Here is a 72,089-nt window from a genome sequence, read left to right on the forward strand (position 1 = left end):
AAAGTCCGGACATCCCATAAACCATTGGTGGAATTGATTACAAACAAGTAGGCCTGCAAGGTGATGCATTGCATTGCTAAGTGGCCTTTCACATTATAAAAATGTGTCTTCAAAGTAGATACTAGTGGTGTGCATTATTTAGGCCATCTCATTGACTGCATAGGCACTAGACTTAAAAAAAAGCTTAAAGAGAGCGATAAGGAAGGCCACTAGTCCAGTCAACAAGGAACTACTCCATTTCTACTTAGGAGTATCAGAGTATTATGCTACATTTTTAGTATATTTTGCAGAAAAAAAAGCTAGATGCAAGAGTTACTTAAAAATGACTCTAGTTTAAAATAAAAATGTCTTTATTGCATTTATTTTCTTTAAAATCTGCATCAACATGTGATTACACACAATAATTACATGTAGTAACCCAGCAACAGTCTGTACATTAAGGCACCTAAGATCAGGAAAAGAACTGGAAATTCCCTCATTGCATAGATCCCCTTTCTGATCAACTCCAGCCACTCATCACCTGTTAGTATTATGAACATTAAGTATGTTTTTCACTATCAGCACACTCCAAAGAGGCAGCCGTGGGGCTTAAGACACATGTTGTTGTTGGGGCTGAATGTTGTTTTCCAGCAGGATTTAGCAACCAGTGTCAACCTACTCAGCCCTCCTAGAGGGCTGCGTCTATCCATCAACCAATCCAATATCTTGGCCCCTCGGAATTCACCCTGGACAGCCACATTTTCAGCCCTTATATAATTTGCTAGCCACTGCATTGGCCATTGTAATTAGGAAACAGTGTATTATAGTTTGAAGTCCAGTACCCACAGTCCTCCTGCCAACAGGGGCCATTGGAGGGTGGTGATCGATATCCTCTGTTGACCTCTACCCTATACCAGGTCCGACATCAGACCCTTCAGTTCCTTACAAAAAGTTTGTTTGGGTATTACTGATTGGGCTGTAAACAAGTAAAAAAAAGAGTGAGAGAGGAAGGCACAGCAAAAGGCCAGTGAATTGTGCACAGCGGACAATATTTTAGTGAAGTTACCATTAAGGAGATACATTTTCGAATGCAATTATTTATCCCCAGGTAGCGAAACGTTTCTACACACCAATGCAATCTCTCAGTCTGCAACTCTGCACATTCAGCTCGTTCTACTTGCAACCACAAGAATAAACAAGATTTTTTCTAGTTGATCCTGAGGCCAGTCATTACTCCAAAGTGTTCCAGTAGCTCGAAGAGAGCCGGCAACACTCTTTGCTGGTCCTGTATGTTAGACCTAGCAACCGTGATGTGGTTTCCTATGACTTTTTCCGCATTCATACCTCCTGTTTTTGCTGGCTTTAGGACTCTGGGCACTTTACCACTGCTAACCAGTGCTAAAGTGCATGTGCTATCTGATTTAAACATGGTAACATAGGCTTATCCACAATGGCCATATTTAATTTACTTATAAGTCTCTCATAAAGTGCACTTCATGTGTCCAGGGCCTGTAAATTAAATATTTATAGTGGGCCTGCAGCACGGATTGTGCCATCCACTTAAGTAGCACTTTAAACATGTCAGGCCTGCCGTTGGGCTAAACCTTCTTTTTAAATACATATAAGTCACCCCTAACATAGGCCCTAGTCAGCCCAAGGGTAGCATGCAGTGGGACATGTACGTTGGAGTTTTACAAGTTCTAGTACTGAGAAAATCTTGAATTTGTTTGGAAGGCCTATCTCGCCCATAGTTTCATATTTGGATTACCTTATCACACCTTGTAGGTGTCATTTCCAATTGGGAAGAGGTTGGACCCCGAATTCGGTATCTCTGTAATCACAATTGAAAATACCAACTTATGGTAAAGTCAGATTTTAAATTATAATTCTGAAAAAGCCACTTTTAGAAAGTTGGCGTGTTCTTACTTTAACAAATTAGTGCCTTCTCACGTCTGCGGTGGGTGACAGCTGGCCTTTATGCATTCCCTCTAGACAGCCACACACAAAGGAAGTTTAAGTGTGACTGATGGGTCATCTGCATCCTGATGGGCCATCCACATCCTGCTGGACCTTCTTGGGCGGGATGGGAGGGAGGAGCTGACGCACCTGAATAGGCTGTGTCCTGTCCCACACAAAGAACTGCATACCACCCTGTAGTGAGTCTGGAGCCAGGGCAGGAAGGACAGAGACTCTGTGCAATTCAAATGCCTCTCTTTGAAGTCTCCCCACTCCAAAGGCACAAGTGGGTGTAAGTACCTCTTACCCCTGACACAACCAACTCAGTATACTTCTGGACCTCTAGATACTCTGCCAAGAAGAAGGACTGCTGTGCTGCTGAAAGGACTGCTACTCTGCTGGACTGTTACTCTACTAGACACCTGCTCTGCTGTGCTTTGCTACCTAATGCCTGCTGCCCTCATTGCCTGTGTGTAAGAAGAACTGGCCCTGCATCTCTCCAACCCAGAACCAGAGTGACTCCAAGGTCTTGCTGGCTTGCCTTCTGATTGAAGTCTCATGGACATACAAAAGATTTCCAACTCACCTTCTACTGCACCTGGACTCTGCCACCAGAGAGTCCTGCCATGCAAAGTGGTGCCAATCCAAACCTGGACCCTTGAAAGTGGGTATAAAGTGCTGCTCCAGTAAAAAACCACGCATCAATGTCATTGCATGGTTCGTAACCGGCATATTTCCTTCAAGGCTGCAGTGAGCTCAAATGATGACACATAGCTGCTGCAGCGTGTATAATGGGCAGAGCATCTCCATTGACAACCACACATTGATGCTCCTGCTGCAAGGATTAAGTGAATCGCATCGCAGACGGTGCCGAACATCACCTCCATTAATGACGCATCTTTTACTTTTTGCGGCCTGGAGCCCAAGGATTGACGCCAATACGTTGCCTCATTGGCTCTTCACATCCCATCCTCAACATCAAAGCAACTGCAAAGCAAGGTACTGTGTCATTGAGCCAAAGCTGGCCTTGTATCTGATCTGCGCTCCATCACGGTTGACCTGAACTTTTGGATTTGACCTGGCATAGCAAGACCAGATAGCCCCAGTTGGCACTTTATGCTTTTAAGCAGTACATAAAAATTCATACCGCCAGTCATACTTATTGGATGTTTGTCATTTTGTACATCATTTGTTCAATAAATTAAACTCTATTCTTTTAACTAGGTGTGGTATCATTCTGTGTAGTGTTTTCATTGTTTTACTGTTTTAAGTATTGCACAAATACTTTACACATTGCCTCTTAAGTTAATACTGACTACGCTGTGCCAAAATACTATAGGGTGAGCACAGGTTAATTTTGGATGTGTATCTGGCTTACCCTGAATATGATTATGGTTCCTGGTTCGACAGGTTGCTTACCTCTGCCAACCAGAAACCCAATTTATACCTCTGCCAACCAGAAGTCCAATTTCTAACACCTTATATATATTTAACTTACTGGTGGTCGCCAGTATGTCGTTAAAATTAGGACCTAGTTATCAAAGTAAAAGCATTTATTTTGTGCTAATCACTTCAGCTAATCTGTTGAAAGTTTTGGGTTGACCCATCAAGTGAAGGCCAAGAAAAAAAAGGGGGTGTCCCAAAGCATGTTTCTTCATGTTAATTTCCATAGGAACTTTAGACACGGCTGCAGCCCCAACTGCAGAATGGAATTACACCAAATGTGGCAGAAATTAGATGTTGGTCAGGGAAGTGCCTTATTGTGATTTGATTCAAATCCATTCAGTAGTTGTAGAGTTATTAAATAAAATGTTCAATTGTATATGGACAGTATGTGCTGAAAACTTAAAAAATAAATGCTTTTATTGGTCCTTTCCAAGAGGCCTAAGTGGTCATGGTATTCCTACTATGCCCCCTTTTATTTTTTTTAAATGTTTTTTCTGGCACTCGGCTCAAGCTGAGTCCCAAGATGGCTGCCAAGACTTCCTGTTTTGAAGAGTTGGAAAGCCAATCAAATGTCAACACGACATCGGGAAGGGTTGCGGGTCCTCCTCGTCCCTATATATTTTATAATATGTTATATCTATTTATAAAGCGCACTATCACTCCACAGATATCCTGGTGCTGTATTACCTAAATACCACTGTTGACACATATTCCTAGACAGATGTCAATTGCTGGATGTCATCAGGCGATCTGAATTACTCCTTTGGAAAGAGCCATGTTTTAAGCCTCTTTCTGAACTGTAATAGATCTGTCTGTCTTAGAGTTGAAGGGAGAGTATTCCAGAGGTGTGCTGCTTCAGTGCTAAAAGCTCTTTCTCCAAATCTTGTTGTTCTAAACCTGGTTTGAATTTGTTTTGCAGCGCGATAGGCCTGAGACCATGTAGTGCCTTAAACATAAAATTTAGACTGCACCCTCTCTGTCATCGGGCGCAATGGTGCTCCCTTAAAGCCATGGATGCTGGTGATCTGCTGATTTCTTTAGGGCTAGTTTTGCAGCCATTGCCTGTACTCTCTGGAGTCTCTTAATCAGAAGGTTTGGGGCACCTAAGGCAGAGCATTAAAGTAATCTAATCGGCTCAGGATGATACTTCTTAATACAAATGCTCTGGCTGAGACAGGTAGCATTGGGAGTATTTTTCATAGAGCTCTGATGAGGGAAAAGCAAGTCCCATCCGTTTTATTTACCTGGGTTTCTAGACTAAATTTGTTGTCGAAAACGACACCCTGTTTTCCAATTCACAATATTTTGCTTTCAGTCTATTTTCTTGAATTCCAGGTAACTCCAATAGTTGCAGGTCATGTGCATATGGGAGGTATCTGCCCAATGTAGTTGTCTACATCTTCCAAATATGAAGAACCAATTAAAGTACACCCAACTGTCTGGAGAGTTCACTGTTAGCACTGTATAACTATCTTGCCAATTCTCTCTTCAGTAGCATTTCTTGCAATCGTTATCTATCAATGGCCCTTTAAGTGTAATAACATTCTGGTGCAAATTGATCCTGGGCCAGCTGGTATTAGGATTCCAAGTCTGTTACCCTCGAGACCCCCACTTGTATTGGCACTGCAGTATGTTCTTCTCTACACTACACCTCCTCCTTCCCCACTGCATGGTTGTCAACAGTGACTTCAGTGACTTCAATGCCTTAGTGTGCAACATGGAATTGGGTATATATTACACTGGATAATCTATAGGCATGTGGGAAACACTGGCATCTTATCCAACCTCTATGTTGGACTCCTGTCCTACCTGCCACAGACAGGGGAGGTGCAGTCGAAAAAACTATGTTCTTTTGTAAGTGTAACAGCAACTTGTCAGAATTATATTCTAACCATCTCTGTTTGGTATGTGTGACCATTTTTCCCAGATATAGATTAGTGTCTATTTCCCACTGTCTCTGCGGGTAAGCCCTCAGTGTTTTAAAAGTGAACAGCACAGATTTTTGTTTATGAATACAGAACCCTGCTTGGACATCTGCCGCGACCTCTGATCTACAACTTGTGACCCCAGGCAAAATCCATGTGACCCCTATATACAGTACAATTACCAAAACATACTGGGCCGGAACAAGCACGGGTTTAAGGGTGGAACCAAGGATTCTGCCTCTAGTGCGCAGGCTGCTTCTGGGCTATCTACAGAGCGTGAACAAAATCTGAGTCCTCCCCCTTTCTGCACAAGTAATGCAGAAGACGGCAATGAGAGACTGAATCTGTGCTGCTCCAAACATCAATTATCTCCCCAAGTCCTCGTAAGAACAGCACTATCCAGCCAAAATAAAGGTCAAGTTGTTTCTTTTTCCTTGGAGGACTTTAGCTGCTGGGCCTGCCAGTCCTGGAATAGGAGCAGGGCACTGAATGGCATGAAAAGGAGCACAGAAGAATAACAGAGGTGCAGAAAGCAGTTTATTGCAAAGTTGTAAATTGTAAATTGATACTTGTATAGCGCACTACTCACCCGCAAGGGTCTCAAGACGCTTGTACGAATACCGCTGTGGAACCCTTCCTGGCTTTCCCTGTGAGGCGTCCACTCCTGGGCACCCCCAGGGTGGAGGCCAGGCATCCTTAGCTGTGGGGGCCATTGTGGAGATTAAGCAAGCTGTTGCCCAAAGTTGCAGAGTGGGACTCTATGATTAGAATAGGCACCGAGGCGAGAATTATCAGGTCTGTGGAATTTTGAGCCCAGGACCCGCCGAGGTGGGGAATTGAACCCTGGTCCCGGGCTAGACCTCTGCATTAGGGTCTGCCGCTCTAACCATTGAGCCACACTTCTCCACCATTGAGCCACACTTCTCCACCAAGTTAAACAGTCAGTGTGTATTTAAACTAATTAGGGTGCTTGTATATATGACCTAGTGGTGGTTTGTATGCAGGCTGTAAGGACCATGCAGATCAGGGATTTTATGAGCAACGCCAAAGGTTCAAGGTGTGGCAATGTGTATATTTATAAGTGTTTCTCATTCAGACTGGGATATATATACCCATGGATACTCAGTCTGCATGACAAACTCTTCTTCTATGTAAGAAGTGTTCTGACCTAGAATAGTAATGTTGTTGGGGAAACTTTGAAGGTCAGTTATGTGTAGCAGTACGTGGTGGTGGTTGGAAGCATTTGTTTATTGCTCTTATAACACTTTGGATTTTACACTGGCGACAATTGGATCTCCCACTCACGCTTGCTAAGAGACACTTCAACACTATGGGCACTTGCGAGTAACCCTTGCCTGCGCTATTTTTGTTCCTAGTTTTCTGCTAACCATTACCATCTGGACACTACGCTGATGGACGATACGCTGACAGTCTCAATCAAGCCGGTTTACTCGTCTGTGTAAATCTTTGCTAGTATGGTATTTTTTCTATTTGCTATTGCAGCATCATAGCCCAGTAGTGCAGTGACAGAATGGCAGCTGTGCCTAACTTTCCTTGCAGGGTATCTTTACGTTTGACCTCACTATAACTTGGGAGCTTGTTTTTTTCAAATCACTTAGCTTGAGACCTACGTACATGTTCGGATTGTTGACAGCACGGCACCTGGTGTTCTTCTCTTCTGCTTAGCTTCTTTTCTCGTGCAGCTGTGCCATTGTTTCTGGCAAATTCTACTCTGGCACACACCCATTTGTTTTATCTTGGATCACAAATTTGCTTCCAGCTCTCAGCATCCGGCAGCTGCCTCATTGGCTCAGTTGGCAGCATTCTTCATTCAGCCACTTACGTCTCTGCTATCGGCGTTCTCTGTCCTGCTGCTGCATCTAGTGTGGGACGCTTCCAGTGTAATAAAAGACAAAGAGTGTCAGAGGGTCTGGGATGACAAGAACAAGAACGCAAGATGTGCGTCTACAGAGGACTTCCAATACCGTTCTAAATATGAAATTATAAAGACAAGGGTCACCCTTATATTAAACCCAACAAGTGATCATATGAGGATGCCCATCAGTCACCACACGGAACCGCCCTTCATCATTTGGGTTCCTTCTAAGACCACTGATGGTGTTATCTATTGTATTTCTCATGGAGGGCTAAGATTGTAAAGACCCTCTCATGGTCAGATAGATTAACGTGGTCTTGCTTCTCAACTAAGAGCATGTTAAGGAAGGGGACTGATGTCGTAGTGCAAAAAATGGTGAAAAAAACAAGAGAAAATGTGTGTGAAGTAAAATTGGATGAGGGGGTGCTGAACGTGACTTTATTCTGTTGCTACCCACTCTACCAATATTAAAAAGTAGACAAGGACAACCCAATTAATCTTGGATCATCTAGATGTATTCTAGGGTCAACATGTTTCTGCAATTATTGACATGAGTTGCCATTGCTTTCATCAGGACCGCTGTAAACTGTTTGCTACTACGAACTGGTGCTCTTAAAGAAGAAAAGTGCTCAAAATTATAAATAAATTTCCAACCCGATACTTGGATCACCTGTATCCACTAGATGTCTGTATCGGTAGTTTCACCTTTCCAAGTTGGAAATTGCCCACTTGGAAGATGTATGGACCTCACCCCACCTGGCCACGGCTCAGGGTAAAGGGGAAGCACCGCTCTCTCCGTCGGTACTTCGTATCGGCGTCTGAGCCGAACGGGGAGGGTCACCTCCCCGATCGGCTCTGAAGCCGATACGAAGTCCCCTTCCTTAACATCCTCTTAGTTAAGAAGCAAGACCATGTTAATCTATCTGACCATGAGAGGGTCTTTACAATCTTAGCCCTCCATGAGAAATACAATAGATAACACCATCAGTGGTCTTAGAAGGAACCCAAATGATGAAGGGCAGTTCCGTGTGGTGACTGATGGGCATCCTCATATGATCACTTGTTGGGTTTAATATAAGGGTGACCCTTGTCTTTATAATTTCATATTTAGCATGGTATTGGAAGTCCTCTGTAGACGCACATCTAGCGATCTTGTTCTTGTCATCCCAGACCCTCTGACACTTTTTGTCTTATAGTACTGTTGAGGCCGTATCAGAGTGTGGTCTTTAAATCCCCTTTGACCCTCCATAAATGTATGTTGTTGACGCTTCCAGTGCATTCTTACGCTTCATCACTGGAAACTCATATCTACGAGCAATGCATTTCATCTTGCGCTTCCCTGCAAAACAGGAATCCTGGTTCTACGCTTAATGTTCCAATTGTTTCTTTTTGCCTGGAGAACTATGTCTTTTCAGTATGCACCATCCAGTAGCTGCAGTCTACCCTCTGACATTTACTTTGCTGCATGGAAAGGAAATTAGGACTTCTTCACCAGACACTGAAAACGGATTTCCACACATTGTACAAGGGAAACTGAAGAGGATTTATGCCTATTAGCATTACAGGATGCATTTATTTATTACCGTATTTATAGTATAACTAGTACTTTTATCCTAACATTTTTTTTAGATTAATTTTGAGTGCAATGCCAAGCATTGTTTTACCTTATGTTTTTCATTCAGTTTATAGTGTATGCTTTTGCTCCTTTCTTTTATCTGCCCTCTTATTTCTATCTTCATTATTTCTTTTTTTATACAATTGTATTTCTTTTATTTGTCATCTCTATTTTTTCTTTTTCTTTTGCTTATCTTCTCTGTACTTCACATTACAGCATGTTACTCCTCCTCCCTTCTTTCTATCCACACCTGGAGAACCACCGTTAAAGTAGTAAAAATGAAAACGTTTTTACAAATTATTTAAAAGTATGTGTTCCAACTTTTTCCACAGAAATGAAAAAATTCATGTTGATACATTGTTTAGGGGCAGAAGGCCAAGATGCGCTTTCGAACTTACCTGACATAAGTGAGGAGGGGGGTGGTGATGCGTTAAACAAGCTTGACACTGCTCTTAACAAATTGGATGAACACTATTTGCCAAGGTTTCTATAATATTACAAAGATGTTATTTTCAGAAAAGGAAACACAATGATGGTGAATCAGTTGAAGATTATGTAGCAGGCTTAGGAAGTTGGCTGCTCAGTGCAACTTTGGAGAATACACTGAGAAAGGAATTCACAGACAATTTATGTTAGAATGCTGGGATGACAAAGTAATGGAAGAATTTGGGGTAAAAAATTATTCAAATTTAACTGAAGTACTAGTTATAGCCAAGCAAACACAAGGAGATGATTGACAGAGCACTGACACTTTTTCAGACATTTACCCCTCAGTCACGGATCTGGGTTGAATCCATCATCGTTCTTTAGCTCACTTCACCACCTCATCATCTCCTTGTATTTGCTAGTTATAGCTAAGCAAGTGGGGGGGGGCGGGGGTGACGTGTCTTGCGTCCAAGGAAAATGGCGGCATTCCACTGACTTTCCCTTGGACAGCGCAGAGACAAGCAGAATTAATGGCTCATCCGATGCTTACAAGCCGCTAAAAATGGGTTCCCAAGCTCAATAAGGAAAGGAGACAATGAGGCAGTGAGTGTATTGCAGTGCAGTACCCTGTAAGCTTCACAGTTTATTTTCACGGCTGAGAACTGCTGCATCGGCATGACACCCGCCATTTTGAACACCTACATGATGAAGGGAAAGGCAGCAGCTTGCCGATATTCTCCTCAGCAATTTCAAAATATGTAATGCTGTCCCAGTCACTTTAAATGAAGTCTATCCTGTGACATGTTCCTCCCTAATACCTGTGAGGTATGAAACATTAATTTTCAGTGCATCTTTCTTAACACTGCATCTACTGAGGTAACATTTGCTAGTCATATAAACGTCTCACACAAATATTGCCTGAAATACCTACTTTTTTATGGAAGAATTGCACAACTATATTACACCGTGTTTTTCCTGATCTGCTTGTCTCCCAACAGTACTTCAGAGGAACTCAGTAGTAATTTTCAGTGCATTTGTCCATATGTTGCACTCTCTGAGGGGTTTCACTGACTTTCCTTATGTTACTTAAATATATGTAGTGTTACTTAAAAAAAATCTACTACATTCAATTTATACAAAGAGATATCTACGCTAAAAGTATTCCACCCTTCTCTTGACTGCCTCCTCATATGGGCAGGCTGAAAAAAACAAAACTCTGCTGATGCCTCCTACTCACAAGCTTATAAACGGTTCAAATGTTCTCATGCACTTTGCCTCAATAGTAGACTCTATGAACTCACCACCTAAAGGCGCCTCTTCAATCAATATAAATGCACCTTCTGCGGTTAGCAAAGCACCAACTAAACTTTTTAAAATGGACCCTCCTTCCCCACAAAAAGATTATGACCATCTCTATGGACCTTGTTTCAGAAGAGATTAGCTCTCTACGTCCATTTGTAGAAGAGACAAACTCTAAATTACAAATTCTTACGGATAGATGGACAAGGATAGAAGAAAGAATCACCACAGTCTAACATAACATTGAATCTCTAGGGTCACCCAGTCTTAAGATAGAAGCTCTTCAGTCCCAGGTTACGTCTCTTCAGAAGCAGGTCGAAAAACTCAAAAACAGGAACAGACAGAATAATCTTTGAATATATGGTTTATCAGAAGGCTCAGAAGTTTCTGACCCTATCACCTTCTTCAAATCATTTCTCCCAACAGTGTTAAATTTACCTGAAGGCACTCTTCTTAATATCGAGCAAGCCCACAGATTGGGTCCTCCACATACAACATCATCTAACATGAGAAAACCGAGAGGGGTCATACTGTATTTTTTAGAATAAACTAATCTTCTTAAGGTCTTATCTGCAGTCAGTCAATATAATGAGTTTCATGGTCAGGTAATCATATATTCTCTCACAAGACTATACAAAGAATACCGCTGATACACAGAGAATTTCTAACTATGAGACCAAATCTTTGTTCTATTGGTACACGCTTTGGCGTCTTCCATCCCTGTTTATTAGAAGTGACCTACAACAACAAGACAACTACTTATGAAGATCCGGCTAGGCTGCAAAGCTTCCTCAATTCTTGTAGAACAGAAACTATGGTTACATCTATAGCACATACTAAGTAGTTTGTTCAGTCCCACTCTATGTCTTTTAGTCATATTTGATGTTTCAGATGGCTTCTTATATAAGAACATAGAAAGTGCTTTTGTTTAACAAGAGTTGTTAGGTGATATTAATCTCTTTTTTCTTCCCACTGGTTTAATCTCCTTGTTGTACGACCTACCCTTTTGCATGTAATTTGTGCTGCGGTCCCTCCCGCCTTCCCTCATGGAGTCTGGACGTGTCAACGTTCCATGTGGCCTCATCCCCACCCATCCCTTATGTGTTTTAGAATTTATGTAGGTATGATCTTCTTTTTTTCTAGTAATTCTAACATTAATCTTCCATCTTTCCACATCTACCTTATTTACTTTCTGTTTTCCACTACCATCTCTTTATTTTTTATTCTCTCTTCTCTCCCTTTCTTAGCCCATTGGTTCTCAGTGTCATTATATTAGTACTTTTATTATGGTCTATTTTTGATACCATATACATTAGTGCTAGTTTATTTAATTGTTTACTTTGTAGAAGCCTCTTATGTCTTTAAAAATTGTTAAAAGGATTGTCAGAGGCATAAATTCCCCCTTCAAAAGACAACGAGTATTATCATATTTATCTAAATTACATGTGAATATAGCATTATTGCAAGAGTCACACCTTACAGAGTCTGAATCACTGACACTTAAAAGGAACTGGGTAGGTGGTGTTTTCTACTCACCTGGTGATGGTAAAAGAAATGTTGTTATAACTTTATGTCACAAGGCACTGAATTCAAAGCTTATTTCTCAAGAATCAGACAAAGAGAGCAGATGGTTGCTTACCAAGTTAATGATCGGGAGGACTTCAGTCTCTTTTTATTATATATATGCCCCTACTAATGGCGATGCTCCTTTTTGGTCCCATATTTCTTGAGTACTTGCAAAGTACGCAGCAGAGAATTTTATATTTGCAAGTGACTGCAATCAGGTGGTTGATCCCTCTCTTGACCAAAAATACAATTTTTATTCACCCCAAATAAAGCACATAAAGCTTTTCTACAAACCATAAAACAATGGACCTACCAGATGCATGGAGACTCTGCAATCCCTCTTCACAAGAAGACACCTATTTCTCCGCACCCCACCAGACCCAGCACGGAATTGCCCATATTTTCATTTCACATAATGTTTCTCAATATTTATGTTCAGCTGATCTAGGCCCCATACTCATATCTGATCATGCTCCTGTTTGGGTTCAGCTAGATATTTTACCTCAACCTGCGCTTCCCAAAAGATGGCGTTTTAATAATTCCCTACTTTTAGACACCAATTTCAACTCTTCTTTTGTCTCCTTTTTTCATGAGTATTTTCAAATTAATCAAACCGTCAATATTCCCTTCCATACAATCTGGGATGGTTTTAAAACTGCTGCATGTGATATCATCAGATATGTGTCCAGCAATCGAAGAAAATCCTGAATAGTTAATGCTGAACTTCTAACTAAGATAAAGTTACTGGAGCACTCTTTTTACACCTCTAAGTTGAAGGAATCTTTATCAGAACGTATAAATGCTAAGATTAAATTTAACAAGGATTCTACTGAAAGCGCTTCCCTATATTTACTGAAAACTAGTGCAACATTTTATGGGGACCAAAGCAAATCAGGTAAATTGTTAGCTAATTACCTAAAGATTAGGTCAAAAAAATTCCAAAATAAATCAATTATTGATGCAATTCAAACACCAAAACACAGAGACTCCAAAATTTTATAACAGTTCGTAAAATTCTAAAAATCATTATATACATCAGAGAACATGCCTTCAGACTCAGATATATTCCATTATCTTTCTACTGTCTAAAAGCATGCAGATCCCCCAACAAACTTAGACCTTTTGGAATCCAATATAACAAAGACGGAAATGCTCAACCCATTGAATGTTCTCCGAAAAGATAAAGCCCCAGGCCCAGATGATTGTACAGTTGAATTTTACTCGCATTTCGCCCAAATACTTCTTCCACACTTCCACACTCTTATTTCATTCTTTATCAAATCACACAATTCTTCGGGCACCTTTTTAGAGGCACTTATTTGTCTCACCCCAAAAGAGGGCAAAGATTTGCGCTCCTGCAAAAATTATACACCCATTTCCCTAGTCAATGTGGACTACAACATTTTCTCTAAAGGATCCCTCATTTGGAGTACTATCTCCTCTTTCCTCTATTCTTTCAAAAAAATCAGCGCTCCACCCTGAGTGTTGGTTTGCACCAGGGTGTCTGTAGTGACCCCATAATGAAGCATGCCACTACATAATGGGTGAGGGAATTCTTCAATAAACCCGTTGGCTTGTTCCGAAGATTCTGGTTTGTATTAACATTTCACCCTCATCTGGTTTTCTGCTCCCCTATGATGTACACCAATTCAATTATAATACATCTTTTTGTGTGGATACTATTCGTTCTTTAGTAGTATACAGCATTTTCTTTTGTTCCTTCTCTATTTGTGAGATTTATAGTCTGAGTCAGGAGAGCTGGGGAAGGCTCTTGCTCCTGTCTTTTATTTTGTGTGGACATACAATTAGATAGTGTCTGGCTATAAACTAAACAATGAGAAATGGGAAATACTGCCCTCAACCAAATACACTTTTATGGAGGAATTCTCAATCTTCAATTTTACATGGAGCCCGCAACACATCAAATACCTTGGCTTATGGTTCACCCCATCTATTAAGACATCAACAGCCTGATTCATGTACATGCCGTTTTGCGTGGCCCTAATAGCGAATCATAGCGACTCGCTATTGAGGACACGCAAAACGGCATTCATGTAGGAATTGCTAATAAAATAGCGATTCCTACATGTTCTTTATTTGCGAGTAGCAAATTGCTACTCGCAAAAACTCCCCATTCATTCCTATGGGCCAAGAGGCCCATAGGAATGAATGGGGAGTATCCCTTATTTGCGAGTAGCAATTTGCTACTCGCAAATAAGATAGCGATTTTAAGGGTGCCAGGGGTGTCCAAAGGACGCCCTGTAGCACCCCTAAAATGCACATTTGAACAGGTGTTGCGCACACACATGTCCAAAGGACATCTGTGTGTGCAACATGCAACTTAGAAAAATGCTTTTAAAAGCATTTTTCTGAGTTTTTGCTATTTACCGACAGGTCTGACCTCTCGGTAAATAGCGGCCCCAAAAGTTCTAGCCGCCAGATTCATCATTCTCCCGTTTTGCGAGGCCCTAATAGCGATTCATAGCGAATCGCTATTAAGGACTCGCAAAACGGGATTCATGTAGGAATCGCAATATTTTTTGCGATTCCTACACATTCTTTATTTGCGATTAGCAAATTGCTAATCGCAAATAAGGAAAAACTCCCCATGCATTCCTATGGGCCAAAAGGCCCATAGGAATGAATGGTGAGTATTCCTTATTTGCGATTAGCAATTTGCTAATCGCAAATAAGATAGCGATTTGAAGGGTGCCAGGGGTGTCCAAAGGACACCCTGTAGCACCCCTCAAATGATCTGTGACACAGGTGTTGCACACACACATGTCCAAAGGACATGTGTGTGTGTAACATGCAACTAAAAAAAATGCATTTAAATGCATTTTTCTGAGTTTTCGCAATTTACCGCGAGGTCTGACCTCGCGGTAAATTGCGCCTAGAAATTGCGAATTCGCAAATTTAAATAGGATGTTGAATTGCATTTAAGGAATCTCAAATAGAGATTCCTTAAATGTCATTCCTCGCAAAATTGCGAGATCGCAATTAGCGATTTTTACATTTGGGATGCTGAATCCCAAATGAAAAAATCGCTCTCGCAAAGGGCCGGATTCTCAGAATCCGGCCCTTTGCGAGCCGATTTAGCCTTCATGAATAAGGCTGAAAATCACAATTTCTTGATGTGTCTTGAATAGCATTTGAGGAATCTCTATTAGAGATTCCTTAAATGCCATTCCTCGCAAATATGCGAATTCTTAAATAGCGATTTTTGCATTTGGGATTGTGAATACCAAATGCAAAAATCGCACTCGCAAAGGGCCAGATTCTCAGAATCTGGCCCTTTTGCGAGCGCTATTGGCTACATGAATCAGGCTGCAATTCCCATAAATTTTGATAAATGCCTACATAAATTAACTACACTCACTACAAAATGGCACCCTCTCTAGCTGACTTCAATCGGTCGCCTAGATACAATTAAAATTATGTTAACCCCTATCATGCTTTACATCATATTCAATATTCCAATATCCATACTAGCTAAGTCTTCTCATAATTTGAATTCCATTCTCTTATCTTTTTTATGGAACAATAAAAATTCTAGAATGTCGCTGCAAAAAATTGTCATGCCCAAAATCGGAAGGAGGAGTAAACTTCCCTGACTTTCCTAAATATCATAAAGCATTACTATTAAGACAGCTATCCAAGTGGGTATCTGATTCATCATTAGACTCACCGCTATCGGTTGATCTTGAGAAATCATTTATGTCACCCTTTTCATTTCACAAATACGTATCCTTCACTCGTGAACTGCAAAAGATTTCCACACTGGTCATTAAACACTCCTGTAAGGTATTAAGCACTGTCCTTCATTCTGCCCGAGTGATCTTGATACCTTTCTCGCCTCCACCATTTGGCACAACAAATATATACTCATTAAAAATAAACCCATTTACTGGAAAACATGGAGAAAAAAGGGACTACTCTGTGTATATACAAATTATTTGAACAAGACACACTTCTTACATTCACAAGGATGCACTCTCATTTTCAACTACCTCTTTCCTTTCAACACAAATTTTCAGTTTTGCGAACTGCAATACTCGAAGCACACACTTACTTTTAACCTCTAATCCCTTCATCCTTCCTGACCGGTTCTACGTGGTATAGCCTTCTCTGCATAAACCCCAAAGCCTCTAGTATGTATTCTCACCTGACACAATGCTCCATTGACAGAGATAAAACAAATATAGAACTTTCTTGGGAAACTGATTTTGACACAGACTGGTCCATCTCCATGTGGAATAAGTTATGGGCAAAAATCAGGAAATCATCTGGAGCAGCAAACACAAACTCTTTTCTTCATTTATAACAGACTCCTCTTAACATCCATGACCTTATAAAAAATGCATGCTGAAATTCCTGACACTTGTTGGTTGTGCTCCCTTGAGCATGCTATTTTAAATGTAAAACATTTACTATTTATATCTCTATACGTACTCAAACTTTGGAAACAAATCTGGACTCAGATGTATTTATTTATTTATTTATAAAGTTTTATATAGCGCGAACTTGATCCCGAAGGATATCAGAGCACTTTTAGCACTATCTTTAATACCACAGTCGCCTTTTCGCTCAACAACATTTTCTGGGGAGCCTATCTGTCGATTGGAATATGGGGCAATCACAAATAAAAATCATAGACTTGTTGCTAGCAGTTGCTTTTCAACAAATAACAAAGAATTGGAAGGATACATCTAAACTATCATATTTCACTTGGTGGTCTGCTATCTGTCATAACTACAGATTGAATACAACCTTTAAATATTCTATATCTCTTGTTAAGACACATTTACAACAATCCTCTCCTGTCACACAGTTTTTAGACAATAGCGCAAAAAAATATTTCGCTCCCATGCCCTTAGTACAAGAAATTGATCAGCTTCCCTGACTTGCCTTATATTGAGAATGCAATATTTAGTATGTTATTACTGTATTACTCATACAACTGAATATTTCTAGTATATTAAGTCTTTCTTACTATTTCTTCTTATTTAAGGCTTCTAAGAACAAGCTCTTTGTATTTCTTAAAGTATTTTGTTTCTCTTTCCCAGACTTAATATGTAATATTAGTGCTACATCCTATGTAATAGCTGATGTTTATTTGTACAAAGAGTTGATGTTTACTTAATTTCTTTCAAAAAACTTACTTTGGAAACTTAAAAATAGCTAAGCAAGTGGAACATTCCATGCAGTGTATACAAAAGTTGCACAAATCCAAGCCTGATGCCAACGAAGATGTAAAATGTGATACTAATACCATACATATGATTGCCTCACATAAGAAAAAAACAAAGGGTTTTGCTAAACAGAAAGGAAATTGTTGTGTGACAATCCCAATCATTTGGAAAATTATGAGAATTGACCTGCTGTGCGTGTGAAATGTAGAGTGTGTGGTAGAAGGGGACATTTTTGAAACGTATTGCAAGTTGTTTCTCAGCAAGAAGGTGAATGAAAATGGTGCAGATGAGGAAAAATTGTATTGTAAGCGGATGATAATGATGTTTGTTGTTTTGCAAGTTCCACTTGTACTATACACACAGATGGTGTCAAATTGAATGGAAGATATGTGGTCATGATGATGGACTCAGGGGCCAAGTTGAAATTGATTTCTGATGAAGAATATGAGTCTACGCTCAATCCGCCTGATGTCACGCCATATCATTATGGGGATAAACCTAAAGAATTGATGGGTTACTTTGAGGTAGAGTTTTAATTTCAAGGGAATCATGCTTTGGGGAGAGGGCATGTTCTTGTCAAGGGGGATTCTATTTTGGGCTGGTGGCACCAGAAGCTTTTGGGATTTTCTCTAGATCCTAGCTTATCTCCTCAAGTGCAGCTCAAGAGAGAGGATATGTTGACTAAGCAGTTCCAGTGGGAATTTTCTCATGTGTTCTCAAATATGGTTGGATGTGTAAAAGGTTACATACATCATATTAGGATTAAGGAGGATGCCACACCAGTTGCATGTAAAGTCAGGAATATCCCTTGAGTTTGCATAGGGTGTGGAAGCTGAATTAAGCAGACTCCAGAAGGAAGGTGTTATTGAAGTGGTAGAACCCTCTCAATGGGTTGCGCTGGTAGTGGTTGTGTCCCAATCTTCAGGTGAGAATTGTTTCTGTGTTGACCTTCGTCATCTTGATGGGGAGGTTATTGTAGACAAGTTTCCTCTACCAAATATAATGGAGAAGATGACACTGATGGGCAACACTAAGGTTTTTACCACACGACTTAATGTATGCCTATCACCAGGTAAAATTGAGTGAGGATTCGAAAGATTTAACTGCTTTTATCACACCCTTTGGGGTATTTCGTTTCCTCAGAATGCCATTTGGACTTTGTTCTGTGGTTTTTGTTTGTCAGAGACGTATGACATGTTTGATGAAGGGAATTGCTGGAGGGAAATTCTTTGAAGATGGTGCGGTAATTTTTCGCGATTATTTACGTGAACATGTGATTAGGAAGAAGTGTTGGGTATATTTCAACACAAAGATATCACACAAAAAATTGGTAAGTGCAAGTTTGGTCAGTCACAAATCACATACTTGATATATGCTATTTCTGGTGATGGAATGGAAATAGAATTTATATAGCGCAAAACTGCCACCCTACGGGTATCCTGGCACTTGGATCAGAGAATGGACATCGAAAAGCAGAATCAGTTGTCAGTAAAAGGAACTAAAGAACATTCCTTGGGAGAAGCCAAGTTTTCAGACTCTTCCTGAAGCTGGTCAGCCAACTGGCCTGTCTGAGATTCAGGGGCAGCTAATTCGAAATGCGTGAGGCAGTCTCTCCGAAAGCTCTACCCCCCTTCCGAGATCTCTTGAATCTGGTGGTTGTAATCAGATTAGTATATGAAGAGCGGAGCTGCCTCCCTGGATTATACCAAGTGAACATCTCTTGCAAGGGGACAGGACCCTGGCCATGTACTGCCTTAAATACAATGCAGAGAGATTTAAAACAAATTCTTTCCCCAATGGGCAGCCAATGAAGGTCTCTTAGGGCCAGTGTCATAGAAGACCTACGTTGTCTGTTTAGTACCAACTTTGCTGCCATCGCCTGGACTCTCTGCAACCCCTGCACAATATATTGCGGTGCCCCCAAATACTGGGAGTTGAAGTACTCTAACCTACTCAGGATTACACTTCTCACTACAAGAGATCGAATGTCTTCAGGGAGTAGGGGAAGAATCGTCCGTAGTATTCGTAACAGAGAAAGGCAGACACTGGCAGTTTTGTTAGCTTGTATGTCCATTTGAAGATTTTCATCTACCATAACTTCCAGGTTGCGCTCCACATTGGCCGGGACCATAGATTCATCCTCAGGAGTGAGCTTGAACTCTGTCGGCAGATGTCGAGACAGACCTAAGGGATAGTTCACCTCTGCCATATCGCGGCTGCCACCAACCTCGAAGAAGGAGGAGGTTCAAACATGCCTGAGAATGGCAGAATTGTATGCATGCTTTGTTCCCAACTTTGCCAGCCGTACCGTGGTAATCAGGGGTCTCCTCAGGAAAGGAGTTCAGTTTGTTTGGACTGAAGAGTGTGACAAAGAGTTTGTCGATCTTAAGGCTGTGTTGGCTTCTGCCCAGTGTTTAAAGAGTGATTGTGAAATGGTTTGCAGCTGTTTTAAAACATGGAGGTGAAGAGGTCACCATATTCTTTCCATCTAGATCCTTTAGAGAAGCTGAGGTGAGATACTGTACAATAGAGATAAAATCTCCGTCTGTGTACTGGGTGGTAACTGGTAACAAACTTCAAGCAGTTTCTTTTGGGTGTTAATTTTCAAGTGCAAACAGTTCACAAGCCATTTCAGGAGGTGTTTAGAAAAAAGGTTTGGACTGCATTTCATCCAGTATCTGTAAGTGGCTGGTGGCACTTCAGGATTTCTAATTTGGTGTTACATATTTGCCAGGCATCAACCAAAAAGTGGCTGATTGTTTGTCAAGGTTGGCTGAGGTCTCCAGAATTGGTGGCTAAGATGATGAAAATTTGTGGAAGCATAATGAAGTGAAATATAAATGTGCAGTGTGACATTGAGATGTGTAACAGAGGAGTAGTGGGAGCAAGAAATGGAGAGATATGAGGTTGTGAAGAATTTGCATCAGTTTGTGCCGTCTGAAAATCAGACTTGGAAGAAAAATGGCAGACTTGTCGGGTTTGTGAAGATGTTTTATGAATTGTTGGTAAGGGATTTCTTGGGAAGGGAATAAAGTGGTTCCTCCTAAATGATATAGAGACTTTTTGATACAGCTTCCTCACCAGGGGCATTAGGGGATCAGTAAGACAAACTCTTCTTCCATTGAATAAGGGTTCTGATTCGGAATGGTACTGTTGTCGAGGAAACTGTGATGGTCAGTTATGTGTAGCAGTTGATGGTGGTGGCTGGAGTTTCCTTCATGGACTAAACAAGAAGTTTTCAGCACTCTCTTGGCTGGAGCATTTGTTTCCTGCTGTTCTAATACCTAGAATTATACACAAGGGTTGCAGGAATGATTTAGGAAGCTTTCATTTACCAAGCCTTTATTAAATTGCATGGCGGAGTTGTGGAATTATTTTTATTACACACTAGAGGTGGGTGTACCAACAAAATAAAAGAGAGAGCTGAGCCAAGGTTCTCAGAGCTTGTGCATAAGTTGAGCCATGGAATTATACCATGTAAATCCTTGCAACAGACATGTAAAAATGATAAGGACTTGTAAATATGCACATCTTTAATGTGCAGAAGTGTTTTTGCTTACTAGGTCAGATTATATCATTTAAATTAGAGGCATTTATTTTCGCAATACCTTTTAAACATCAACATGCATACATTTATGCTTCTCTCCCGCCTAATAGCATTAGTGAAATAAAAAGCAAGTTGGTTGTCATACACACTCTATATGTGGCCTGGGTTTTCTTTATTCATTGAGCAACAATTTGATGTATTAAAATCAAGCAGCAGAAATGCTTCTGTATAGTGTACATCCTGATCTCACAAACTTGAAGGTGCTCTCAAGTGAAATAATGGAGAAAGAAATAAAATAGTTGCCAAAGATCACACACTGCGGTCAAGAAAGGATGTCAGGATTGAGCCTACGATTTTTAGTTTCACATTGTGCAATTCTTCCACTAGATGGGTGGCAGGAAAAAGCTGCATGAAATCTCCGCTCACTTTGGACTTGAGAGTTCTTGAGGACCTAAATCTAAGCCAAAAACAAGGTTTATGAATTAAGCCTACAGTGGCTCGCCACCTCTGGAATGCACTGCACTGACGTTGTGTTTTAAATACCGACTAAAGATGAGGTTCAAATGGGTGAATGTGTTGGGCACATGGAGACTTGAGACAGTTATATAAATATGGTTCAGAAAGAATGTACAGAAGGCACCTGGGGCAGTATTACACAAAGTGTCCTTGGGGTTGCAAAAGACATTTGCACCAGCTTTGCACGCCCCAGCGGAGCTTTGGTATTCCAGAAGGGACCACAGATGCTTCTGCAGCCCCTTCTACAATACTGAAAGCCCTGGTGCACATACAGTGCCAGTGCTTTCTCAAGACAGCATTCCCTCATTTGTATTTGGGTGAGGACCTATGCAAATGAGGGAATCCCTTTCCCTTTGTGCCTGCACTGTATTATAGACAATGGTGCAGAGGCAAAGAATCTGTCAGGGGGCACACAGGCAGTGCACCACCAAAAATGTGGCGCACTGTCAGTGTGCCCCCTGATAGCATCCCTCTGGAGGGACACTCACTGCACCCGCCTGCTAGAGGATCTCAAACCCCCTTTAAAAGGGCAGGCGGATTGCTGCCTGCATAATTAAACACAGAGTTGCTGCTTCAAAGTCGCGCCTTCTTTCACCTGAATGCGCTGCCGCACGAGCAGCGCAAGTTCGCGGCTGCCCTGAGGCAGGTCATTCTGTGCAATAGGGAATACTTTCCCTATTTGAGCCCGGTAGACCAGTTTTATGGTGTACCAGGCACAAACAGGAAAGTGCGCCTTATATATAAAAGGGTCCCAGGTACCTTTCATATAAGAACCAGGCACTTTGACACTCTGCATGCCAGTGCATGTGAATGATTGCAGTACCCAAAGTCAGACACATTTGCAAAGTTTTGCTTTGACCTTGTTTCTTTGTGCAGCCATTTCGCTGTAATAGATTGATGCACACCTCTGTTTCACTCAACCCATTTCAGAACTCTACCATGACATATTAGATTTGTGATAACATATCTTTTCTTTGAAATACAACGATGAAGGAATCTGTCCATGCTAATGAAATTAACAGGCATGGATACCTTTTATAGCTAGACTGCTTGCAATGCAGAACAAATACTACTAGTTCTCAAGATCCAGCATAGCTGCAAATGTTTGAGTTACTAATTCACGCAGTCAGCTACTTATTTAAAGAAATTGCTGCACAGCATTGACCCAGCAATAACATCTTACTGAATTATAGCTCTTCATTTAAAGTTGCATCAAGGCACTGGACTCTTGTCATGGGAGGGTAAACGTGTTCTCTTGCTCTCTTTCTTATTGACAAATGGCATTGATTATTTAAGATTATGATGGCCTTGTTTACATTTTGCTCACTAGTCTCATGTAATGAGCTGCCAAAGATGGTATGCACTGCACATCTCATTGAAGCCTCACTGATAAATATTTGATGTCATCACACCATGTAGCCAGTGCGAACAAAAACAAGAGCTGTTGTTTTCTGCAACACTATGCTTGAGGGTGCTGTCACGACTTGGCAACATATGTAATAGAAGCTTTAGTAAGATTTGGCAAATTGTTTATGTGTTTGGGGTTTTTAATTAATCACTACCAAATTAAGATGTGTATTTTTAATTTTTCAACCATCTCAGTGATATCACTTGTTTTGATTTCAGCGTAGTAAAATGTCACATAATGTTGCCTCCAATTACATGAGCTGTGATGTCACTTCATTTGATGTTATTTAGGGGTCAGAGGGCATTTGAGGTTACTTCCGCCACCCCTGGCAGTTTGGTTAATTGACCACCCTGGAGCCCTGATTGATTACCAAATTAGGTTTTTTCAGTCATGAGTATTGTCAAGGATGTTGCTGTGTTCGACAAATATACCAGTATGTCATCTGCGTATAATGGCTCTACATATTTATGGGGGCCTGTTCTTATTGCCCAGTTACTCAGTAGCAGGGGGCTCCATGGCTAATGCAAATAGTAAAGACGACAGGGGCATCCCTATCTAATGCCACGCTCTGATTTCCATTCTGCAGATATTATATCACCAATTCTGACTATAGCCAAGGGTTTTGTGTACAATAGTGATGCCGTCTTGAGATACACTGGACCAAAACTCATTGCTTGTAGAAGAGGAAAGGACTATCCCCATTCTACAGTCTAAAGGCATTCTCTGTGCCCAGTACAAGAATTGGCTTGGTAGTTTGGTTTGCCCTGTTCCCATCATGCACTGGGACAGGAACAGACTAATTTGCATATAGTCAGGTTCTGAGCTGGGATGGTGCAGTGAGCTAAAAAATGGTGATGGATCAAGCCCTGATCTCTTGACTGGGTAGGAGTATTCTGCATCATTCAGAAACTCTGTCAATCACCTTTTCCGAAATTGATTCTCTGTGCCAATGACACTAGAGGGAGCTTCTGCCTGCTGAATTCCACCTCTCCTATTAAGTTGACCAGTCTAATATTCACTGCAGGTCTTTTGCTTGTTATGAAGTTATTCTGATCTGTATGCACTAAACCTGAAATCACTTTGGACACCCTCATAGCTAGAGGTTTGCCTAGTATTTTATTACCAGTAGGGATAGAGGTCTGCATGATCGACTATCTGAAGGATTTTTGTCAGGTTCCAGAAGCAAAATGATAGTTGCTTTCTGTGGTGATTTCTGTAACTCTCCACATCCCCGTGCTTCCTGTTAAACCACTAATATTCTCTCTGTCACTATCCCTGCATAAGCATGACACCACCCTGCTGAAAGACCATCTGATACTGGCTCCTTATGTGTGTTCAGCTCCTTTATAGCTGCTTTTATTTCTTCTATAGTGAGGCTGCCTCTAAGGATTCTCTCTGTTCTAGCATTAGTTTCTTAAGTGCTCGCTACAACAGTATGGGGTATATGTATGCCCACACACTATTCTCATGGCTTGTGTAAAGGGTTTTTGTAATATTATAATTTTTTTATGCATTCACTATGAAACCTGCTTAATTTCTAATTGTCATGATACTGATTGGGGCCGTTTTTTTTGTTTAGGCAATTGCCTGTTCTGTCTCCTTCTCTGTGTAAACCTTGTCTATATTAAGTGCCAAATAACATCTCTTTATCTGTTAGCCTCCTTATGATATCTGTTTCTAGTAGTTATATTTTGTGCAGCACAAAGTCATCGCTGGTCTGCTCTGTTTGCCAATATGGTGGAGGGAATATTGATTTGATGGTTAATGTGAGTGTACTGGACAACCACAAATGTTGCAAATGGTGACACTCCACACAGGTTGAGGAGTGACAGGGAACATCGTGTACAAAGTTGGATGATTGATGGGAGTACCAAACAGAAGGAAAAGTGTGATTGAGGCATAGCTCATATTGAAAGTATCATGTTCTCTATTGTGTTGTGTTTTGTGTATTTCTATAGTGCACAACTCAGCCGGAAGGATATCCTGCCACAGCACCACGTGCTGTATGGGTTTAACCAGGGTCCTACCCAGGTGAAGAATCAATGGATTCAGTTTCTTGTCGAATGCAGAAACTGAGAAGGGGGATCTGATGTGCAGGGACAGGTGCTTTAGTAGCAATTTAGGACAAAGCACGGCTGCCGGATGTGGTTCTGCATATGTGTGGATGGGTGTGAGCAGGAGGCCGAATGAGTGGCTGTGCCTGGTGGATTTGCAGAAGTGTATGCATTTATTGACATGGGGCCAATGTAGTGCAAGGCTTTGCATGTCTGTGTGAGGAGTCAAAGTGGTCAACTGTGCCAGAGTGAGACTGATATACATGGTGAGGAATGTATGAATGAATGATAACGCTTATTGAGCACACATCTACAACTACAACTGAGGGAAACAGATGGATAGAGTGTGGCTCAATGGTTAGAGCGGCAGACCCTGATGCAGAGGTCTGGCTGGGAACCAGGGTTCAATTCCCGACGTGGCATGGTCTTGGGCTCATTTGTCTGCGGACTCGATAATTCTCGCCTCAGCACCTACTCTAATCATGGGGTCCCACGCTGCAACTCTGGGCAATAGCTTGCTTAATCTCCACCACAGCCCCTACAGGGATACCTTGCTTCACCTTGGGTGTGCCCAGGAGGGGCATCTCACAGGGAGAGCCAGGAAGGGTTTTACAGCGTTATACAGCGCCGGGACGCCCCGGTGATGGGCAGCTGTGTGCTTTACAAGTATCCTATATTTACATAGCTGCAGCGACTATGCTAAGTCAAGAAAACAGGTTTTAATCTCTTGTTGTACACTGCCCATTTTTTTAGTGTTTCACAGAGTAAGTGGGTACTGATTCCAAGCTTGGGCAACCAAGAAGGGAGAGCTGCCTTTTATGTGTCAGATGTCTAAGAACAACTGCCAACAGTACATCAGCAGAACAAAGTGCTCTAAGGGGGCGATAATGGATGACTCTATTGGACAAAGATTAGAGGCAACATTTGTAGCAGGCCCTTGTATGCGATCACCAAGAATTTAAAGATGTATTTGTTTCCAGAATCTTAACAAATGCAAGTCCAAAAGATGATGAGAGAAAGGAGCTTGGTGTGGAATCTGTAATAAAAGGTATTCTACCACATTTTAGATCACATGCTCCAAGTCCCGCAATGCAGTACGACTTGTAGACACACCCACAGGCAACTGCTTAATAAAGAGATGTGGCAACAACAATCAGGTGATCTCTCAATGCCCTTTTTAATAGCCCAGGAAGAAGAGGTGCTAAAGCCTCGAAACGCGTCGGCTTGTTCCATCTTAACAAGGGAGATGTCTGTGCTAGTTTCATGAGGATTCAGCCCATTAGGGAGGGGTGTGGCATAGTGACCTTACCGAAGGGTCAAGGAGTTTTGTTCAAACACATTATCGAGGGCTGTCCAGTCCTGGTAAGGAGCACCACTCTCAGCAGAGCCGCGTATATGGGAGAGCTGAGAACTGAAACCGTTTCAAGTTTGCCAGCGCTGCACCCCACAATAATTGGAACGAACACAGACAAGTCCCCACCTACTCAAGGTGTAAATAACAATGCATAATGTAGAATGGACATTGAACTTACTGAAAGTTTTATGCAAATTCACCTGATGAGACTCCAAGTCCCACAATGCAGTACGACTTGTAGACACCCACACGCAACTGCTTAATAAAGAGATGTGGCAACAACAATCAGGTGATCTCTCAATGCCATTTTTTAATAGCCCAGGAAGAAGAGGCGCTACAGCCTCGAAACGCATCGGCTTGTTCCATCTTAACAAGGGAATTGTCTGTGCTAGTTCGACGAGGATTCAGCCCGGATGGGAGGGGTGTGGCAGAGTGACCTTACCGAACCGTCAAGGCGTTTTGTTCAAACATATATATGTCCATCAAACGCTAAAGAAGTATGGGAGGAGAGCATGGCAAATACCACTGAGAGATCTAATAACATTAAAGCAGTGTTTTAGCATGATATAATGACAGCTTGATGGCTTCGGCCATCTCCAAAAGTGTGGATTTGAAGTACCGGGATAACCCACTTATTGGGTCTCGGCGGCTGGGGAACCGCCTAAATCTTCCATACCTTCCATACTTAGTAAAAGGAGACACAGGAGCCTTCGTCTGCATGAGGAACCCATTTTCATTTCAATAGCCCGTGCTATGGAACAGAGTCCCAAGCTAGTCAGAGACAAAACCCAGGAGGCTGCTACTTCACTCTGTAGCTTACAAGCCTTTTATACATTTTTCATCCTAGTCTTTTGGCTGTCAGACCATTGTTTAATTTGGGCAGTGTTTACAGTTGATAATCAGATCCAGACGATGTTTGTAGTTAGTGACCTGGTCAAGGCTTGGTACGCAGATCATTGTTCACTCGGCTTTGATCAAGGCTTAGTCTTTTCAGGTCATTGTTCAATTGCCTTGATCAAAGCCTGGTCTTTCAAGTCATTGTTTAATCTCCCTGATGAAGGTCCAGCAGTCAGACCATTGTCCAGAAACCCAGATCACGGTTTCAAGGATGTTTACCAGGATGGGAGTAGGAGATGGAGAATGAATCATTTACTCAGGGTGAGTGTCTCATGGCTTTCTGGTGAACTGCAGAGAACAAGGGGTTGGGCGTGTGACAGTTCCTGGGCAGAAATACAGGCTGTAAGATGGTTCTTGTCGTGTCAGTTAGAATTTTCTTCAGGCATCAGCAAAAACGACCAGGTGGTTCGTGTGGAAGTGTTAGACAAGAGATGGCAATGAAAAAGCAATGGAGTCCCGGTACAAATTATGCTGATCAGAAGAACACTTTTCCTCAGATTCCATGCTGTGACATTGCCTGAAACCTCACTCAAAAGGATGTAATAACCCAAACTGATCCAGATACTGTAAAGTTTGGGCATTGACCTATTTCTCTAATAATTTTGAGCCAGCCAGCAGGAGAGAGATCTGTTGGAAATGATCTGCTATAGGCTTTTTTAGTAAGGGATTTACTTTTGCCTGGTTCCAAAATGCTAGAACCTGTGCCATGCATCAAAAGTTGTTAAAGGGTTGGTTGAGAACTGGATTAACAACATTAATAGCTGTTGGCAGGATTGCAGGATTACAGGTGGACATGTGTCAGCAGTGGAACCTGATGTACAGCTCAATATATTATTTTTATACTCCTCTAGGGAAATAGCTTCAAAATGTAAAAACGCACATGCCCCACCTGCGACTGAGTTGACCATCACAATGTCTGGTAAGGAATGTGTAGGTACATTCTGGTACATTAATCAGATGTTTTTCTATTTGCTTCTCAAAAGAATCACACAGCATGTTGCACAATTATGGTGAGGCCAAGATGGGATGCTCAGAAGCCTTCAACTATAGAAAGGTATTTTCAATTTAAAATATTTCTCAAGGCTTTATTAGAGGCAGCAGAGCTTTTATCCTCAAAATAGAAGGCTTGTTCTCATTTGATAGCTGCATGATATTTCTTTAGAGGTTCATTATAAATGGCCCTATCTGCTGGCAGATAGTACCACCTTCAAACGTTTTTCCGAGTGTCTTATAGTTGCTATACCCAACGGAGAGCAGAGGAGAAAAATAGGGAGCCGAAGGTCTGCTTTTGTGATTGTTCCATGTATTTAGGGCAGCCAGTTTGACTACAGCTCACGGGAGCCAGTGGTTTCCAACCTCTACATGCTTTAATATTTTCCCACTTAGATTGGCAGAGAGTTGGCAAGGAAATAGGCAAGCTCAGGAGGTATAATTCGACTCCAACCAAATTTCAGTTATTCCTCCTGGGAATGTTCACATGTAGCCAGGTAAACAGGATGAGAAGGTGATCGAACCATGTTACTGTCACGGGGTCATATACTGAAAGAGAAGCGTTAGAAATATCAGGTCATTAGAATGTCACGCCACATGTGTAGGTACCAAAATCTCCTGAGTAAATTCAGTGAATCCATTTTCTCTGATAGCCATTGCATCATTATGATTATCTATGTGCAAGTTGAAATACCCTACCACTGTAAAGTTGGGATATTGCAAGGTTACCTGTGTTAGAGAATCATCTAGTGAGTTTATAAACTCATAAACTCACCCACATACCCGATGGGGAGATAGAATAATAGACCAAATATCCTGCCAAGGACATCTGCACTGAAGCTGCAAAGCAAATCCCAAGGACTACAGTGTATATCAAGTCAGTTGACATGAAGGTGATACATGCAGAGTTCTCTTTAAAGGCAATACCAATCCCTCCACCTCTTTTCCTATCACTGTCCAAATGAGCCCAAAGTCTAACTCTCAGACACAGCTAACACGATTTTGGGACCTGATGACTGGCTCATTCAGGTCTGTCATAAATAGAATATCCAGCTGATGCTCAGTAAGGAGGTTATTAATATGTAAAGCATGCTTGTGCATGGATAGATCATTAATTAACGCAGCCCTAATACTTTCGGAAAAAGTGGACCAATGAGCCTCATTGCCGGTAGTCTCTGGCCTGCCCAAAGATGGGAGTTCAATGCTAACCATGACTAGCAGGATAGGTACCCCCTGCAGTTCTATAACATGAAAAAGGGGACCCCTTGCAGTTCTGCATCAAGAACCCCTCGTTCTTTGTCTATCAAGTTAATATGTTGAACAGCAGTATCTCTGACTAAAAGCTGTGTTGGAATGTCAAGTTTGGCTGAAGCTGGCTGTGGAATGGTCATTGACGGGTGCAAAAGCGCTTCCCTCTGGCTCATCCTCAGTGTAACAGAGGAACATCCAATGCACAACAGATGCTCATCCGTGACATAGCCCTCATTGTAAGGGGAGCTATCATTATGCTCCTAGATCAACTACAGCACAGCCCAACTCAAAAAGCAACCACCAGTCTGCCCTAAGGATACAAATTGGCCGCCCTAATAAGCGTTCTCGCCACAAATTGAGAACCACACCAGAGAGCGGCTAATGTAAAGTAATGTCCCCTGAACCCAGACTTAAACTGCACAACAACCAACTTTGCAAATGAATAGCAATAAAATCCATTAAAAAAATTAAGTAGGGTCAGCATCCAATAAAATGAATTTCAAGTAAGTGGGAAAGTCAGAACAAAATACAAATAATAATCCAAAAAGAGACACAAAACACTAAAACTGCATTCCACTAAATAAAAGCAGACTTTGTTACCATTTTCCTTGTCACGTCTGCCCCATTCCCTCCTTATAAGGGGAATCATCATTAGCCTCCTAGGTCGACTAGAGTGCAGCCAAACTGAAAATAGTGCCTCAAGTTGGCCCTAAGCATTCAAAATGGCCCCCCTAATCAGTGTTCTCTCTGCAAACGGAAGGGGTTTCATGTTTTTCAAAACCCTTGAAAGTAGTGAAAATGATAAGATATGTTATAGAGCTTTCAGGTGGCAAGGTATCGAATGTGAAAAAGGTTGTGTATATTCCAGAGTTTGTGGTCAGGGCACCTCATGGGAAGGAATCTAGGTAATGTGAGATATGGGCAAAAAATATGTGAGAGAGTGGAAGGTCCTGGAAAAGAGATCAAGAAATCGATTAGGTGGTTATAAGATTAACGTGTTGTGACTAGGTTTGGGTGATAAATACCGCTCCATCGACGGAGTTGGCAGAGTTTTGGCCCCTCTACATTATGCTTCTAATGCTTGTAATGCACATGGTGGTTGCCAGAATTTTTTCTTGCATGTAGCTTGTTGATTTATTATCCCAGAATTTATTCTTGCTTGTTAGTGAGGGTGAGCGAAACCTGGCATCCCCTAGCATGATTTTCAGGCACATGGAGGGTACCTGGCAAGATTTTCTTATCACAGGCAGTCGTGGGCGGTTGACCGCTTATTGTTAAATAACCTGACTCTCGAGTAGGATACTTACTCGAGCAGTTGCAAAAAAGCAACACCCTCTAGTGCTCTGTGTGGTGCCGTTAATGCTGATATTGCAGTGCGGGACAAACAGCCAGTGCTAAAAATCAGCGCGAGCAGCTCAACGTGCCAATTTCTACCCATTCACGGAACTCCGCAGAATCTTGTGCAGTTTTCATGTGACTTCGTGGAATTCCACAGAGTGAAACTGTGAGTTCCACCCAACCCTTGTGACATAAAGAATTTATATTTGCCCCATGATGCGCTGCATTTGTGTGTGCTCATTTACTTGTTTGTTTGCTGATATTATTGTTAAGGAATGGGATTGTGTAGTATTGTGCCACCGGCCAGGCAGGTCTTTGGTTTACTCCTTTGTTCACTACTGTATGGAGCCCTGGGGCTAGGAGCAGTTAGTTACAGGCCAGTCCTCTTAGCTTATGGATGTTTTTTCATTCCTCCAATAAATTCTCAGGGCAACATACTCATCAGTTGTGGCATATTGTCTTCATTACACTTGAAATTGATTTGATTCATCATTTTGGTTTTAATGATCTGGTTCATAGAACACTGTTTGTTTTCTCATGTTATGATGATCATTACAATGGATTTAAGAGTCTAAGAAATAGGTATATTGTGAAGGCTTCACTATATGAAGTGCAGTAGTGGGTGGGTAGTTGGTGGAAAGAAAACAATAGCTTGATTGAAAAGGAGGTGAGAACTAATGTTTACTATTTTTATGCAGTTCATTTTATCTACCACATTTAGCTAGACTTTCAGTTTCAGTTTACTTAAACAAGTAGGCATTAATTATTGTATGCCAGGGTTAACATGTACACTAAGCATGACAGTATGTTCTGTTGCTTTAAACTTGGTTATAGCTTACATGGTAACTTCTCATGCTTTGAAATAGCTTCAATGTGCTAGTCAGTTGGCATATGTAAAGAATAGAATAGGTTGTTGTGTGCATGAAGTTCAAATTGACCGTTTACAAATTGTTTATATTGGATTCAAATGTGGGGTATTGGTTTTTGACAACAAAACTCTATTAGAGAAATCAAGGAAATTTGAATTGTTTAATTACAGTCGCACCTCACTTAAAATACAAAATGCACTGCCAGCATCTCTTCAACCTTGCAAGTGCTCGCCTTGCATCTATTTAATCGCACACTGCACTGACCACAGGGACAACTACAAACCAGACCAAGAACATATCCACTCATGAAGTAGAATCAATCATCCATACATAGATGGTAGGAATCAGCTCATGCCTAGCTATATCTCACCCATCTTCACTCCACATCAAGCTTAACCGTAGCTTTGTGATTGCAGTAACAAGATAAGAGAATCCATGCAGTCATCAAACCTGACGCCAAACACTTCCCACATTAGCTACATTACAGTTCTAGCCAAGCATAACCTTGGTATACATTTGCCTATACAAAACTATATCCTCCTTTTCTGCACTCAACAACATGCACATATTTGGCAGGATAAGGGAAGCAAGCCCCTGGTCACACATGAAACAATACTTGCAATGTAGACCATTCTATGAAACCACACAACTCAACCAAGTATAACGTACAGAGTACAATGCTGTCCATCCTGTAAAAGGGTTTTCAGGACTACACAATAGTTTGACACATTATACAAATGTACTACAATACAATGGATCACTGAAATATTATCGACGGACACATTATCGACTTACCAAAATATCGTTGACAAATTATCGACGACAAAAATATCGACTTACTATACCTATTACACAAACTACAAAAATATCGAGTAAAAAATATCGAGTACTAACTATATCGAATACATAAATATCGCTTAAAAAAATATCGACTACAATTATATCGTTGGACATGAAATTAGCCCTAACACTACAAAAATATCGACTACAAAAATATAGACTACCACAATATCGTTAAAAAAAAAATATCGAGTTCATGTTTGCACACTTTTCTTTCTAAAATACCATCTTTATCATCAATAAAAGTCATTTCTCACTAAAAAAAACGTTTCACATATAATACCTGTTTCTTACATAAAATTACTATTAAACCACATTTACTATACATTCTATTACATGCATTTTATCATTTTCTATTATTCTTTGCATTTAACTAACATTTTCATTACTTATTTTGACATATAAATATATTTCATTTAAACACGAACCTGCTTTAATGCGGGAACAACCACATACCACCATTCTCACATCAACAAACACTCCAATTAACTTAAAAAAATTCAAACTAGCCTATACTATGCTTCCTTACATCCTACAACCAATCAAATCAAAGCACACATAACACATATACTATAAAAGTGCTACATGCATTCTACCATTTGTTGCTGCTACCTCTCTGGAAAGTAGATGCCAACACTTTGAAGATTTTGTTGCAGAATAAACATCTTTAAAGATCCAGCTTACTAGCTAATTAATCAAGTAAGTAACACAGCATTTTTGTAGAAAACTAAATTAGAAGTGCACTATTTTCCTTACATCTCTTAAGTCTTACACTTATTTTATTTTCATGTCTTCCTACTTTTCTGATAGAAACTACTCCAACACAATTCCTATTACATGGTCATATTTCTCATGTGCAAAATCAGATAGTAAGTATATTATAATTCTCTGTTACACAGCAACTGCTTTTTTTAAACACTAATTTACAAAAGTATTTATTTTTCATTAACATTATATTTACAGATATACAGAAATTGTGCTATTTCTACAGCAAAAACGATAAAACTACCCTAATTACACATGTAAGTATAGATGTGTTTGTTATAAAACGGCAAATTTCATTAATGCACATTTTTAAACAACATATCTTGCTTTTTACATCTTCCCTATAGATCATTTGAAAGATCCAAGATCAACTATAGCAAAACACAAGAATACCCTTCAGAAAAATGTAAGTATAATTGTTATTTGCTAAAATGTGGGCACAAAAAACGCTAACTATATTCTTAACACCATGTTATTTATTTTGAATTGCCTCTACAGATATTCAGAAAACATCATACATCTATTCTACATATCATATGAAAACATCCTACACAAAATATACCAATATAGAAGAATAGCCTTGTAAAAAATGTAAGTATATTTATCATTTCTCTAAAACTGCCGAAAATAACACAGTCTATGTTCTTAACAACATCTTATCTATTTTATATTTCCTCTACAGATATTCTGAATACATCATACAGCTATTCTACCTACAACAAATAAAACGACATATGTAGAAGTTAGTATACGTTTAAATCTGTTACATTTCCAAACGGTTCAGTATTAAAATTATAATATTTTGCTTTTATTTCTTCTATCTACTCTACAGATCATACCTGTACTAAATTGATGAACTCCACCAATTACTACTATTCTACTATTTAAACAAGTAAGTATATGTAATGCTTACATCAAATGCACTAGTAGACAAAAATGACAACTGCTTTTGAGTAGGAAATACGTTTGTTATATATAAACATTAACGTTGTTTTTCTATATTTTCATACCAACAGCAAATAAAGACATACATACAAGACCATCATTCAAAAGACATTTCTGCTTCTGTGACTACTACTTTGATTAACTGTAAGTATAAATGCATCACTAATGATGTTAGCACCACATAAGTAAAAAAATGTGTACTGATTTTGTTTCTTTCTACTCTTTCCGAGAACAAGTAAATCAAAATGACTGAAGGTGCAGAATTTGTCATGTCTCAGAAAAATAAATTGCTATTATGCTACATGGGTTATGTGTATAATCAGGAGAGACAAAGTGGTAGAAAGGTTTTTTGGAAGTGTACAAAATACTACTCCAACAAATGTTATGGGAGGGCCACTACCGAGGAAACTAATGTGCTATTTACTAGAGAACATAATCATCCCCAAAATGTCACCGAAATTGAAATTAGAGATGCCTTAGAAAGTATTAAAAGTGCTAGCACACAAAGTGACAAACCCACCACCCAAATACTTAAAGAAGAACTGGTAAAAATCCCTGCCCATGCTTCAGGGCAACTACCCTCTATTGACTCCCTGAAACGCACTATTGCACGCACCAAACGACTCACTAGCACAACCCAACCCAACCCAACTTGTTTTGAAGAAATTATTATTTCACCCGAAATGGCCATCACACACAATAAAGATAAATTTATTCTTTTTGATAATGAAAGCAGTACAAACAGAATAATTATGTTTGCTACTGCAAGTAATTTACGAAAAATCCAACAGTGTCCCCAATGGATGATGGATGGAACATTTAAACCCTGCCCAAAACCTTTTTACCAACTGTATTCCATCCACGGTTTATACCATCATTCTAACATACCTTTCATTTACTGTTTGCTACCCAACAAACAGCAAACAACCTACACCGAAATTTTAAATGTTCTCAAAACGGAAATCAATAATTATTTTCCCGAAAAAATAATTATTGATTTCGAATTAGCTATGATAAATAGCATTTTGAGAACATTTCCACACACAGCAATCCAGGGTTGCTATTATCATTTTAATCAGAGTATATGGAGGCATCTCCAAAAATCTACTTTAAGTGTACTATACTCTACAGATAGCACTTTTGCCTATCAAGTTAAAAAGTTAATAGCCCTGGCCTACGTCCCTGTTACAGATGTTGCTGAACATTACAATTTATTAATTGACAGCGCATATTATAAGAGGAATGAGGATAAGCTAACACCATTGCTAGACTATTTTGAAGACACTTGGGTGGGAAGGTTGCACAGATCAGGACATCGACGCCAGCCCAAATTCCAAATCCCTTGGTGGAATGTCTATCTCAGTACTTTAAACCAAGAGGCGAAAACCAACAATAGTGTTGAAGGGTGGCATAATGCTTTCCAAGCAACTACAAACAGAGGCAAACCCACTTTCCACAACCTTCTTGAAGCTTTGAAAAAAGAACAAAGCTATCAGGAACTAAGAATGGAACAATCAGTGTCACAAATAGGGCCCAAACTCACTAAACAAACCCAACAAATGTTCCGACTACTTCAAAGTCAAGTCACATTATACCCTACAACTAGAGGTTTAGAATACCTGGCAATAATAGCAAAAAGTCTTCTATAAAAATGTCAAGTAAATATACGAATGTCTTCTTACAATACTAATAAAATTCACATGTCATAAACATATATAATGAATTATAAATAAAACATATTTGTTTGACAAACTTTTAAAAGTTATGTAAAAAAATTTGTAACAAATATGCAATGTTTATAATTTTTTATATCATACACATAACATTAGAAATCGACATTTCCCACCCAATCAAAATTGTAAAATAAATACTTACAATTTTTGGACTTGAGAGACGCAATCAAGGAAAAATCAATCCATATAATCCAATCCAATATCTTACTATTCCAATATGGGATAACCCTCAAAAACCCGAAAATAAATTGTAAAACGTAAAAAAACGCTCCAGGAAATTCCGAAAACAGTAGTGTGTACACGTTAGGATTTAAAGTTATATACACACTATTTAAAAAAAACGGTCACACATATCAATGTATCAATCCGATTCGAAACCCTCCAAAAAACCCGAAAAAGGTTTAAAAAGTTAAAAAACCGGTCCTGGCAAACCCGAAAAATAGGAGATAAAAGTCAAAATATAAGCATAATAACTTAAACATTTGTTTCTCCGTTAAAAAACACGCTTCCTTCCATGTAGTTTTCATGCGAGGAACCGAAACCTGTAAAATAACATACATAACGAAAGCCACCCACAAATACCCCCTTCACATTTGTAAATATACTAACAATTAACATTAACCATGTAAGAAGACATTTCCGAACACTTAAAATTAGACGTGAAGGAAAAAAAGCACGACACATCTATAACGGAGACTTTTCACCCAAACGCTACTTAAACTAATAATACATACACCAAAAAACACTACAGAGTTTGATTACACCCTCAAACATGACCACTTACTTATAATTTATAGTTAAAAATAACCTTACCTCTCTCCACGCGAAGCAACTCCCAACCGCGAGCTTCTCCAGTCCTGAATGGAGCGCAATAACCTTACGCGGTAAAAAAGTAGTCCCCTTAACCCATTTGTGTAAAGGGATAATAGAATAAACAATGTGAAATATAAAATATATAATACATACACATGTATAATGTAACAAATTAATGCACTATACTCATGACAATTTTCCTTTATTTAAAAAAAATAATATATTTAATATAAATTAATATATAATATGTATTATATATTAATAATATTAAATAATTATGTAAAACTTTGAATAAAAGATGTAAATATTTAGTTATTCTGTATATTTATATGAATAATTTTGTGTATAATTTTAATAAAACATTATAAATGTTTATGGGAATAATTAATAATGATAAATAATATAACTTATTTATTGTTATTAATATAACAAGTAGAACCATTTAGTATATAAAGAATTGCCTGAAAAAATTCTCTATTTTATCTGTGAATGTATATATTTTTGTTAATAATAAATGAATGTTTATGTTTATTAATTAATAATAATAATAATTAATAAAATAATTATTATTTTTATTAATTAGTAAAAAAAGATTATATAATTTTTTCTAATTATAACAAAATTATATAATTGCTTTACTACAATTTAATAAATACCAGATATTATAATTAAACATATTGTTTCCCTATACAATTATAAACTTTACAACCAAAGCGATTTATATGTTTTATGTAAAAACAACATTGTGTGAATTATACACCAAGAAAATTTATTTTTGTATTTCAATTTATCCTAAGAAATGTAATAATAGTCATGTTACTTGTTAAAAAGAAAAATGTATTATATATTTTATTATATTAATATTTAATATTAACATTATTAAATATTAATGTAAGAAATATATAACAAATCATTGTTTAATGTATTTCTATATAAATACTTTAAATTGTAAATGACTGATGGGAATATGTAAAATTTTCTGAAAGAATCTAGTAATCCAAATAATTTTTTACATTGACCACATGTATATAAATGTAAAGATTGTATTGTGTGAATAATAAAAGTTAAAAAAAATGTGATGTTATATTTGTGTTTGATTTTATTGTAGTACACAATAAAAAAATTAAAAATTGTTTAATAAACTAATTTGAAAACATCTATGTTGCATTCTTTTTTATTATTAAAATACAGTAATGAACAAATGTATACAAATGTGCTGCACACTGACCAATTTTATATGTATTATTACTACTCCAGTCAATCTAAAATGATAGAAGCTGCAGGACAGTAGCAAAAATTATTTTACTATTCCTACTACACTCAAGGTAATACCATAAAATGTGGTAGAGACTAACCAATGTATTTTTATTAATCCAACTCCAGTGTTGATAATATTACTGATGATGCTGGACACCAACCAATTAATAATTAGAATTCCAACTCCACTATAGCTACTGTCTGGAAACATGCTAATACATAAATTGTTTTTATCTAAATAAAGGGTACTAATGTAAAGTTATAATAATAGCTATTTTCGTGTAATAAATGTAATGTTTCACTGTTAAGTTAAACTATACATCAGCACTCTAAAATACCCAAAACTGTCCCAAAACACTAAAAAGACCCCTTCACCCTAAAGGCCAAAACTGACCCAGAACCCTACAAATACCCCTTTATCAACAAACTGAAAACTGACCCTGAACCCTACAAATACCCCTTACCCACAAACTGAAAACTGACCCTGAACCCTACAAATACCCCTTTACCCACAAACTGAAAACTGACCCTGAACCCTACAAATACCCCTTTACCCACAAACTGAAAACTGACCCTGAACCCTACAAATACCCCTTTACCCACAAACTAAAAACTGACCCAGAACCCTACAAATACTCCTTTACCCACAAACTGAAAACTGACCCTGAACCCTACAAATACCCCTTTACCCACAAACTGAAAACTGACCCTGAACCCTACAAATACTCCTTTCCCAACAAACTGAAAACTGACCCTGAACATTACAAATACTCCTTTCCCAACAAACTAAAAACTGACCCTGAACCCTACAAATACCCCTTTACCCACAAACTGAAAACTGACCCTGAACCCTACAAATACCCCTACACCCACAACCTGAAAACTGACCCTGAACCCTACAAATACTCCTTTCCCAACAAACTGAAAACTGACCCTGAACCCTACAAATACCCCTACACCCACAAACTGAAAACTGACCCTGAACCCTACAAATACTCCTTTCCCAACAAACTGAAAACTGACCCTGAACTCTACAAATACCCCTTTACCCACAAACTGAAAACTGACCCTGTACCCTACAAATAGCCCTTCACCCACAAACTGAAAACTGACCCTGAACCCTACAAATACTCCTTTTCCCACAAACTGAAAACTGACCCTGAACCCTACAAATACTCCTTTCCCAACAAACTGAAAACTGACCCTGAACCCTACAAATACCCCTACACCCACAAACTGAAAACTGACCCTGAACCCTACAAATACTCCTTTCCCAACAAACTGAAAACTGACCCTGAACCCTACAAATACCCCTTTACCCACAAACTGAAAACTGACCCTGAACCCTACAAATAGCCCTTCACCCACAAACTGAAAACTGACCCTGAACCCTACAAATACTCCTTTTCCCACAAACTGAAAACTGACCCTGAACCCTGCAAATACCCCTTTACCCACAAACTGAAAACTGACCCTGAACCCTACAAATACCCCTACACCCACAACCTGAAAACTAACCCTGAACCTCCCAAAAACTCCTTTACCCACAAACTGAAAACTGACCCTGACCCCTACAAATACCCCTTTACCCACAAACTGAAAACTGACCCTCAACCTTAAAAATACCCATTTACCCACAAACGTAAAAATTTTCCAAATCCCACTAAATACACCTTTACTCACGACTAGAAAAATGACCCAGAACCCTAAAAAATAAACCTATAACAAAAACTATGAAACAAAGCCAGAACACTATAAATAATAATGAACAAAACATTAAACATAAATATATAAAAAAACAAATCTTTTTTAAAAAACTATTATAAAATATATTATCACATTAGCTATAATAATAATTTAGATTAATTAATATTGTTTAATTCCAATTAATTAATTAACATCAACATTAATTAACACATTACATTTAAATGTATACAATTAATGTAATTAAGTCATTATTATAAATTAATTACCAATTAATTTATTTAAATGATATGCAATATATTAATTACATCATTAACTAATTATAATTAATGTGTTAGCAATTAATAAATGTAAATAATATACTAATTCTTAATACAATAAATAACTAATTAGTATTAATTAATAACCAATGTATCAATTAAAATCATATACAAAATAATTTTAAAAAATATTGATTATTAATAATCAATTAATCAATTAATCAATTAAATTATATTCAAATTAATCAATTAAACAATTAACTAATTAATATTAATTAATTACCAATTAAAATCTAATTAAAACAATTACCAAACATATATTAACTAATTAATTATTATTAAATTACTTCCCACCCTATTCCCCTATAAACCCACAACCCGCTCCTAAACATTAGGTACTATTTATTTATATAATATATATATTATTTTATAAAATTAATATTTTCTAACATTTTCTCGATATTTTTTACTTTCACTATATTTCGATATTTTGTCTAGTCGATATTTTTGAGTCGATATTTTTGTATTCGATATTTTTGGGTCATTTTTGCAGTCGATATTTTTTTCAACGATATTCCTATAGTCGATATTTTGTTAATGTCGATATTTTTCCGTCGATATTTTGTCCATTCGATATTATGTAGTCGATATTATGTCCAGTTACCCAATACAATACCTAAAAAACAAGATAAACCACAACGACAATGTTTACTGAATCCAGCAAAACTCTCTCTTTGGCCCCTGTTTCATTGCTGCTCATGCCCACATATTCTGTGTGAAAACATTCTCAAAAATAAAATGTTAGTAAATTGAAGCGACTATGGTACGTTCGAACAAAGTGAAGTTCAAAGTGGAAGTTGTGCTATTTGAATTTAATGGCTGAATTGACTTTGGATCCTTAGACGAAACATGGCACTTCTACAAGATCGTGATCTTAGCTGGTTATTTAACAACCACAAAACTAATTATTTGTGTTTGTATTTTAGCTCTCTCACTATTGTCTAATCATTAGCTGTATGGATTATTCTTTGGCGATTGCCACTTTTCATTGTACTTTGATACGGCTCACACATAACATGGTAATGTGGTACCCCTGTGGAGCCTGAACTTGAATTTTAAACAATAGGTCTCCCCTATGAGACCTATTGGTTTTGGCAATGATTTTTAGCAATATTGTGCAGCAGCACACACCAAAGGGAGGGACAGTGAAGGGTGGGCAGGCAGACTTGCAAGCACACAAACAACAGAGGGTGTGCATGGATGGGGGAGCACTAGGTTAATGGAGGGCGGGGAGCAGTTGTGGCTGCTGCTTAGAAGCAACAGTGGGGCGGGTGGGGGCAACGGGTGGGGGAAATCAAGAAAATGAAAAAATCACTTACCTCCCAGCCGTCCTTTTCCTGGCTTCTTGTGAGAAACTGGAATCGGGAAGCACCATGGCTCCCACGCTCCCCGCAGCTAATCACAACGCTGCAATGCAGCATTGTGGTGCTCAGTTAGGGGCTGGAATGGTGGGCATGTTTTCCATGCAGGCTGTAATGCAGCCTGCATGGAGAACAGGGAAAGTGCGCATGACTATTTTGTTCTACCATTCCTCTCCTCCTCTGCCGCCTCAGAGGAGGAGAAGCCCAAGACAAGACAGCACAATTACAATGTAGGGTGAGAGGTTGGTTTATGGAGTCAGACAATGGAGGGTGTAGTGAAGCAAGAACAGCAACAAAAGTGGGCAGAGCCCTACATATATTTCCATCTAATGGCCCTCTCTGCAGTGCCTTGACACCTCTCGACAAAGTTTGCGCTTTATAAGGCTAATATTCATTCATTCAGATGGGGAGGAAGCAAGAAGAGGAAGTGAAGGCGAGGGGAGAAAAACAGGTGAGAAAGAGGAACATTAAGTACACTAGCAAAATAAATGGAAAACACATGCACTGTTGCAGACAACTTAACCAAAAGTACAAAAGTAGGCCCCTGAAAATTGAGTAGTGGAAGGACACAAGTAATGGCTCCATACCTGCAGGGGTGGGACACACACTAGAAGTGGAAGTTACAACCACAGAAGTTGAGGCTGGAAACACGCAAATTTGAGTGAGAATAAAGCCATTCAATTATAAGCAATGGGCTGAATTTTAAGCCCACTGTAAGCCAACAATATGTCTCACGGACTTATGCGAGACCCGAAAATGAATTTGTGGGTTGTTTCAAACAAGATTCCAGATCACAGATCTACCCTGATCGATCGTTAGGGGCTACCCTGAAGAAAAGTTGATGTGGGTATGTACATGACAATAAGTTATCATGTTATCGAATAATACAACCTTCTCTGGGCAAAGTGTTTTATTTCAATTTTGGAACTGAGCAAAAGGGAAAAAAATCCGAGTCTTGTGAAAGTGTAGTTCTCTTTCTAAAATATACACAATCCAGAATAGTAAACTACAAGTTATTCCAGTTTCCAGCAGTGCTTTCACATTTTTATAAAGCGCATATGTTGCACAATTGTGAAATCTTAACAGCCTCAACACATCAGTGGTTGGCAAGAGCTTTGTTTTAACATCTGCTTTTTATCTGCTTAACAGGAAAAGAGCAACCAGACAAAGGAACATTGGAGCGCTCTCCCCCAGTGTATCTGTCCTGTTTACACTTGGCAAAGTGTAAGATTGTTATTCTCTTCACTGCGAGGAATAATCTAAGATTTATTGCTTCTTGACAATACAAACAAATAAGCCAATCTATAAATAAACCACGGAAAGGACACAGTGAAGGTCTTTAGTAGAGCTTTACTGAGGCTGGAGCTGGTTAGCTTGTCATTTCCAGCGCTAAACAGAGGATAGTGAAAGGGACATTTTCATAAATGGGAACTCTTTTGTGTTCAGGCTCCCAGGCCCAAAACTCATACAACCTTAGCCTGGAGTTGGCTGCAGAGACGTAAGGCACCAGAAGTGCCATGGAAATACTATTTGTACACAGTATATATTTGTGGGCAATGGTACATTTGTGTTGTGTAATGGGGATTAACGTGCAAATCAAGGCTTTCTGACCAGCTGTTTTTCACATTTAGGCGCCTATTCACAAAAAAATGTCAGAGAGCGGAGTCGCACCAAGTTTGGTAGGGCCACACTCCGACATTTTCAAAATGCAGGGATGCCTTCTATTCACCAGGATGCAGCGCACCCCTGTGTTTCCTCTAGCGCTGGCGCAAAATAAGTTGCTTAGAACAAGTGCAGGCACCGTGCCGCTGTGTTGCAAGGGTGCCTGCACTGCAGTGATAATTGTTTATGTGCAGGAAGGGACACCTTCCTGCACATAAACAATCAATGTTGGTGATTTGCACCTTCTACGTATGCTGCAGAATGCAGCACAAATGGAAAGAGCAAAAAACGGGGAAAAAGGTATATTTTTTCTTCGTTGTGCCAGTCTAATGCCTTGTAATCCATGGCATTCGTTTTTGGCACTGCCTCAGCCTTGCAAATCTGCGGCAGCTTCAATAAGCAATGAATGTTGCGGTGGATCACCCACAGCAAAACTCTTTGCACGCCACTTTGCCACAGAGGACTGCAGCGGAAAGTCGCATATTTACAAGGTGGCGTTAAGCAAAATGGCTTAGTGCCATCGTGCAAATGTGGAAAAGGGTGCTGCGCATCCGGAGCAACAAATAACGTGACGCTGCACTGGCTCTGAGGCTTTGTAAATATTCTCCCAAATCCCTTATATTGGGCATTATTGTGAGTCAAGGGGATATATGTGGGAAGATTGTAGGTGGCTGGAATTTCTGTTAACACCTGGAATTCCTACACTAATATTCACTGATTGCGAGTTAAACCCCATGGAATGGTCACCAACAATGCGAACTGGATTGACTGGTGGAATTCTCAGTTTTGTGGGTGTGCACCCTACGCAGGTGGAAAATATCTGCAATGTGGCCTGTGCGTATGTTTTGAGAGTGAATAGAAGGATGTTATCTGGCTAGGGAAAAGCATTACATTCTCCCTTTTTGTCTTGGTATGGGATTAAGTGGATGTTGGGGACAGGGGTCAGGTCCCATTGCAGTCCGTTTGCAAAGACATTCTATCAGGTGGATTTTCTAGTTAGTAAAGTCGAGTTTGTTGTTTCCGCGACCTGGAACATTCTGGTGCAAGACCATCGCCCCATTTAACATTGAGTGGAGTGGAATTCCATCCAATAATTCTGCTTGATTCACACCATAATAGGGGCCATTTGTCTTTCCCGGGTAATACAGATGCAAAACGGTTGACTGAGTCCAATTGCACAAAACAGATGGTAGTACATCTATTTTCAAATCCAGTTTCGAGCTCCATTTTGGACTTAACATGACCAATTGAAGTGAGTGATTGAGAGACTGATTGAGGTTGTTATTAAGGAAGTGAGGGGGCCTATGCAGGACTGCAAATGGTGTTCATGTAAAGTGCTCCAATACCTTCGAGTCGAATCCCTGCTATATAAAACTGCCCCAAAATTTTTTGGGGAAAGACTGGCAGTGTGTGAATGAATTTTTTAAGTTCATGCGGTATTTCTTTATTTACTTCGTTACTCTTCTCAATTGACGAAGACTTTTAAGGTCCTCAAGAAAAATTTATTTTTTTCTTTGTGTATAGCAGACACTAAAAACAACTAGTGTAAAAACAACCCTAGCAAAGACCGGTGCAAATTTTCTTGCCTTTCAATGCATATGTCACTCACTGCAAAATGCATTTTAATCAGAATTGAATCGAAGTAGTTCTTGTTAATTCGTTTCAGATTCTGCATTCACAGGATGTAAACATGTAAAATGCAAGTGAGGAGTGCAATGCGATACTCTGCTTAAGTGATTGCTTTCATGAAGATCTCCAAGAGTATAAACTTTCCCTCTGCATTATGTGAGCACGTGTATGTCATTATAGTCCCCGCCTCGCCGTGCAGGTACTCAGGGGGCCTCATTCATCAAGGTCTACAGACTCTCACGTGCACGCCGAGCGTGCAGTCTGACGTGAATCAACTGGTCCGGCGCGGCCACAGACCTGTGTAGAACCAGAGAGTTCTTAATTGGGCATGAGAAGGAAGACATGGGCCGGAACATTTTCACATGAGTAAAAAGATTTTTTTGCAGAAGAAAGTACAAGCATTTTGGTAATTTATTACAATTTAAATGTAATGAAAACGCTCAATAATACAAATCGGTACAAACTAAAAAGGGGCCGATAGTGAGTTGATTGTTTCATGGATGCTGGAAACGCACGTGGGAAATTCGGGCCCTTAGTATCAGAACCGGGCAATTTTAGGTGCAAAGCACACTGCGGGTACATGGTGGAATCAGCAGGGGTGGTAAATCCCACACCAGCCGATCTGTAATCGTCCCCAAAGATTTTTCATTGGGCTTCAGTGTCACCAAATCCAGTTGTGGGCTTGACTTCACACATTGGTGCTTTGAGGGAAGGGTGGGTCTTTCTCTACACATTCAAAGACAGGAGTCAAGCTGTCCGTGTCTTGACAATGGAGCCCTGTATCGTAGACTATCCTGAGGGCTCCCACGAGTATGCGTGCAATATTTCACTACACCGTGGGTGTCTTCATAAACCACACAGTTGCATTCCCCACCCGCCACATCCAGTGACGGACATTTAGAGAAATTCATATCAAGTAAGGCACATTTTATCCCATCTGTATTTCATAATACCCTCTCTCCAGTCATGTGCCAGCTAAATTCCCTGATGGATGTTATTTAATTTACACAGGGTTGTTTCCATGCACATGAGTGGATCACCTTTAAATCCAAAACTATTACAGAACATGCACAGGGACAAACAACATAGTCATGTGATGATTGTCATCCAGCAGTTGGTGTAAATCATGTATCCCCTAAGAGACACCTCAGAACTGGACAATTAGGATCCACAATCCTTTGACTAGCCACCCCAAGAGGTTAATCTCCTCTGCTCACATTCCAGGTGGTAGGAGCTGGTCTACTCCAAAATCTAGGCCAACATACCCTATAGCAGAACCAAGATACAAAGGAATGCAAGGAAGCAGGCTTATGCAATGGAGCCCTCTCTCTCAGTTTTTAAGTGTGCTGAACTGCACACCCTGATGGTGACCTTCATTCTTCCCGTCAAGGAACGGGAGACTTAAAGCTATGATAGTTGTGTAACTTAGATACTACTTTCGTGATATGCCAACCACACTGGGGTGAACAAGAACAATAATCCCCTTACTGAGTAACTGAACAGCAGGGGCATATCTTCAGAGGGGTGTTTGGGGTGTTAAACCCTCCTAATAAAGTGTTTTCTCTTAGATAGTTGTGTTCTGGTGCTTTCAGTCGGGTATAGTGAGGTGTCTGTCGGATTTCAACAGGAATTTTTACCTACACACAGACAAACACGTACACACCCTTTTCCCTCTCTATTTGAAAGTCTTCAACAATGTTGCTTACTTTTTCAAAATAATGTGTTTTCTCTCACTTAGTACCCACCCCAATCCGCATTGGTCTCCCTTTCCGTTGCCCTTTAGCCCCTGTCATGCACCCTGCTTGCCCTATAATGTATTTTAACATTATGCACCAGCGCCATTGTTGGAAAATTTGAAGCCGGCAACTCCCCCAATCTTATTGACCAAGCTACCACCCCTGCTGAACAGTCAAAAAAATCTGAAATTTATATTCACAATAACAAAGTTGACTAAAAGGTTAATTGCCTTTTATTCTGGTAAACCCTTTTATCATGCCTCCACCTCTTGTTAGTCACTGTCATTACTTTAGGACCCTGAATCCTCACATAGGAGATAAGCAAGAGGTTACACCTCAGAATTAAAAATAGACTTCTTATCTTCACTTAAACTTTGAGAAATCATTTTTTCTCTCCATATAAACAAGCTCTGCCCTTTTTCGTGACCATGCAAATACAGAGTCAACCCTCCTCCTCAGAGTGTCAAGCACAGGAGTATCTTTTACTGTCAGTTGGTTTCATGTACACAGTTGTTTCCAAGTGGACATTGGTTCAGGCAGATGTGCTAGTACCTAGACAATGTATGCTCTTAGGCCACAATCCGTGTGAAATGTGATGCAATTGTGGAATCCACTGATTGACTCATGGAATATTTTACAGTGTGCTTACTCATGCTGTGTCTGGGAATAAAATGCACTACGTCTCTGGTGACCCTTGCCAGGGTCTCTGTCTTGTAATTTCGTATTTCCAGTAATCACTGATAGACATCTACCCCAAAAGGTTAAATGTTGGAATACAGAGATTAATCATCCTTCAATGCCACAATGGAATTAGATGACATGCTCCCTATCTCTGATATGGTTTAAATATGGTCAGTGCGAATTAACATCCTATTAATCAGCCTTGTCATATGTATTTTTAAATTTGCAATGGAGTTGTTATTGTCCTTTGCTACTGTGAGCAAAGGTTATTCATGCAAATCTTACTAATTGTTGAAGAAAGTTAATTTAGGCTTCTAATTTGAGGTTACATTCATAAGAAGGGATCAGTTTGTTGATTTTCCGGAGCTCTGAACTTCAGATGCATATCCATGTTTGTAATTCTGCCCTTTGATCTGTAGCATAAGCATAAAAGTGTTTTGAAGTCCTTAATTTCGCAGCAAATTAGGCTTATTAGCAATGTCTATGTGGAATGTGACACCAGTTCCTTGGACAGTCAGACTGTTCAGTGGTGATGTTTTCATGTCTTTAGAAAGAGCTCACTTATAAATTATTTGTGGTAGAGTCCCTGAGTGTTGATCTGTTTAGTTCCTGAAGCATGAGAGGGGTGGTGTAGTGTGTCCCCATTGCCTCCCCGAGTTTCACTTGATAGTACACTTCTTGCAACTAACATAGTATTGTATTGTATTGTATGGCATATTTATATAGCGCAAAACTGTCACCCAAAGGGTATCCTGGCGCTTTGACTTTGACCATCCATACGCGATGTTATACTGCCTCGGTCTTTACACTGTCCTAGGGAAGAGGTATGTTTTTAATCCTTTTTTAAAGGAGGAAAGATCCTCCTTACTTCTCAAAGGCAAGGGTAAGGCATTCCACAATTTAGCTGCAGCAAATCTGAAGGAGCGTCCGCCCATCCGAGTCCTTACAATTTTAGGGATTACCACCAGACAAGTTGATGAAGAGAGAAGGGATCTGGTAGGAGTATACCAGGAGAACATCGCCTGCAGGGAAGACGGCCCCTGACCATGGAGGGCCCTAAAAACTAGACATACTGCTTTAAAATCAATGCGTTGGGCAATTGGCAACCAGTGAAGGTCCATAAGCGCCATAGAGGAGGAATCAAGACACCGTCTAAAGAGAGCCAGCTTAGCAGCCATATTCTGCACTTGCTGCAATTTACCCACTAGGGTAGCTGGCGCACCCAGAAGTAGCGCGTTGCAGTAATCGAGCCTGCTTAATATGATACTATGCACTACCTCTGGGCGGGCATGAACTGGGAGCAGAGATAGAATCTTCCGCAATGTTCGAAGCAGCATCATACACGTGGCCACAGTTTTATTGACAAACGCGTCTAGCTGTAGATTAGATTCGAACATCACACCCAGATTCGGAATTGAGTCTGCCGCTAGCCCAGTGCCTTGGGAAGAGGAAGGCCAGAAATCCGGTGGTAGAGGCCGGGGAGTGCGATCCATTGAGCAGTACAAAACCTCAGTTTTCTAGCTGTTAAATTTCAGGGAGTTTAGACTCAGGCAGTCCGCGGTAGCTGTCATGCAGCGATGGAAAGTCTCCTGCGACACAGCATCCCTACCCTCAACGAGAAGATAAGTTGCGTGTCGTCGGCATAATTGATGACCGAAATGCCAAAGGATTTGATCAACCTGGCCAAGGGGCAGAGGTAAAGATTGAATAGAATAGGGCTGATGGCCGACCCTTGGGGTACGCCCTGCCCCACTTTCTTGATGCCAGAACGGTAGGGCGGCAAGGCAACCACCTGGTGTCTGTTATCGAGATAAGAGATCAACCAGTCCAGGGCCAGACCTGACACCCCAGTCTCCTCTAGTCTCCTGACCAGGATGGCATGGCTGACTGTATTGAACGCGGCCGACATGTCGAGCACCACTAGAAAGGCTGCTCGAACAAGGTCGACTCGCGAATGAAGGTCATCCAAAGCGGTCACCAATGCGGACTCTGTGCCATGGGCTGGTCTAAAGCCGAACTGAGCCTCGTCCAAACAGATGTTAGTCTCTATAAAGCTGGACAGATGTTTAGTGGCCAGTTTCTCCAAGATCCTAATTGGGAAAGGAAGCAATGAGATAGGCCTTTAGTTCGCTGCGCAAGAAGGGTCCAATGTATCCTTCTTCAAAAGCGGCGATACCACGGCCAGCTTCCAGCAGTCCGGGACCCGAGCAGTACTGAAGGACTGACAACAGATGGCATGAAGGGGAGGGAAAAGCTCCTCATGGAACAGTTTCCAGTATTTATGTGGCAGCGGGTCAAAGGGAGAACCCTAAGAGACCCCGTCAGCTGCTGAGCAAAAATCCACAAAGGACGGGAGGGGAAAGCTGCTCAACCGGGCTTACCGACCGTCCGTCTCCAGAGTCCTGAGGATAGTCACCGGTGCAGAGTTGGACGTGGTTTGGCTATCAGGGGTAACAGAAGTGCCAAGGTTGCTCAGGATGGAAGCAATTTTTTCCTCAAAGGCCTTTGCCAAGGAATCGCAAAGCGATTGGGAGGCCGGGATGTCATTAGAAGAACAGGCAGGGCGAGACAGGTCCCTGACGATCTTAAACAGGGCCTGAGATTTATTCGCTGCTAGCATTAACGTCTCCTCAAGAAAATTAGCTTTGGCGCACTTAATCTGCATTTTATACGCCGACAATGCCTGTTTAAAAAGGGTCTTGTCAGACTCAAGATACTGTCTCCTCCTGTTTAGACTGGAGTTTCAGCTGGGAAAGCTCCTTGGAGAACCAAGGCATGGCATGTCTTGCCCTGTCTCTGATTTTCCGTAAAGGAGCCAGTTCATCCAGTGAGTTGGAGATTTGCTGGCTGAGGATCTCATAACTCTCCTCCACACTACCTCCTAAGGAAAAACCTCCTGCAAGCAAAGTTGGTAGGCTTGACTGCTCTACTCTACTCTACCTGTCATTTCTTTTGGATTGGAACGTCTAAAAGAATTGTGGTGCTGGTTAATTGTTTTGAAATATTGTATTTCCTTCATTAACTAAGTCGTTCGGGGAGTCAGTTTTGTTTCTGGAACTAGGTCAGAAATAAATATCTATTTAATTTAGATTGTTTTCTCCTTTTCTCCTTTTCTGGGAAATGGATCACAGAGTCTAGTGAATCTTGGAACTGTAATTATGTCCAAAAAAATGAAAAGGTACATTTCTGTGTTAGACAAATCAAAAAGTAAGTTTAAACTGTCTATGTTGGTATACCTTTCAATTGACTAAATGAAAATAAATTGCAACTGTTGGTAATTTGGATTTTTTTGCCCGTTTGGTGAAAACAATTTTTGCTGCCTAGCGAACTCTGTGCACTTTACCCCTGCTAACCATGGGTAAAGTGCTTGTTCGCCTCTTTTCATCATGATTAAATTGGTATACCCCTAGGAGCAGGGTGGAATTCAAAGCTCTTGCCACATGTCACCGCATTCTGGGTGGCAAAGCCCCTGCCCCGCTACAGAGTCTGGTCACCAGGTACGAGCCCATAAGGAATCTGTGTTCCTCCTGCACAGGACTCTTGAAAATTCCAAAAATCAAGAAGGCGCGTATTGGGGGAAGGTCTTTCAGATATCTGGCTGCGAAGCAGTGGAATGACCTACCGTCAGAGTAACGCCTGGAGTCTTCAGAATCCGTGTTCAGAAGGAAACTTAAAACTCACCTATTTAGATGGTAGACGGTTGCGATGGCTGCTTGGACTGCTCACCCCACTTATCATAGTGTGGGGACACGCCTGTGGGCGTAAACCAGGCGCTTTATAAATCTCCCTAATAATAATAATAATAATAATAATAATAATACTACTGATTAGTTTATTTAATTTGTCTTTAGGGCTCTAGTATATGATTCCAAATGTACCCAGGGCCAATCTAGCATAGTTCTCCTAAACCTAAAAAGACCGAAGAGAATCCTTATTGTACGGTTTGCTGGCATTGTTGAGCGCATTGAAAAGATCAGCCTTGAAATTAAATTAAATGAAATGATACCAATAGATTGCAGCCCTCATTATGCAATCTACTATAGTGACACCATAAAGCATTTCTCCAGTCCAACAAGTAGCCTGTCTGTGCAGTTTTTCAATGCAAATTTGACCTGTCAAAATACCTCCTTTTTAACAGGCCTAACCCCTACACTTAAATATTTGTAAATCAGCCCGACAATGACTATATTGCCCATAGGGCAGGGGCATGATATTTTAAAGGTAGGACATGTACATGTTTAATGTTAAACATGTCCTTACCCTACCTAAAGACCCTGGTAGCTAAATCTGCAATTTGTTGTTTCCCTTCTGCTAGCCAAAAATAAGCATTTCAATGGGTGTGAATGAGGTGCGAATTTGCCTCCAGGACAGGGCAAAAGGCCTTGGGTGTGGAGAGGTGCTGTTGTGCCTTTGACAGCACTTGGGATGGGCCCAAGCACTAGATTAACTTCAAAGTTGCTTACTCCGTCACAAGCAGATGAAGCTGACCCCCGGGCGTGCACCTTTGTTTTGTCCCTGAAGCCAGACCGATCTCCATCATAGTGGGCCTCTTGTTGACATCACAGTATTGAATCCTGCTGCAGTCTCTAGACCTGTTTGACAGGTCAGCTGATTTTTTTAAAAATTACATTTGGGGCACACTACAAAGGAAGGCAACAGAATGTCAAAACAATTTGTGTTTATCCACTGTCTCGTTGTGGAAAGCTCAGCTGTGTCCTACCAGACTTCTGTCTTTGAGTTTGTGAGGGGTTTGGGAACTGTATAAAACTGGCTTTTAGTGTTAGACATGGGAGAGCACTAGGATTACCATAGTACTCTTCACACACTCTTCTAGCCCAAGTTGTTTGTGGTGAAAGATTTCTGCTGTCTTACAAATGCTCAAAATGGGTAAGATCAGCCCAGACATTTCCCCCCATTTTGTTTGGGACACCCCAAGGGTCATTCCCACTCACTAGCTTGCATACAGCATAAATGTGGCCTCACTAGGAACCCAAATCAGAGAACAGCTGGACCTGTGGAAGATCAGAAGTGGACTGAACCTTCTGTCTGCAACCCGAGAGAAGCCTAGAAGACTACACCAGCTCTCCCTTGTGTATCCAGGACACAGAATTGGACTCCAAGGGTCATGCGTCTGACCTCCTGTTAAAGCTACAATGACACAACTTGCTACAAGAGGAATTTTCCAGCACCTGCTCAGCTGATCAGTGGCAACTGTACCTTGACTGTTATGTTTTGTTGTCCTCTGCCTGCCACCCTGTGAGCCTCTGAGTGTCTGCCATGCGGTGCTGGGGCACTTTAGAAGTGTACTCCTGTGGTGGATTGGGACTTAAAGGACTAAAGTCAGAAGGTAAAATCTTTCACGGGTACAAACCTGCTTAGCGTATATGACCCACACTCCATCGTGGTCACCATCAAATGCACCAATGACCTATTTTACTGCAAGCATTGCCTATCGTTGGCATGTTGTGCTTCTTGACATTATTTCTACTTTAAACATAAAAAATTCATACCTTCTGTTTATTGGATTTTTGTCATTTTCATGTCATTCTGTACAATAAATTTTACTCTATTGTTTTAGTTTGTTTTGGGATTTTATTGTTTTGCATTTGAACTTGTTTCTATTTTAGTACTGCATAGATACTGTATACATTTCTTCTAAGTGAAGTCTTTATGCTCTGTACCATAGCTTCCAGGAGGATGAGCTCAGGTTTTTTTAGTGACTTTAGTGGCTCACTGTGGTTTGGTTATTGTTCCACGTTTCAGAATGTTCTTATGTCATAAACCCGTCACTTGTAGAATGTTTACCATGTCATAAGGAATGTTAGTGTTTAGGATCTTTATTCAGTTGGACTTCACGTTAGCAGGACATGTTTGCTGTCACCAGTGGGCTCATTACCGGCAGTTCAAATAAAAGGAGTATTTTTGTATTTCCTGACTCTGCCACTTTATTTCAATGGCGATAAATTGGAGTGCCAGCACACTGTGACCTTCTTTTTTTTTCTTTTGACTTGGTGAATGGCTTTCATTTCTGGGGAGAGTTTGATGTGCCTTGGATTTATTATTGCAGTAAGTATGCTTTTTGATCTTTTTACCCCTGCTGCCTGACTTATTTCACCGGTGTACCGCGAGTGCTTGTGGCAGTTGGAAACCTCTTGTGTATCTGTTCCTGCATGCTCGTGTCTATGTGGCAGTTGGAGATTCCTCACGCATCTGTGCCAGCTTGCTCTCACTTACCTTCTGTTGGTGGGAATCTTGTGCAGCATCTCTAGTTCTTCTTCAGCTTATCCACATGTTCACGTCATCTCTTAAAGGTGTCGTATTCAAGCTCCACTTTCCGTTGAATCTCACTTCCAACACGTTTCTGGCGGCCATCTTGAGTTGTATTTTCTTGGAGTGGTTGGCAGTCGTCGTATTTTGAGAACAAGCTTGATTTCCTCAAGAAAAATAAGTTCATTACACTATGGCGGCCACCTTAAGTGTTCTTTCTCAAACATTTTGCTCATCGAGTTGTTTTTATTCGGTCTGTAGCAGGGATGTTTCTTCTTCTTCTTTCCTGCGTGTGTCTTTATTTTTTGGGTGACCCACCTTGGAACTGCATACCCTTTAGTTCTATGATTTATTTTCAGTGATACACACTTTTGTCTGCTGCATTAAGAAGACATTTTTGAAGAGGTAATCTTGCTACACATTTGGTGGTACAGTGTTTTTTTTTTTTTTTTAAACCTTTATTATATCGTTCAACACAAAATACAAAAGTAGCCCTGCATCGACAGGGGCCGGTGACCACATGTATGCAGAACGTATCAGGAAGTCTAATAACACAGCTCTTCAGCCGACAACCCATGGGTCCGGCAGCAGTACAAATTATACGATGTGTTGAAAACAGTTCGGATGAAGGATATGCATAAGGTTTCATTTTATATTTAACCCCCCGCCCCCAAAATCAAGATAAAGAAGAAGATACAGGATATCCGAAGCTACACATTCGGAGGTATAAAAATGCGGGTAGGCGTTAAAAGGTAGTCATGGGTCAAGACAGACCAACAATAAAAATGCAAGCGCCAGTATGTTCACTAAGGGAGAAGAACAAAGCTACCTATCTATCATCATAGCCACCCACCCCAAACCCCGCCCACTCGTATGCTTCAGGATGAAACCAAAAGTATCACTACAGGACCCTGCGAGAAAGAAGAAAAGGGGCCATAGAACACAACAAAGGCAAAATAACAAACCCCCCGCACCCCCCACCCTGCACCCCTGCAATGGCTGCGGCCTACCCCACTAGCAGCGTGCCTGTCACCCAGAGGAATACCCTAAAGAGAGAGAGAGAGATGAAAAAGGGCCATAGAACAAAACAAAGGCAAAATAACACCCCCCCCCCCACCACCCTGCACCCCTGCAATGGCTACGGCCTAACCAACTAGCAGCGTGCCTGTCGCCCAGAAACGTCCCTAAAAGAGAAAAAGAAGCGGAGGAGGAGAAACAAAAAACACACTCCCCGACTCCCTTACCCTCCACCAGATGCGACCACCCGGAAACAGGTTCAAAATAAATGTAGCGAAATACACAATAAATCCTGGGAAGTACGAAACATACCACCCGATTCCCGCATTTCACAGGTCACAATCCCAGCAGCAGATTAAATTATTTTCCCGTATCCTAAAAAGTCCCACAAGTTAACCCTGGCGAGTACGAATGTTCACTGGAGCACTTATAACCCAGGCCACAGCAACAATGAGAGAGGTAAAGTTTTCATGAAAGTTCAAGTCAGTATAAGCAAGCCAAGTAAAGGATAAAAGTTCACGATCTCCACAGAGCAGGCGGGGAAAAGCGTGGAAGGATGATAAAATTCTCCAATAGTCACAGGTGATCTTGTTACGGCAGTCAAGGTTGTCCATTGTAATATTCGGCAAGATAGGGTTCAAGCAGGGGACGCTGACAATGTCCACGGGCGCCTGATCTGTCTCATAGGAATCAGCAGCGCAAAAGGGATCCGGCTTCTGCACAGGGACCTCGAAGTTGGATACACGATGTTTCGTTGGTGGCACCGCTGGCTGCGATGATGGCAAAAAGCCGCTGTCCGGGCTCCAGCAAAGATTGTCCATTGTTACCGATAGTGCCTGGTAGTTGACGATGATCTGTGAGTGGAGCGCTCTAATGACCGCCATTACGGTGTGCAGCGGTGGTGTGTCTTTCGTCCCCTCCATCTACTCTCTTAAGCAACAGATCAGGATGCAAACCCCGGAGGCCGGCTACTCCGGTGTAGCAGGCAAACCTGGAGCGGACACCAACAACGGGCGCTATCACCTCACGATTTTGTACCTTCGCCGCTGATCAGGGCTCCTGTCCGCATCCACCCGACAAGCTTACTGTGTCTCCGGGCGTCGGATACAGGGCCGCAGCAGACGATGTGTCACGCCGTAGCGTGTGCGTTGCAGGCAGGATACAAAATCGCCGTTAAAAACAGGTAGATTATGTCTCCATTCGGGAGACCGGACAAAGCCCAAGGTTCAGAGCCGATGTAGTTCAATTCCAGCCCGGATGGGTTGGAAATCGAGGCCCCGGCTTCCACTCCGGGGTAGGCCGAGAATGAAACACGGCGTATCTCCATCACCCGGTGTGATATAAAGTTCGGGATTGCGCTTTCAGAGTCAGTCACTCCTCATATATACGGGAGTCCGGTTGGAAAACAGGGTAACTTGCAGGATATACGAGCTGCTGGCGGAGGTCGGCGGAGCCGGGAGCTTATGCGGCCATCTTGCTTGCTAGCGTAGCTCCTCCCCGGTGGTACAGTGTTGATGTTCTTTTCTGCTTTACAGTGATGTTCCTACTTTGAGCTTTCATGTCTACAGTGAAGTGCACACTAAAACTATGCATGTCTTAATTCTACTGTGATGCGCACACTAAGGGGGTGATTAGCATAGCGTGAGGATCATCACCACCCGTATGGTGGTGGCGATCTGCCCGTCAAAAGTCACCACCCGTATTTTCTTTCCTCCTGCCACATTAAAGATGGCAGACAGGAAGACGTTCCGCCGGTATTCCGCCGGTAGGCAATTCGCCCAATTGCCTACTGGGCAGAAAAGCACAGCAATATGGTGGCAGTGCCTTGCATGCACCGCCATCCATATTACTATGATGGCGGAGAAGTGCCTTTCCATGGTGGTGACTCCGCCATGGAAAGGCACAAGTTATTTTATTTAGGGGCATGTTGTTGGACCCCATGGTGTTGGAAGGTGGAGGCTGCACATGGGGGGTAACTATGGTACCCCCCTACATTTGCATGCACAAGGTGACAGGCACCGCAGCGTGCTTGCCCCATTGTGCATGCAAATGCGAGACATGCATATCTTGCATTGTGGCAGGTGCTGCTTCCAGCACCGCCCGCCACAATGCAATGTATGCGAGATGCCACAGCCACCATAGAGGTGGCATCCTAATTGCCGGTGCGGGACCGCCGCACCACTAGCAGCCGGTCCCAGCACCTCTAGAGTGGCGGGCGGACGCAAGACAGTAATTTGTTTTAGTTTTTTTTTCCTCACCTCTATTATTGTCTAATGTACTAGTATTTTTTTATTTTTTATTTCAGAATATTTTTATTGAAAAGTAAAAAAAAGTGAGCTTCCTTTTTGTGTCAGTACATTCACAAGTAGGCAATCCACCTGCTATTTTCTTACAGGTACCTGGTAAGCCACCACTGTTATGGGAAGCGGTTCAAGACTTTTGAAAATAATTTTCTCGCTATTGATGGTAGTGATTTTTCAACGGGTAGGAAGAATTTTATTTTATTCAGTTATTTGGAAATGGCAGCTATTGAAATATTATAAAATCTTCCTCCTATTACAGCACCAAGTGGTGAAGGTGATGGGTGGGATGTTTTTAAAGAGGCTGTTTCCAGATTTGAAAAGCAGTTTGTGGATGAACCGAATGTTATGATCGAAGGACACAGCTTTCATAAAAGGAAGCAATATTCAGAGGAATCAGTGGAGGAGTATGTCGCAGCTTTAACAGTGCTAGCTGCCAATTGTGAATTTATTGCAAATGTTGATTATTGTATAAGAGACCAGTATGTTTTTAATTGTGACTCCAAGAAAATTCAAGAAAGACTTTTAGCATGTCGCAATCCCAGTTTAGCTGAAGTTTTAGATTTAGCTAAGGGGATTGAGAGATCCATTTAGTCTGCTAAGGTGTTAATGGTTGATGGGTCTGCGCCATCTTCCTCCCATGCGTGTGCTGTTCAGGCTATGAAGAAAGTTGTAAGAAGAGAAAGTTTTAAAAATAGTAAACTTTGTTGTTTTAGATGTGGCTCTAAGGATCATTTAGCAAATTGCGTTGAGTGTTCTGCTTTAAAGAGGAAATGTAATAAATGTAATAAATATGGCAATTTTCAGAGTGTTTGGAAAGCTTCTAGGTTTGTGTTTAAACCATCTGGTAATATTGTGAATGAGATTTGTGACAATGTTGAGAATTTACTTCTCACAGTGTATGATTCTTCTGTTAACTTTGGAGTCAACATTATTGGCTCTGGGTGTAAAGCACCTCTTGGTTAGGTCACATCAGAAAAGTTAGTTTGGAAGTGATGTCAGACTCTGGTTCTCCCATTACCATAATTTCTGATGAGGTCTTTTATTGCAATCGGTTTAAAGTTAAATTGGAGAAAACAGATATCAATCATAAGGCCTTCTGTGATTTTGAAATTGATATGGTGGGATATTTTAAGGACAATTTGGTGTTCCAAGGACGTGCTGTTTTCACCAAAATGTATGGTGCCAAGAAGGGTAAGAACATTGTGGGTTGGTATAACTTGGGTAAGTTAGGAATAATTCTTTGTCCTGGTACTGATTGTCCCATCAGGTTGAGAGATTTGTCGGTGAGTGTTGTGTGTTCACAGAATTTGGAAGTTGAAAGTATTATTGCTAAACATAATGTAGTTTTCCAAGACAAGGGAAGTAAAAGTTTTCTCTCATATAATCAAACTTAAAAAAAATGCTGTTCCTCTGCAACATAAAGTTCGCATGGTACCTTTGGGTGTTCGCCAAATGTTAAAATCTCATTTAGACAAATTGTGTGCGGATGGCATTATTGAATCCACTGATAGCTCTGAGTGGGTTTCTGCCATTGTTATTACTCTTAAAAAAGATAAAGAATTGAGGATGTGTTGACCTTAGGTCTTTAAATAAAATGCCATTATTGATACTTCTTCCTTACTAAGAATTCAGGAGTTGAAGGCTGCTGTCAATGGTGTGAAGTTATTTTCAGTGATTGATCTCAAATCTGCTCATTATCAGGTGGTTTCGGATGAGAATCTCACTGCTTTTGTCACACCTTTTGGTCTTTACAGGTTTTTAAGAATGCCGTTCGGCTAGGCATTCGCAGCCAGAGTCTTTCAAAAGCTAGTTGAAAGGTTATTTCAGAGGTTAAAGGAGTTCAGGCCTTTTAGGACAACATCCTTATTCTTGCTAAAACCGGTGTTGAACACAACAATTCATTGGATTCTGTTTTAGGCATTTTGTAAAACAGAGGCATGTCAGTTAGTAAGGCAAAGTGTAAGTTTTTGGTGGATGAAATTGACTATTTGGGGCACAGAATCACCAGTGAAGGTATTTTTCCCAAGGCTGATCTTGTCAATGCGCTCAACAATGATAGCAAACCGTACAATAAGGATTCTCTTCGGTCTTTTTAGGTTTAGGAGAACTATGCTAGATTTGTGAGAGGGTATGCCTTAGTTATTGAACCTTTGAGACAATTGTTAAAGAAAGGGGTTTCTTTTGTTTGGACGGCAGAACATGATGAAGCATTTGAATAAAGTCAAGATGTTAGTTATGCAAGCTCCTGGTCTTGACACGTTTGATCCTGAAGGTGATTGTTTTGGAATAGTTGATGCGAGTGCTATTGGCTTGAGTGCTGTTTTCACTCAGTTTTTGTGGATGACAAGGAAAGGGTCATTTTATTTATTTCCAGAGCCATTAGAGGTGCTGAGTTACACTATAGATAGCAATATAGAGAAAGAAGCACTGGCTTGTGTCTGGGCGGTTGAAAAGTTCAAGAATGTTTTGTTGGGCTGACTTTTTGTTTTGGTTACTGACCACAAACCTTTAGTCTACATGATGAATGGTGTTCATTCAGGGAATGCTTCTTCTAGACTTATCAGGCTCATAGTCAGGCTCCAAGAATTTAATTTTCAGATTAGACACATTTCTGGTGGCAAAAATCTAAGGGCTTTTTGTTTATCTAGATTACCTTCTAAAGAGAGTGGAGATGTATCTGAAACAGATCAGCATGAGTGTGTGGTTGCTGTGGTCGATGTTCTTAGTTTGTGCAATGGTGTTATCTTAGAGAGTGAGTGGCTAAGCATGGTGGCTAAAGATGAAGGTCTGCTCAAATTTAAACAATATGTTGTGAATGGTTCGCCTCGTAGCAGAACTATTGATCTGGACTTGCATACTTTTGAGCAAGTTTCTAGTGAATTGTCTATTGAAAATGACATTCTGATGAGATAGGATTTATTTGTTCCTCCCATCGGTATCAAAGGTAAGCTTGTTGAGTTGGCGCATTCTGGGCATCCTAGTGTGTGTAATATAAAAAAAGTCTTATGCAACATTACTGGTGGCCTGGGGTGGATGCTTGTGTGGAACTCCATGTTGACAAGTGTAAAGTTTGTGTTCTTTCTGATAAGCATTGGAAAGTTGCTGCTGAACCTTTAAGTTTGCATGAAGCTCCACAGGCACCTTGGGGGAATATTTCTATTGATTTTTCTGGTCCGTTTGATTGTTTGGGCAGACAACAGATTTTTTATTGTTGTTGGGGATATTTTTTTCTAAATGGATTTACTACACTTCTGTGGAGCATCCCAACACAGAGGAAGTTATCAAATGTTTGGAAGATATTTTCGTGTGGAGGGTCCTCCTAGAATGTTGATGTATGACAATGGTGTACAATTTGTTTCTTACAAAATCTTTTCATTTTTATAGCAAATTTGGTATTATTTCAGAGAGAGCCCCTCTGTATTATCCTAAACCCAATGGCCAAGTTGAGAGGGCTAATAGATTCTCTAAGGAGGGCATCCAAACTGCATTGGAAAGTAATTTGGACATTTTCAGTTTACCGAACGACTCCACATTCAGTCACAGGCAGTTCTCCATATTTTCTTATGAGGCGGAGACTGGGTTTGACAGCTGTTACACCTGAATTTTGTAATTTCAAAAGTAATATTTCTCTTGATGCAGCAATTGCTAGAGCTAAAGAGAATAATGTCAAGGCACAAGTCAAGGGAAAGTTGTATCATGATTCTTTTCATAGAGTCAAAGCTAAGGTTATCAAAGAAGGAGACTGGGTTTGCATATTCAAACCAGTTTTACAGCTCAAAGGTTCTTCCAAATTCTCTGATCCTGTTCAAATTGATAACATTTCTAATTCTGCTGTTTTGCTGAAGGACAGAGGGTGGTGGAACTTGTGCCCACATGCATCAAGGTATTTAGGAGTCGCAAACGGGGCGAATCAGTCAATTCGGCCGTTTGCGATACCTAAATATATTTTTTGGATGCATCAAACATTTTTGGGAAAATCGCTATTTTTAGCGAATTCCAAAAATGCGATTGCTTTTAAGGAATTGCAAATTTGCAATTCCTTAAAAGCAATGCATGATTGCATATTTTAAATTGCGAATTCGCAATTAGGGGGTGCAAATTACCACAAGGTTGAACCTCGTGGTAATTTGCGAAAAAGTTTAAAAATGCTCAAAATTGCATTTTAAACACTGTAATGTTACAGACACACATGTCCTTAGGACATGTGTGTGTGAAACATGCACTTAAAAATGCATTTCAGGGGTGCAGGGGGGTTGAACTGGACCCCCCCTGCACCCATGTAATGCATTACCATTTTGCGAATCGTAAATAGAAATTCGCAAAATGTCAATGCCTTCCCATTGATTCCTATGAGCCTTTTGGCCCATAGGAATCAATGGGAATTGCGAAATCGCAATTTAGAATTCGCATAATCCTTGCGATTCGGTAAAAATTGCGATTTTCACCAAATCGCAAAAATTATGCGAATAAATCAATGCATCCCATTTTGTGATTCCTTATTTGCGATTCCCTAATAAGGAATCGCAAAATGTCCCGATGATGCATGTGGACATTTGTCTCAGTTGTAGCTCTCAACTCTAGTCAGGAGAAAATGCTTGAACCAAAACAGGAGAGCTCTGATGTGTGGTTTGCTGATAAGAACACAAATTCACCTTTCTTGAATACAGGTCCACAAGCCGAAATCTCTGGTGGTAAGGATATGGAATTTTAAGTTAATTCTTCTCATGAGAATACTGGAGGTTTGACATCTTCAACGAAAGCTACCACCAATAAAGATAAAGTTTCCACTTCGTCTCACAAGAGGAATGTGAAGTTACCTAGGAAATTTGAAGATTATGTTTTGGATTAGCTTTTTTTCTGTTTTGTTTTTATCTTTACTTTTGTTTTGTTTATTTATGAAAGGGTCATGTGGTACGCCTATTGTTCCATGTTTCAGAATACTCTTATGTCATACACTCGTCACTTGTAGAATGTTTACCATGTCATAGGGAATGTTAGTGTTTTGGATCTTTATTCAGTTGGACTTCAAGTTAGCAGGACGTGTTTGCTGCCACCAGTGGGCTCATCACCGGCAGTTCAAATAAAAGGAGAATTTTTATATTTCCTGACTCTGCCCACACCACCAGGTGAAAGAATGGACAACAATGGTTTATGATCTGAGCGCAATGAAAATTCCGTGCCCCATACAAATGTGCAAAAATATTCGACACCGAAGCAGCAGCCAAGGCCTCCCTCTCAACTACTTAGTAGTTCCTCTCAGAGTTGGATAGAGTCCTTGAAGCAAAAGCCACAGTCTATTCAACACCAGCTTGATTCTGAGATAATATTGCACCAAAACCTGTTGCACTGGCATCCACTGTGATTAAAGAACATAACTTGATGTCGAAGGAAGACAAGAAACCAGAATCACAATTCTCTCTCTTATTGGCCTCAAAACATTCCTGTTGTTCTGAACTCCAAACAAAACTCTGACCCGTCTGCAAAAGAACCTTGAGATTTTCAGTCTTGGTGGCAAAACACTTGACAAACTTAGCATAGTATTCAATTAGGCCCGTAAAATACCTTAATTGGTCTTTCTCAATGGGTTTTGGTGCTAGCTCAATGGACTTGAGAAGACACCATTTGAGTTTGACACCCTCGGAGGACACTGTGTAGCCTAAATACTCCATGCTCTCAAGAGAGAAAAGAGAGAAAAGAGTACTTCTCTTTGCCCAAGGTAACCACCACCTCTGCAATATTTTCCAGAGCTTGCTTCAACACAGCATTGTGTGCGTGGACAGTTGCACCAAAGATTAAAATGTCATCCTGAAAAAACTGAATATTATACATATCCTTGAAAATTTCTTACATCATACCATGGAAAACGCTGGCCACAGAAGAAAGTCCAAAAGGCATACTTGTAAAACGGAATGTTCTTTCCAAAGTAATGAAAGAAGTGAGAGACATGGAGTCCGGGTAGAGCTTAATTTGGTGATAAGCACTCTTAAGGTCGAGTTTGGAGAAGAATTTTCCACCTTTCAAAAACATCACTAGTTCATTGATGTTCGGCAACGGCTAGGTGTTGGCAATGATGTTCTGATGAAGCGATATTGAGTCCAAACAGAACCTAAGATGACCATCAGCCTTGGGCGTGATCACCACAGGGGAAACCCAGTCTGATACCTTCCCGGGTTCAATGATACCCTCTTTCAACATATCATATACCAATTCTTTTACCCCATCTCTAACTATAACAGGAACGCTCCTGAGCTTGTGTTGTACAGGTATAGCTCACTTCTTAAGAACAATCGTATGGGCATAACCTTTAAGAAGACCCAATTTTTAATTGAACACAGTCTTACAAGAATTAAAAATGTCTTCCAAACGTTCATCTTCTGCAACCATTACTTGTGAGGGAGCTCTGGGATCGATCTTAATGTGAAGATCGTACTGATGTACCCATCCTAAAATTGCAGGACCAGTTTCTGAAACATAAACTTTACAATGGAGGACCTCCCTTCAAACTCAATAAAGGATTCCATAAACCCTACAATGTCAATGGTTTCACCTTGATAACTCGTGGGTGTGATGTCTCTAGGTTTGAGAGTAGTGTCCCTCTACAAGCTTGTAAAGATGGATCTTGGAACAATTGTGTACTTACATCCTGTATCATCCATAATTGACAACTCTTTGCCATTAACCTTAAAAATTGCTTTCAGTCTTTTAGACCTGCATCAATCATTCTGCACATCGACAAAAATTTCGTCGTCAGCAACAATATTCTGTCAGGAGTCTCGGCCTGAGGAACCTCCTCTGCCACTGTTGGACTTGGTCCTTTTTTCAGGGTCATCCCTGAACTTTTGGCCTTCCTCCTGTTTTTTGTCTAACCTGTTTTTGTTGGTTTTATGACTCTGGACACTTTACCACTGCTGATCAGTGCTAAAGTGCATACACTCTCCCTATTGTAAATTGATGTATGTAATAGTGACTCCATGATTGGCCTATTTGATTTACTGTCAGACCCTAGTACAGTGCACTGCGTGTGCCTAGGGCTTGTATACCAAATGCTGCTGATGGGCTTGCCGCACTGGTTGTGCCACCCACAGAAGCAGCCTGTAAAAGTGTGTCGCGGGTCTGCCATTGCAGAGCCTCTGTGCAGTCTGGTACTGCCATGTTGGCTGGGAAAGTGCACCCACTTGCCAGTCTCTAAGCCTTCCCTTTTCTTCATATCAGACACCCCTGCGGTAGTCCCAAGGGCAGGGTGCTTTGTAAGTATAATGTAGGACAAGCCCTGATGTGTGTGGAATGTCCTAATAGAAAATTACATTTTCGTTTTTCAGTATTGCAAGGCTACCTGTTCTCCATAGGCCAGAATGGGTAGTTAGATTATCACATCTTATAATCCTAACTGACTCAGGGAACATGGTAGAAATTCGAGTTTAGTATGCCTGAACTCATACATCTTTTAGTGAAGTTGATTTTAACTTTCTGTGTTTGAAAATGCTAGGGGTGGGCGGAAGTCGCGTAAGGGATTTTAGCAGAGAGGCACGGAGATTAAACCAATCTCCGTGCCTCTCCGCATATTTCCGTTACGCAACGCCCGCCCGCCACCTGCCCGCCTACCGCCCGCCTCCCATCCCGCCTGCTGCTGGCCATATTAAATGATAGTTAAAAGCCTAAAATTTAATTTAAATAAAACGTACCTTATTGCGGGCGCATCCTTGCCCATCACGTCTTCTTCTTGGAACTGCACATGCGCGGGAGCCTGCGCATGCGCAGACTTCCCCGCATTAGCAGTTCCCAGATGAAGCCACGATGGGCAAGGATGCCCCCGCAATAAGTTTAGTTTTATTTAAATGTAATTATAGGCTTTTAAATATCATTTATTATGGTGGGCCCCCGAATGTGCGGAGATTTGCCTCGTTTCTCCGCCTTCTTTGCGCAATGCGGAGGGGCAAATCTCTGCACATTCTGTGGGCAGAACGGAGATGTCCGCCCACCCCTAGAAAATACCACTTTTACAAAGTAGGTATTTTCTTGTCTAACTTTCCGAGCCTGCCTATGCTAGCTTGTGTATTCCTTGTCTGGAGTTTGAGTGACAGGGCTTGGGGATTCCAGGAGATAGAATGAGTGAGCCCAGTGGTGAATAGGGAGATCTGCATCTGGATGGGAGGGAGGAGTTGCACCTGGGACCTGAATAGTGCCTACCCCCCACAGTGCTGGCTCCACCCCCTGTGGTGCGTCTGATGTTTCTGCCCTGCACTGTGAAAGGAGAGAAGGAGTCATGTCAACAGAGTGCTCCAGGGCTGTGCTTTCCCTCTACAGCGCTGGCTCCACCTCCTGTGGGGCGTCTGATGTTTCTGCCCTGCACTGTGAAATTAAAGAAAGAGTCATGTAAACAGAGTGCTCCAGGACTGACCAGAACTGGTTTTGACTAGGCAAAGGCCCCTCTGCCCTCAGAGGACAAAGGATTTTGGGTTATAAATATTAAGACCCTGATCCCAAAAAATTAGATCACTTATGGACTACAAGAAGAATCCTTCTCTGAGGAGAGGAACCTGAGGAAACTGAGGATAGACTATCCTTTAGCTGAAGTGCTGCTTGGGGGATTGGCCTGCAGTGGTTGCCTGACTGCCAAAGAAAGGAGAAAGAACTTTGTGTGCTTTATTTTCAACTTGTGAAGGATCTCCAAGGGCTTGGATCAGAGCTTGTCTACTGTGGAAGTCTCAGGGACAACAGACTTCAAACCCCAGCTCCCCAGATTTCTTTGGAAGTGCCTGCTGCTGTTTTGGGCCTTCTGAGGGACTGTGTGTCGCAAGGAGCCGGAAGCGCGACTCAAGAGGAAGAAGCGTGTCGCCGTCACAGCAGCTACTGTCGCAACTCCAAAGGAGGGTGTCGCCGCTGCAGCTGACACATTGCACCACATCGAGAAAAGCATCTCGCAATGAAGAGGAAGGGTGTCGCAGTCTCTGCTGCTGCCGTCGCATCTTGGATGTCGCCGCTGTAGTTGTCAAACTGCACCGCATCGAGAGAAGTGTCTCGCAATGAGGAAGAAGCGTGTCGCCATTGCTGCTGCTGCCGTCGCATCGTGGATGTCACCGCCGTAGTTGTCGCACTGCACCGCATCAAGAAAAGCACCTCGCATCCACGGAGAAGCGTGCCGCCATCGGAGCTGCTGCCGTTGCATCTTGGATGTCGCCGCTGTAGTTGTCTCATTGTGCGGAAGCGTCTCGCAAATGTTGGAGAAGAGTGCTGCAGCCGAGGCTGTTGCCGTTGCATCGCTGAACCAGTATGTCACCGCTGCAGCTGACGCATCGAATCAAGACTTCTCGCATCATCGGAGAAGCATGCTGCATCTGGAAGATCTTCATGTCTTTTTTTCTTTGACCGGAATTTTGCCGCATTTCCGTAGCCGCAACACTTTTTGTTGTGGAAGCGTCACGCATCACAAGGTACATTGACTGAAAGTGTTGCATATTAAGAACTGAACTGAACTAAGCTAAAACTACCATTTTAAGTACAGTATTGTGGATTTTTGTCATTGTGGTCTATTTAAAGAATACTTATTTTTTATATAAAACCTGTGTGGTGTCCATCTGTAGTGTTGTCACTTGATTACTATATGTGGTCACAAATGCTTTACACACTGCTTCTGAGATAAGCCTCTCTGCTCGTGCCAAGCTACCAAGGGGTGGTGAGCAGGGGTTATTTCAGGAGTTCGCCTCCTTACCCTGACTAGAGTCAGGGGTCCCTCTTTGTCACAAGTACCTACCTGTGCCAACCAGAGACCCCCAAATGTAACAGCCACCCATGCAACTTTGTCCCTCCGAGCTATCCTACACATTTTAGCAAAATGTCCAAAGCATCCGCACCTCAAGCACTCTTTGTTATGAGCAAAACAAAAGTTGGACTCAGACCCATGACAATTCAGTTGGACTTTCCAGTTAGCAGCACATGTTTGCTGTCACCAGTGGGTTCATTACCGGCATTTCAAATAAAAGGAGTATTTTTGTATTTCCCGACTCTGCCACTTTATTTCACTCACCCTTACAAGGATTATGTTTACTACATGAGTTGAGTTCTTACTTCTCAAATAATACAGCAATTTCTTATAGCAAACCATAATTCTTGAGAGGTAAATTTTCGTTCTTCATTCTAAAATGATCTTGAGGATGCACATCTGCCTCATGATAATGTTTGGGCTTGCTAATCTGCACGAGGAAATGCAGGGAACTCAACATGTTTGCAGAAAGTGTTTCCTCAAGTAAATGTTTTGAATAAATTAATTAATAATGCTCGTCTCCAGATGCATGATGTCGAAACCTCTTGTTTGCATGTCAGACACAGATTTAAGGGTCCATTAGGATTGCGGATGTAAACGTGTACCGTCCGCCATGGTCTCGGAAAAAATACTCCCGATCGCACTGCGGAGATACCGCGTGTGCGATTAGGATATGAAAGGCAACACACCCCGACCGCGGCGGACGGATCACCAGAAAGTCCGCCGCCAGCGGACGGAAACACAAAAACTGTGTCCGCCGCAGACACAAAGGCCGCGGAAACATTCCCAACCACAGCAACACCTGTGGAGTGTCCGTACGCATGATTAGGATCACCCCGCCATCCCAACAGAACTCACCACTTTCCACAACCGCTGCGGAAACAAAGCATCGACAAACGGAGCATGGCTGGGGAAGGACCAAACGAACACCACCCTTGCCGTCAAACCAACATAAAAATGGCGAACGGAAGTAAATAGCATTAAAAAAAAAAATCACATCCACCTGCAACACCCCCCTGGAACACCAACCTCAAACAACTAGACGCTCCAATGACACACCCCCAGCACTAACAAGTGCACCCAAGCAACCACACCCACAGAACAACTGACCGCCACAAACCATTGTTACACAACCACCACGCAGAGTATAAAAGGAATCCCTCCCATCACCACAATCCTATCCATATCCGCACAGCATCAACATAGAGACAGAGCACCAGAAACAACAGAGAAACACAAACACACATACAACCTGCACAACAACACACCCACCACACCAACCCCCACAACACCATCCACACATACCACACACCTGCACACCCCACACCACCCACACCTTGCACATCACACACCATGGCACCCAAGAAAAATCCCAAATTCACAGAGAGTGAGTTGAAGGTCATGGTGGATGAGATCATACGTGTGGAACCACATTTGTTTGGTACCCTTGTCCAGCAGACCACCATTGCAACCAGAAATAGCATGTGGGACAGGATAGTTAGCCGAGTAAATGCATCAGGTGCCGTGCCATGCACCAAACACGAGATCCAGAGGCGGTGGCACGACCTCAAGACAAGGGTGAGGGGCATCGGGGCGAAGAACCACCTGTGGGCAACCCACACTGGCGGTGGCACTCCCCGGAACCCATACCATACGCCGAATGGGAGGAGAAGGTGCTCGGCATACTGCACCCAGAGAGCCTGGAAGGAATCAAAGAGGGACTCGAGACTGGTAAGTACAAACCAATGATCACTAGCACACTGTAATTGTCTGCCGTGCTCAACTGCCAAAAGACAACTCCCAGCACACAATCCATGCATGTGGACCACACAGTCACACAAACGTGAAGGCCAGGGCACAAATGCACCCAACATGACCAACCACAATGGTAGGCTCCTACGTCCTCCGGCATGCATGTGGTCAAGCAGCGAACACCACAACTCCCACCAGTCCCACATGTCTCCAGGGAGAGGGTGGGTGGGTCCTGCACTACAACTCCCACCAGTCCCACATGTCTCCAGGGAGGGGGTGGGTGGGTCCTGCACGACAACTCCCATCAGTCCCACATGTCTCCAGGGAGCGGGTGGGTGGGGTGGGTGGGTCCTGCACTACAACTCCCATCAGTCCCACCTGTCTCCAGGGAGGGGGTGGGTGGGTCCTGCACTACAACTCCCATCAGTCCCACATGTCTCCAGGAAGTGGGTGGGTGGGTCCTGCACTACAACTCCCATCAGTCCCACATGTCTCCAGGGAGGGGGTGGGTGGGTTCTGCACTATAACTCCCATCAGTCCCACATGCCTCCAGGGAGCGGGTGGGTGGGTCCTGCACTACAACTCCCACCAGTCCCACATGTCTCCAGGGAGGGGGTGGGTGGGTCCTGCACTACAACTCCCATCAGTCCCACATGTCTCCAGGGAGGGGGTGGGTGGGACCTGCACTACAACTCCCACCAGTCCCATATATCTCCAGGGAGGGGGTGAGTGGGTCCTGCATGACAACTCCCATCAGTCCCACATGTCTCCAGGGAGGCGGTAGGGGATTGGACATGGCCCTCCATGCCATCACACCATCGATACACAGGGCGGTCACCCACTGCCCGCACCACACGGTAGGTGACCGCTCGCACCAGGCAGTAGGGGAGCGGACATGGCCCTCCATGCCATCACATCATCGAAACACAGGGCAGTCACCCACCGCCCGCAACATGCGGTCTACGGTGTGTGCATCAATGTGTCTGTAAGGGGGGGTACCAACTGCCGCTGCCACTTGCACATTCAAATGTATCTGTTTGTCTGCCCCGCCCCCGCGGAATGCGTGCACCGCCATTGCGACTCCAGTGAGTGATGTATTTTGAATGATGCACCGTCGCGGTAGTGCGCATATGCGGTTGGCGGTTTGTGCCTGTGATGGCCCGTGCACACGTAGCCAATGGGAACAGGTTAAGCGGGATGCGTAAGACATTTCAAAAGTAGCGGAAGCCGTACACCGCCACAGCAGGTCCAGTCATTGGACAATTTTGAATGAGGAAGTCCGAGGAAACTAATTGCTGCAGACGTGTGCCACTGATATCAGCTCTGGGCCCTATATATGTGTGGATTTTAGCACCACACATCCACTGCTGGCTGCGCCCATCACCTCTACTTGCTGCTCCTGAGCACTCTGACAACTGCTGCCTGCACCCATCACCTCTACTTGCTGCTGCTGAGCACTCCAACAACTGCTGCCTGCACCCATCACCTCTACTTGCTGCTGCCGAGCACTCCGACAACTGCTGCCTGCACCCATCACCTCTACTTGCTGCTGCTGAGCACTCCGACAACTGCTGCTGTTGTCCCATACTCTGTGATCTTGCCATGTCGAGAGTCAAATAGATTCGGTCTCGTCCCTTCACCGCAGCGGAGCTGGATGTCCTCGTGGACGGTGTGCTCCGCAACTTTGGATGGCTCTACGGCGCACCCGGACAGGTGGTCTGCAGTGCGGGACATGTTGGTGTGCATGAGGTGGTCACTAACTCCTGGCTTCGGCAATCTGGCTGTGTGCTGTGGGCCAAACACATATGTCGGAATGTGCATGGCTGCTGTAAGATACGTGTTGCCCCTATCTGTGTGACTGGCCAACTGTCCACTGACTTGCCCCCTCTTGTCTCCCATCATGGTAGGTCAAGCTGCACCTTCGCAAGGCCGTGTGGAGGTCAATAGCATGTGATGTACGGGCAGTGGGGGTGTGTAATAGGCGACACACACACTGCCACAAGCGCTGGGACGATATCTCCAGGCTCAGCAAGAATGTGGTGGAGATGACACTGGGGCAGATTCCACGTACATCCCAGCTTACATGACGTACCATGACCCCTCTGATGCACCGTATAATTGCAGTGACGCATCCTGACCTGTCTGCCCGGTTGAGAGGGGAGCAGCATCAGCAAACTAGCGGTAAGCACAGTGATAGCGGTTGTGACTTGTGTGAGCATGCATGTTATTCTGCTCACACACAGTAGTGACATCCATGGTGTGTATGTGGTGTTGCAATTTCATGTAGGTGCCATTTGCCGACTGACCGTTAGCATCCATGTCAGACAGGTGGACAGACCAGTAAAAAAGTTGTGCAGGGTCCCAGGACATCCCGTTGAGGTCTGTGGACCCATGGCATCACATGTGTGGTGGTCTGTATGCACTGTGCAAGGTTTTTGGGGGTCCATGTTTCCGAGGCACCCTGGATTATTTGACATGATAATGTCTGATAGGGGTGGCTCGTGTTCAAGATGGTTGCTACATGTTGTTCATCAGTCAAGGACGTACTGATTGCTTTGTGCTGTATGTGAGATGGTCACTTATGCATACCTCTTTCCTATGTTTCTTACAGATTTGGACGAGCGCACAGAGCCACAAACTATGGAGGTCAGTGGTGGCAATGCATCTGAATCTGAGACAACACAGACGCAGACTGAGGCAGAGGTGAGCAGCCCTGGAGAGGGGGACAGGACTGTCCATGAGGACTCGCATGTGGAGTCAACATCATCATCTTCTTCAGGCAGTGTTGGTGAGTCAGCACTGTTGGTAGACACAGGGAGTGGGCAATCTACACCTTCAGTTGGTACACAGCACACTGGGCCAACACTCCCACCAACTGCAAGTAGTACTGCTCGTGCACGCACAAGTAGGGGGAGAAGAGTGGCCTTTGGTGCAGGCACCACTGCCCCTGCTCCTGTGACACAAACTGCCCTTTGTGCTGAGGCGGTTGATCTGTTGCGACAGCTGTGTGTAGGGCAAACAACCATGACTAATGCGTTCCTAGACCACGATAGGAAGTTAGGGCAGGTGGCAGCATTCATGGAGGGGATACATGGCGATGTTGCTGGTCTCCACAGGACAGTACAGTCATTATCCAACACAGTGTATGCAGCCATTCAAACATTGCATGGGCACGGTTCGACTGCTGTTCCCCCTTCCACACCACTTGTCGTCTCAGAGGAGAGTGACACTTCAGACCAGTCCTCGTTTTCTGGATATGGCACTAGGAGCAGGGACACGCAGCAAGACAGGGCACAGAGGGCACAGACACCATTCACTTGGACAGGAAAATCTTTCCCAGGACAGGACATTAGCCACCCTGGAGTTGACACAGAGGATCCTCAAGGGGTGCTGGGGGACAGGGATTCACATGGCACACAGACATCCCCCTCAAGTACTTATCCCAAGGCAAGGGCACCTCCCAAACCCAGGAACACTCCCAAGGAGAAGGAGAGTACAAAGGACAGGGCACCTCCCAAGGATAAGGACTCTCTAAAGGGCAGGGCACCTCCCAAGGAGAAGGACACTACAAAGGGCAGGGCAACTCCCAAGGAGAAGGACACTACAAAGGACAGGGCACCTCCCAGGAACAAGGACACTACAAAGGGCAGGGCACCTCCCAAGGAGAAGGACACTACAAAGGACAGGGCACCTCCCAAGGAGAAGGACACTACAAAGGGCAGGGCACCTCTCACTACAAAGGACAGGGCACCTCCCAAGGAGAAGGACACTACAAAGGGCAGGGCACCTCCCAAGGAGAAGGACACTACAAAGGACAGGGCACCTCCCAAGGAGAAGGACACTACAAAGGACAGAGCAGCTCCCAGGGACAGGGCACCGCCCACGTATCAGGCACATTCCAGAGACAGGACAACTCCTACGGCAGAGGTACCTCACAGGGCCAAGGGTTCTCCCATGGACACAAGCACCATCAGGGACAGGCATACATCATCCCTGCATGCCCTGAGGCTGATGTTGGAGAAGGAATGTAAAACACATGT

This window comes from Lissotriton vulgaris, chromosome 6 (genome assembly GCF_964263255.1).
Source record: "Lissotriton vulgaris chromosome 6, aLisVul1.2, whole genome shotgun sequence".
In the NCBI taxonomy this organism is placed as follows: Eukaryota; Metazoa; Chordata; class Amphibia; order Caudata; family Salamandridae; genus Lissotriton; species Lissotriton vulgaris.